Source organism: Pelodiscus sinensis, unplaced genomic scaffold (assembly GCF_049634645.1).
Source record: "Pelodiscus sinensis isolate JC-2024 unplaced genomic scaffold, ASM4963464v1 ctg199, whole genome shotgun sequence".
NCBI classification, from domain to species: Eukaryota; Metazoa; Chordata; order Testudines; family Trionychidae; genus Pelodiscus; species Pelodiscus sinensis.
In genome coordinates, this window is record NW_027465968.1 from 31,347 (window position 1) to 101,105 (window position 69,759).

Genomic DNA, 69,759 nt, shown 5'->3' on the forward strand with positions numbered 1-69,759 from the left:
CATAGGCGAGACGGGGGGCAAGGGCTAAAGGATAGAATTCCCACAGCCACAGACCTTAGTGAGTGAGAGCTAACGCTGGGCTTTTTCGGCCACCCTTGCAGAGGAATCAGTGCGTGGCCGTGGGGTGAGTAGATAGCGTCCGAGATGGACTTGAGCTGCCTGGACGTGATTCTCGGAACACGGGAAGGGTCCTCAGCGTTCGGCCTTCCCATGGCTCTGTGTGAGTAAGAGGTGCGTGCTTTGAAATCTTCAAGCGTCCTGGCAGTATGTTTCTTCTGAGGCAGAGAGCTTTCTGCTGGGGCACGGAGCCTGGTGGCTTAGGGATTGGTGAAGGGGCAGTAGGCGGTTCAAGAGAGCGTGGATAGAGATTCAAGGCCTCCTTTCACTCCCCGTTCCTGTAGTGGCAGCGGGAGGGGGTGGCCGACGGTGGGAGGAGAAGCGATGCCGCGTCCTTGCGGACTGAAACGCTAAGTTGTTTGTTTGTTTTTTCCCCTCTGCTGTGTTCGGTAGCGAGCGATAAGAAGCCAACCCTCCCGGTGTCCTCCCGTCTGGGGATGGAACGGAAACGAGAACAGGGAGCTCGGGAGCTTGGTCGAAGCGAGGCGAGAACCGTCCGGCTGGGAGCGGAGCAGCCATCGCTTACCGGGAGATAAGTGTCGGGTGTGGAAATCTCTTGGCTTACGGCCCACTCGGGTCTAGGAAGGGAAGTCACGTTTGCTTAGACAGCGAGTCCGAGCGGAGGTTCCCGAGGTGCTTCCTTGGTAGTGGGAGAAACAGGGCTTCCGTTTGTCAGGGGTGCTGGTTTCTCTGGTACACGGTGTCCTTCTCAGCAGATGCTTGGCTCGAGGAGGAAGACGCAAGGTGGTAAGGTTTCTGACTGCCTCTTATGTGTTTCTCTCTTGTTGCTCTCTCGTATTGGCCAATACGTTCTGTCTGTCTGTTTCTGTCTGTGTCTTTGTCCTTGCTCTGCTTCTGCCGTGTCCTTGTACAGCACACTTGCAGGCATTCCAGGTGAGAATCTCCAAGGGTTAAGGGCTCAGGAGCCAACGGGAATTCTGCAGGTACGCCAGTCGCGCAAGGGAGAGCGGCGATGCGTCATGGCTGACTGACTCAGTGTTCTTGTAGAGGGCCCGATACATAGGCGAGACGGGGGGAAAGGGCTAAAGGATAGAATTCCCACAGCCACAGACCTTAGTGAGTGAGAGCTAACGCTGGGCTTTTTCGGCCACCCTTGCAGAGGAATCAGTGCGTGGCCGTGGGCTGAGAAGATAGCGTCCGAGATGGACTTGAGCTGCCTGGACGTGATTCTCGGAACACGGGAAGGGTCCTCAGCGTTCGGCCTTCCCATGGCTCTGTGTGAGTAAGAGGTGCGTGCTTTGAAATCTTCAAGCGTCCTGGCAGTATGTTTCTTCTGAGGCAGAGAGCTTTCTGCTGGGGCACGGAGCCTGGTGGCTTAGGGATTGGTGAAGGGGCAGTAGGCGGTTCAAGAGAGCGTGGATAGAGATTCAAGGCCTCCTTTCACTCCCCGTTCCTGTAGTGGCAGCGGGAGGAGGTGGCCGACGGTGGGAGGCTGCGGTGCGATGGTGGGAGGAGAAGCGATGCCGCGTCCTTGCGGACTGAAACGCTAAGTTGTTTGTTTGTTTTTTCCCCTCTGCTGTGTTCGGTAGCGAGCGATAAGAAGTCAATCCTCCCGGTGTCCTCCCGTCTGGGGATGGAACGGAAACGAGAACAGGGAGCTCGGGAGCTTGGTCGAAGCAAGGCGAGAACCGTCCGGCTGGGAGCGGAGCAGCCATCGCTTACCGGGAGATAAGTGTCGGGTGTGGAAATCTCTTGGCTTACGGCCCACTCGGGTCTAGGAAGGGAAGTCACGTTTGCTTAGACAGCGAGTCCAAGCGGAGGTTCCCGAGGTGCTTCCTTGGTAGCTCCTGTTTGTCAGGGCTTCCGTTTGTCAGGGGTGCTGGTTTCTCTGGAACACGGTGTCCTTCTCAGCAGACGCTTGGCTCGAGGAGGAAGACGCAAGGTGGTAAGGTTTCTGACTGCCTCTTATGTGTTTCTCTCTTGTTGCTCTCTCGTATTGGCCAATACGTTCTGTCTGTCTGTTTCTGTCTGTGCCTTTGTCCTTGCTCTGCTTCTGCCGTGTCCTTGTACAGCACACTTGCAGGCATTCCAGGTGAGAATCTCCAAGGGTTAAGGGCTCAGGAGCCAACGGGAATTCTGCAGGTACGCCAGTCGCGCAAGGGAGAGCGGTGATGCGTCATGGCTGACTGACTCAGTGTTCTTGTAGAGGGCCCGATACATAGGCGAGACGGGGGGAAAGGGCTAAAGGATAGAATTCCCACAGCCACAGACCTTAGTGAGTGAGAGCTAAAGCTGGGCTTTTTCGGCCACCCTTGCAGAGGAATCAGTGCGTGGCCGTGGGCTGAGAAGATAGCGTCCGAGATGGACTTGAGCTGCCTGGACGTGATTCTCGGAACACGGGAAGGGTCCTCAGCGTTCGGCCTTCCCATGGCTCTGTGTGAGTAAGAGGTGCGTGCTTTGAAATCTTCAAGCGTCCTGGCAGTATGTTTCTTCTGAGGCAGAGAGCTTTCTGCTGGGGCACGGAGCCTGGTGGCTTAGGGATTGGTGAAGGGGCAGTAGGCGGTTCAAGAGAGCGTGGATAGAGATTCAAGGCCTCCTTTCACTCCCCGTTCCTGTAGTGGCAGCGGGAGGGGGTGGCCGACGGTGGGAGGAGAAGCGATGCCGCGTCCTTGCGGACTGAAACGCTAAGTTGTTTGTTTGTTTTTTCCCCTCTGCTGTGTTCGGTAGCGAGCGATAAGAAGCCAACCCTCCCGGTGTCCTCCCGTCTGGGGATGGAACGGAAACGAGAACAGGGAGCTCGGGAGCTTGGTCGAAGCGAGGCGAGAACCGTCCGGCTGGGAGCGGAGCAGCCATCGCTTACCGGGAGGTAAGTGTCGGGTGTGGAAATCTCTTGGCTTACGGCCCACTCGGGTCTAGGAAGGGAAGTCACGTTTGCTTAGACAGCGAGTCCGAGCGGAGGTTCCCGAGGTGCTTCCTTGGTAGTGGGAGAAACAGGGCTTCCGTTTGTCAGGGGTGCTGGTTTCTCTGGTACACGGTGTCCTTCTCAGCAGATGCTTGGCTCGAGGAGGAAGACGCAAGGTGGTAAGGTTTCTGACTGCCTCCTATGTGTTTCTCTCTTGTTGCTCTCTCGTATTGGCCAATACGTTCTGTCTGTCTGTTTCTGTCTGTGTCTTTGTCCTTGCTCTGCTTCTGCCGTGTCCTTGTACAGCACACTTGCAGGCATTCCAGGTGAGAATCTCCAAGGGTTAAGGGCTCAGGAGCCAACGGGAATTCTGCAGGTACGCCAGTCGCGCAAGGGAGAGCGGCGATGCGTCATGGCTGACTGACTCAGTGTTCTTGTAGAGGGCCCGATACATAGGCGAGACGGGGGGCAAGGGCTAAAGGATAGAATTCCCACAGCCACAGACCTTAGTGAGTGAGAGCTAACGCTGGGCTTTTTCGGCCACCCTTGCAGAGGAATCAGTGCGTGGCCGTGGGCTGAGAAGATAGCGTCCGAGATGGACTTGAGCTGCCTGGACGTGATTCTCGGAACACGGGAAGGGTCCTCAGCGTTCGGCCTTCCCATGGCTCTGTGTGAGTAAGAGGTGCGTGCTTTGAAATCTTCAAGCGTCCTGGCAGTATGTTTCTTCTGAGGCAGAGAGCTTTCTGCTGGGGCACGGAGCCTGGTGGCTTAGGGATTGGTGAAGGGGCAGTAGGCGGTTCAAGAGAGCGTGGATAGAGATTCAAGGCCTCCTTTCACTCTCCGTTCCTGTAGTGGCAGCGGGAGGAGGTGGCCGACGGTGGGAGGCTGCGGTGCGATGGTGGGAGGAGAAGCGATGCCGCGTCCTTGCGGACTGAAACGCTAAGTTGTTTGTTTGTTTTTTCCCCTCTGCTGTGTTCGGTAGCGAGCGATAAGAAGCCAACCCTCCCGGTGTCCTCCCGTCTGGGGATGGAACGGAAACGAGAACAGGGAGCTCGGGAGCTTGGTCGAAGCGAGGCGAGAACCGTCCGGCTGGGAGCGGAGCAGCCATCGCTTACCGGGAGATAAGTGTCGGGTGTGGAAATCTCTTGGCTTACGGCCCACTCGGGTCTAGGAAGGGAAGTCACGTTTGCTTAGACAGCGAGTCCGAGCGGAGGTTCCCGAGGTGCTTCCTTGGTAGTGGGAGAAACAGGGCTTCCGTTTGTCAGGGGTGCTGGTTTCTCTGGAACACGGTGTCCTTCTCAGCTGACGCTTGGCTCGAGGAGGAAGACGCAAGGTGGTAAGGTTTCTGACTGCCTCTTCTGTGTTTCTCTCTTGTTGCTCTCTCGTATTGGCCAATACGTTCTGTCTGTCTGTTTCTGTCTGTGTCTTTGTCCTTGCTCTGCTTCTGCCGTGTCCTTGTACAGCACACTTGCAGGCATTCCAGGTGAGAATCTCCAAGGGTTAAGGGCTCAGGAGCCAACGGGAATTCTGCAGGTACGCCAGTCGCGCAAGGGAGAGCGGCGATGCGTCATGGCTGACTGACTCAGTGTTCTTGTAGAGGGCCCGATACATAGGCGAGACGGGGGGAAAGGGCTAAAGGATAGAATTCCCACAGCCACAGACCTTAGTGAGTGAGAGCTAACGCTGGGCTTTTTCGGCCACCCTTGCAGAGGAATCAGTGCGTGGCCGTGGGCTGAGAAGATAGCGTCCGAGATGGACTTGAGCTGCCTGGACGTGATTCTCGGAACACGGGAAGGGTCCTCAGCGTTCGGCCTTCCCATGGCTCTGTGTGAGTAAGAGGTGCGTGCTTTGAAATCTTCAAGCGTCCTGGCAGTATGTTTCTTCTGAGGCAGAGAGCTTTCTGCTGGGGCACGGAGCCTGGTGGCTTAGGGATTGGTGAAGGGGCAGTAGGCGGTTCAAGAGAGCGTGGATAGAGATTCAAGGCCTCCTTTCACTCCCCGTTCCTGTAGTGGCAGCGGGAGGGGGTGGCCGACGGTGGGAGGAGAAGCGATGCCGCGTCCTTGCGGACTGAAACGCTAAGTTGTTTGTTTGTTTTTTCCCCTCTGCTGTGTTCGGTAGCGAGCGATAAGAAGCCAACCCTCCCGGTGTCCTCCCGTCTGGGGATGGAACGGAAACGAGAACAGGGAGCTCGGGAGCTTGGTCGAAGCGAGGCGAGAACCGTCCGGCTGGGAGCGGAGCAGCCATCGCTTACCGGGAGATAAGTGTCGGGTGTGGAAATCTCTTGGCTTACGGCCCACTCGGGTCTAGGAAGGGAAGTCACGTTTGCTTAGACAGCGAGTCCGAGCGGAGGTTCCCGAGGTGCTTCCTTGGTAGTGGGAGAAACAGGGCTTCCGTTTGTCAGGGGTGCTGGTTTCTCTGGAACACGGTGTCCTTCTCAGCAGACGCTTGGCTCGAGGAGGAAGACGCAAGGTGGTAAGGTTTCTGACTGCCTCTTATGTGTTTCTCTCTTGTTGCTCTCTCGTATTGGCCAATACGTTCTGTCTGTCTGTTTCTGTCTGTGCCTTTGTCCTTGCTCTGCTTCTGCCGTGTCCTTGTACAGCACACTTGCAGGCATTCCAGGTGAGAATCTCCAAGGGTTAAGGGCTCAGGAGCCAACGGGAATTCTGCAGGTACGCCAGTCGCGCAAGGGAGAGCGGCGATGCGTCATGGCTGACTGACTCAGTGTTCTTGTAGAGGGCCCGATACATAGGCGAGACGGGGGGCAAGGGCTAAAGGATAGAATTCCCACAGCCACAGACCTTAGTGAGTGAGAGCTAACGCTGGGCTTTTTCGGCCACCCTTGCAGAGGAATCAGTGCGTGGCCGTGGGCTGAGAAGATAGCGTCCGAGATGGACTTGAGCTGCCTGGACGTGATTCTCGGAACACGGGAAGGGTCCTCAGCGTTCGGCCTTCCCATGGCTCTGTGTGAGTAAGAGGTGCGTGCTTTGAAATCTTCAAGCGTCCTGGCAGTATGTTTCTTCTGAGGCAGAGAGCTTTCTGCTGGGGCACGGAGCCTGGTGGCTTAGGGATTGGTGAAGGGGCAGTAGGCGGTTCAAGAGAGCGTGGATAGAGATTCAAGGCCTCCTTTCACTCTCCGTTCCTGTAGTGGCAGCGGGAGGAGGTGGCCGACGGTGGGAGGCTGCGGTGCGATGGTGGGAGGAGAAGCGATGCCGCGTCCTTGCGGACTGAAACGCTAAGTTGTTTGTTTGTTTTTTCCCCTCTGCTGTGTTCGGTAGCGAGCGATAAGAAGCCAACCCTCCCGGTGTCCTCCCGTCTGGGGATGGAACGGAAACGAGAACAGGGAGCTCGGGAGCTTGGTCGAAGCGAGGCGAGAACCGTCCGGCTGGGAGCGGAGCAGCCATCGCTTACCGGGAGATAAGTGTCGGGTGTGGAAATCTCTTGGCTTACGGCCCACTCGGGTCTAGGAAGGGAAGTCACGTTTGCTTAGACAGCGAGTCCGAGCGGAGGTTCCCGAGGTGCTTCCTTGGTAGTGGGAGAAACAGGGCTTCCGTTTGTCAGGGGTGCTGGTTTCTCTGGAACACGGTGTCCTTCTCAGCTGACGCTTGGCTCGAGGAGGAAGACGCAAGGTGGTAAGGTTTCTGACTGCCTCTTCTGTGTTTCTCTCTTGTTGCTCTCTCGTATTGGCCAATACGTTCTGTCTGTCTGTTTCTGTCTGTGTCTTTGTCCTTGCTCTGCTTCTGCCGTGTCCTTGTACAGCACACTTGCAGGCATTCCAGGTGAGAATCTCCAAGGGTTAAGGGCTCAGGAGCCAACGGGAATTCTGCAGGTACGCCAGTCGCGCAAGGGAGAGCGGCGATGCGTCATGGCTGACTGACTCAGTGTTCTTGTAGAGGGCCCGATACATAGGCGAGACGGGGGGAAAGGGCTAAAGGATAGAATTCCCACAGCCACAGACCTTAGTGAGTGAGAGCTAACGCTGGGCTTTTTCGGCCACCCTTGCAGAGGAATCAGTGCGTGGCCGTGGGCTGAGAAGATAGCGTCCGAGATGGACTTCAGCTGCCTGGACGTGATTCTCGGAACACGGGAAGGGTCCTCAGCGTTCGGCCTTCCCATGGCTCTGTGTGAGTAAGAGGTGCGTGCTTTGAAATCTTCAAGCGTCCTGGCAGTATGTTTCTTCTGAGGCAGAGAGCTTTCTGCTGGGGCACGGAGCCTGGTGGCTTAGGGATTGGTGAAGGGGCAGTAGGCGGTTCAAGAGAGCGTGGATAGAGATTCAAGGCCTCCTTTCACTCCCCGTTCCTGTAGTGGCAGCGGGAGGGGGTGGCCGACGGTGGGAGGAGAAGCGATGCCGCGTCCTTGCGGACTGAAACGCTAAGTTGTTTGTTTGTTTTTTCCCCTCTGCTGTGTTCGGTAGCGAGCGATAAGAAGCCAACCCTCCCGGTGTCCTCCCGTCTGGGGATGGAACGGAAACGAGAACAGGGAGCTCGGGAGCTTGGTCGAAGCGAGGCGAGAACCGTCCGGCTGGGAGCGGAGCAGCCATCGCTTACCGGGAGATAAGTGTCGGGTGTGGAAATCTCTTGGCTTACGGCCCACTCGGGTCTAGGAAGGGAAGTCACGTTTGCTTAGACAGCGAGTCCGAGCGGAGGTTCCCGAGGTGCTTCCTTGGTAGTGGGAGAAACAGGGCTTCCGTTTGTCAGGGGTGCTGGTTTCTCTGGAACACGGTGTCCTTCTCAGCAGACGCTTGGCTCGAGGAGGAAGACGCAAGGTGGTAAGGTTTCTGACTGCCTCTTATGTGTTTCTCTCTTGTTGCTCTCTCGTATTGGCCAATACGTTCTGTCTGTCTGTTTCTGTCTGTGCCTTTGTCCTTGCTCTGCTTCTGCCGTGTCCTTGTACAGCACACTTGCAGGCATTCCAGGTGAGAATCTCCAAGGGTTAAGGGCTCAGGAGCCAACGGGAATTCTGCAGGTACGCCAGTCGCGCAAGGGAGAGCGGTGATGCGTCATGGCTGACTGACTCAGTGTTCTTGTAGAGGGCCCGATACATAGGCGAGACGGGGGGAAAGGGCTAAAGGATAGAATTCCCACAGCCACAGACCTTAGTGAGTGAGAGCTAACGCTGGGCTTTTTCGGCCACCCTTGCAGAGGAATCAGTGCGTGGCCGTGGGGTGAGTAGATAGCGTCCGAGATGGACTTGAGCTGCCTGGACGTGATTCTCGGAACACGGGAAGGGTCCTCAGCGTTCGGCCTTCCCATGGCTCTGTGTGAGTAAGAGGTGCGTGCTTTGAAATCTTCAAGCGTCCTGGCAGTATGTTTCTTCTGAGGCAGAGAGCTTTCTGCTGGGGCACGGAGCCTGGTGGCTTAGGGATTGGTGAAGGGGCAGTAGGCGGTTCAAGAGAGCGTGGATAGAGATTCAAGGCCTCCTTTCACTCCCCGTTCCTGTAGTGGCAGCGGGAGGGGGTGGCCGACGGTGGGAGGCTGCGGTGCGATGGTGGGAGGAGAAGCGATGCCGCGTCCTTGCGGACTGAAACGCTAAGTTGTTTGTTTGTTTTTTCCCCTCTGCTGTGTTCGGTAGCGAGCGATAAGAAGCCAACCCTCCCGGTGTCCTCCCGTCTGGGGATGGAACGGAAACGAGAACAGGGAGCTCGGGAGCTTGGTCGAAGCGAGGCGAGAACCGTCCGGCTGGGAGCGGAGCAGCCATCGCTTACCGGGAGATAAGTGTCGGGTGTGGAAATCTCTTGGCTTACGGCCCACTCGGGTCTAGGAAGGGAAGTCACGTTTGCTTAGACAGCGAGTCCGAGCGGAGGTTCCCGAGGTGCTTCCTTGGTAGTGGGAGAAACAGGGCTTCCGTTTGTCAGGGGTGCTGGTTTCTCTGGAACACGGTGTCCTTCTCAGCTGACGCTTGGCTCGAGGAGGAAGACGCAAGGTGGTAAGGTTTCTGACTGCCTCTTCTGTGTTTCTCTCTTGTTGCTCTCTCGTATTGGCCAATACGTTCTGTCTGTCTGTTTCTGTCTGTGTCTTTGTCTTTGCTCTGCTTCTGCCGTGTCCTTGTACAGCACACTTGCAGGCATTCCAGGTGAGAATCTCCAAGGGTTAAGGGCTCAGGAGCCAACGGGAATTCTGCAGGTACGCCAGTCGCGCAAGGGAGAGCGGTGATGCGTCATGGCTGACTGACTCAGTGTTCTTGTAGAGGGCCCGATACATAGGCGAGACGGGGGGCAAGGGCTAAAGGATAGAATTCCCACAGCCACAGACCTTAGTGAGTGAGAGCTAACGCTGGGCTTTTTCGGCCACCCTTGCAGAGGAATCAGTGCGTGGCCGTGGGCTGAGAAGATAGCGTCCGAGATGGACTTGAGCTGCCTGGACGTGATTCTCGGAACACGGGAAGGGTCCTCAGCGTTCGGCCTTCCCATGGCTCTGTGTGAGTAAGAGGTGCGTGCTTTGAAATCTTCAAGCGTCCTGGCAGTATGTTTCTTCTGAGGCAGAGAGCTTTCTGCTGGGGCACGGAGCCTGGTGGCTTAGGGATTGGTGAAGGGGCAGTAGGCGGTTCAAGAGAGCGTGGATAGAGATTCAAGGCCTCCTTTCACTCCCCGTTCCTGTAGTGGCAGCGGGAGGGGGTGGCCGACGGTGGGAGGCTGCGGTGCGATGGTGGGAGGAGAAGCGATGCCGCGTCCTTGCGGACTGAAACGCTAAGTTGTTTGTTTGTTTTTTCCCCTCTGCTGTGTTCGGTAGCGAGCGATAAGAAGTCAATCCTCCCGGTGTCCTCCCGTCTGGGGATGGAACGGAAACGAGAACAGGGAGCTCGGGAGCTTGGTCGAAGCGAGGCGAGAACCGTCCGGCTGGGAGCGGAGCAGCCATCGCTTACCGGGAGATAAGTGTCGGGTGTGGAAATCTCTTGGCTTACGGCCCACTCGGGTCTAGGAAGGGAAGTCACGTTTGCTTAGACAGCGAGTCCAAGCGGAGGTTCCCGAGGTGCTTCCTTGGTAGCTCCTGTTTGTCAGGGCTTCCGTTTGTCAGGGGTGCTGGTTTCTCTGGAACACGGTGTCCTTCTCAGCAGACGCTTGGCTCGAGGAGGAAGACGCAAGGTGGTAAGGTTTCTGACTGCCTCTTATGTGTTTCTCTCTTGTTGCTCTCTCGTATTGGCCAATACGTTCTGTCTGTCTGTTTCTGTCTGTGTCTTTGTCCTTGCTCTGCTTCTGCCGTGTCCTTGTACAGCACACTTGCAGGCATTCCAGGTGAGAATCTCCAAGGGTTAAGGGCTCAGGAGCCAACGGGAATTCTGCAGGTACGCCAGTCGCGCAAGGGAGAGCGGTGATGCGTCATGGCTGACTGACTCAGTGTTCTTGTAGAGGGCCCGATACATAGGCGAGACGGGGGGAAAGGGCTAAAGGATAGAATTCCCACAGCCACAGACCTTAGTGAGTGAGAGCTAACGCTGGGCTTTTTCGGCCACCCTTGCAGAGGAATCAATGCGTGGCCGTGGGGTGAGTAGATAGCGTCCGAGATGGACTTGAGCTGCCTGGACGTGATTCTCGGAACACGGGAAGGGTCCTCAGCGTTCGGCCTTCCCATGGCTCTGTGTGAGTAAGAGGTGCGTGCTTTGAAATCTTCAAGCGTCCTGGCAGTATGTTTCTTCTGAGGCAGAGAGCTTTCTGCTGGGGCACGGAGCCTGGTGGCTTAGGGATTGGTGAAGGGGCAGTAGGCGGCTCAAGAGAGCGTGGATAGAGATTCAAGGCCTCCTTTCACTCCCCGTTCCTGTAGTGGCAGCGGGAGGGGGTGGCCGACGGTGGGAGGCTGCGGTGCGATGGTGGGAGGAGAAGCGATGCCGCGTCCTTGCGGACTGAAACGCTAAGTTGTTTGTTTGTTTTTTCCCCTCTGCTGTGTTCGGTAGCGAGCGATAAGAAGCCAACCCTCCCGGTGTCCTCCCGTCTGGGGATGGAACGGAAACGAGAACAGGGAGCTCGGGAGCTTGGTCGAAGCGAGGCGAGAACCGTCCGGCTGGGAGCGGAGCAGCCATCGCTTACCGGGAGATAAGTGTCGGGTGTGGAAATCTCTTGGCTTACGGCCCACTCGGGTCTAGGAAGGGAAGTCACGTTTGCTTAGACAGCGAGTCCGAGCGGAGGTTCCCGAGGTGCTTCCTTGGTAGTGGGAGAAACAGGGCTTCCGTTTGTCAGGGGTGCTGGTTTCTCTGGAACACGGTGTCCTTCTCAGCTGACGCTTGGCTCGAGGAGGAAGACGCAAGGTGGTAAGGTTTCTGACTGCCTCTTCTGTGTTTCTCTCTTGTTGCTCTCTCGTATTGGCCAATACGTTCTGTCTGTCTGTTTCTGTCTGTGTCTTTGTCTTTGCTCTGCTTCTGCCGTGTCCTTGTACAGCACACTTGCAGGCATTCCAGGTGAGAATCTCCAAGGGTTAAGGGCTCAGGAGCCAACGGGAATTCTGCAGGTACGCCAGTCGCGCAAGGGAGAGCGGTGATGCGTCATGGCTGACTGACTCAGTGTTCTTGTAGAGGGCCCGATACATAGGCGAGACGGGGGGCAAGGGCTAAAGGATAGAATTCCCACAGCCACAGACCTTAGTGAGTGAGAGCTAACGCTGGGCTTTTTCGGCCACCCTTGCAGAGGAATCAGTGCGTGGCCGTGGGCTGAGAAGATAGCGTCCGAGATGGACTTGAGCTGCCTGGACGTGATTCTCGGAACACGGGAAGGGTCCTCAGCGTTCGGCCTTCCCATGGCTCTGTGTGAGTAAGAGGTGCGTGCTTTGAAATCTTCAAGCGTCCTGGCAGTATGTTTCTTCTGATGCAGAGAGCTTTCTGCTGGGGCACGGAGCCTGGTGGCTTAGGGATTGGTGAAGGGGCAGTAGGCGGTTCAAGAGAGCGTGGATAGAGATTCAAGGCCTCCTTTCACTCCCCGTTCCTGTAGTGGCAGCGGGAGGGGGTGGCCGACGGTGGGAGGCTGCGGTGCGATGGTGGGAGGAGAAGCGATGCCGCGTCCTTGCGGACTGAAACGCTAAGTTGTTTGTTTGTTTTTTCCCCTCTGCTGTGTTCGGTAGCGAGCGATAAGAAGTCAATCCTCCCGGTGTCCTCCCGTCTGGGGATGGAACGGAAACGAGAACAGGGAGCTTGGGAGCTTGGTCGAAGCGAGGCGAGACCCGTCCGGCTGGGAGCGGAGCAGCCATCGCTTACCGGGAGATAAGTGTCGGGTGTGGAAATCTCTTGGCTTACGGCCCACTCGGGTCTAGGAAGGGAAGTCACGTTTGCTTAGACAGCGAGTCCGAGCGGAGGTTCCCGAGGTGCTTCCTTGGTAGCTCCTGTTTGTCAGGGCTTCCGTTTGTCAGGGGTGCTGGTTTCTCTGGAACACGGTGTCCTTCTCAGCAGACGCTTGGCTCGAGGAGGAAGACGCAAGGTGGTAAGGTTTCTGACTGCCTCTTATGTGTTTCTCTCTTGTTGCTCTCTCGTATTGGCCAATACGTTCTGTCTGTCTGTTTCTGTCTGTGTCTTTGTCCTTGCTCTGCTTCTGCCGTGTCCTTGTACAGCACACTTGCAGGCATTCCAGGTGAGAATCTCCAAGGGTTAAGGGCTCAGGAGCCAACGGGAATTCTGCAGGTACGCCAGTCGCGCAAGGGAGAGCGGTGATGCGTCATGGCTGACTGACTCAGTGTTCTTGTAGAGGGCCCGATACATAGGCGAGACGGGGGGCAAGGGCTAAAGGATAGAATTCCCACAGCCACAGACCTTAGTGAGTGAGAGCTAACGCTGGGCTTTTTCGGCCACCCTTGCAGAGGAATCAGTGCGTGGCCGTGGGGTGAGTAGATAGCGTCCGAGATGGACTTGAGCTGCCTGGACGTGATTCTCGGAACACGGGAAGGGTCCTCAGCGTTCGGCCTTCCCATGGCTCTGTGTGAGTAAGAGGTGCGTGCTTTGAAATCTTCAAGCGTCCTGGCAGTATGTTTCTTCTGAGGCAGAGAGCTTTCTGCTGGGGCACGGAGCCTGGTGGCTTAGGGATTGGTGAAGGGGCAGTAGGCGGTTCAAGAGAGCGTGGATAGAGATTCAAGGCCTCCTTTCACTCCCCGTTCCTGTAGTGGCAGCGGGAGGGGGTGGCCGACGGTGGGAGGCTGCGGTGCGATGGTGGGAGGAGAAGCGATGCCGCGTCCTTGCGGACTGAAACGCTAAGTTGTTTGTTTGTTTTTTCCCCTCTGCTGTGTTCGGTAGCGAGCGATAAGAAGCCAACCCTCCCGGTGTCCTCCCGTCTGGGGATGGAACGGAAACGAGAACAGGGAGCTCGGGAGCTTGGTCGAAGCGAGGCGAGAACCGTCCGGCTGGGAGCGGAGCAGCCATCGCTTACCGGGAGATAAGTGTCGGGTGTGGAAATCTCTTGGCTTACGGCCCACTCGGGTCTAGGAAGGGAAGTCACGTTTGCTTAGACAGCGAGTCCGAGCGGAGGTTCCCGAGGTGCTTCCTTGGTAGTGGGAGAAACAGGGCTTCCGTTTGTCAGGGGTGCTGGTTTCTCTGGAACACGGTGTCCTTCTCAGCTGACGCTTGGCTCGAGGAGGAAGACGCAAGGTGGTAAGGTTTCTGACTGCCTCTTCTGTGTTTCTCTCTTGTTGCTCTCTCGTATTGGCCAATACGTTCTGTCTGTCTGTTTCTGTCTGTGTCTTTGTCCTTGCTCTGCTTCTGCCGTGTCCTTGTACAGCACACTTGCAGGCATTCCAGGTGAGAATCTCCAAGGGTTAAGGGCTCAGGAGCCAACGGGAATTCTGCAGGTACGCCAGTCGCGCAAGGGAGAGCGGCGATGCGTCATGGCTGACTGACTCAGTGTTCTTGTAGAGGGCCCGATACATAGGCGAGACGGGGGGAAAGGGCTAAAGGATAGAATTCCCACAGCCACAGACCTTAGTGAGTGAGAGCTAACGCTGGGCTTTTTCGGCCACCCTTGCAGAGGAATCAGTGCGTGGCCGTGGGCTGAGAAGATAGCGTCCGAGATGGACTTGAGCTGCCTGGACGTGATTCTCGGAACACGGGAAGGGTCCTCAGCGTTCGGCCTTCCCATGGCTCTGTGTGAGTAAGAGGTGCGTGCTTTGAAATCTTCAAGCGTCCTGGCAGTATGTTTCTTCTGAGGCAGAGAGCTTTCTGCTGGGGCACGGAGCCTGGTGGCTTAGGGATTGGTGAAGGGGCAGTAGGCGGTTCAAGAGAGCGTGGATAGAGATTCAAGGCCTCCTTTCACTCCCCGTTCCTGTAGTGGCAGCGGGAGGGGGTGGCCGACGGTGGGAGGAGAAGCGATGCCGCGTCCTTGCGGACTGAAACGCTAAGTTGTTTGTTTGTTTTTTCCCCTCTGCTGTGTTCGGTAGCGAGCGATAAGAAGCCAACCCTCCCGGTGTCCTCCCGTCTGGGGATGGAACGGAAACGAGAACAGGGAGCTCGGGAGCTTGGTCGAAGCGAGGCGAGAACCGTCCGGCTGGGAGCGGAGCAGCCATCGCTTACCGGGAGATAAGTGTCGGGTGTGGAAATCTCTTGGCTTACGGCCCACTCGGGTCTAGGAAGGGAAGTCACGTTTGCTTAGACAGCGAGTCCGAGCGGAGGTTCCCGAGGTGCTTCCTTGGTAGTGGGAGAAACAGGGCTTCCGTTTGTCAGGGGTGCTGGTTTCTCTGGTACACGGTGTCCTTCTCAGCAGATGCTTGGCTCGAGGAGGAAGACGCAAGGTGGTAAGGTTTCTGACTGCCTCCTATGTGTTTCTGTCTTGTTGCTCTCTCGTATTGGCCAATACGTTCTGTCTGTCTGTTTCTGTCTGTGTCTTTGTCCTTGCTCTGCTTCTGCCGTGTCCTTGGACAGCACACTTGCAGGCATTCCAGGTGAGAATCTCCAAGGGTTAAGGGCTCAGGAGCCAACGGGAATTCTGCAGGTACGCCAGTCGCGCAAGGGAGAGCGGTGATGCGTCATGGCTGACTGACTCAGTGTTCTTGTAGAGGGCCCGATACATAGGCGAGACGGGGGGAAAGGGCTAAAGGATAGAATTCCCACAGCCACAGACCTTAGTGAGTGAGAGCTAACGCTGGGCTTTTTCGGCCACCCTTGCAGAGGAATCAGTGCGTGGCCGTGGGGTGAGTAGATAGCGTCCGAGATGGACTTGAGCTGCCTGGACGTGATTCTCGGAACACGGGAAGGGTCCTCAGCGTTCGGCCTTCCCATGGCTCTGTGTGAGTAAGAGGTGCGTGCTTTGAAATCTTCAAGCGTCCTGGCAGTATGTTTCTTCTGAGGCAGAGAGCTTTCTGCTGGGGCACGGAGCCTGGTGGCTTAGGGATTGGTGAAGGGGCAGTAGGCGGTTCAAGAGAGCGTGGATAGAGATTCAAGGCCTCCTTTCACTCCCCGTTCCTGTAGTGGCAGCGGGAGGGGGTGGCCGACGGTGGGAGGCTGCGGTGCGATGGTGGGAGGAGAAGCGATGCCGCGTCCTTGCGGACTGAAACGCTAAGTTGTTTGTTTGTTTTTTCCCCTCTGCTGTGTTCGGTAGCGAGCGATAAGAAGTCAATCCTCCCGGTGTCCTCCCGTCTGGGGATGGAACGGAAACGAGAACAGGGAGCTCGGGAGCTTGGTCGAAGCGAGGCGAGAACCGTCCGGCTGGGAGCGGAGCAGCCATCGCTTACCGGGAGATAAGTGTCGGGTGTGGAAATCTCTTGGCTTACGGCCCACTCGGGTCTAGGAAGGGAAGTCACGTTTGCTTAGACAGCGAGTCCAAGCGGAGGTTCCCGAGGTGCTTCCTTGGTAGCTCCTGTTTGTCAGGGCTTCCGTTTGTCAGGGGTGCTGGTTTCTCTGGAACACGGTGTCCTTCTCAGCAGACGCTTGGCTCGAGGAGGAAGACGCAAGGTGGTAAGGTTTCTGACTGCCTCTTATGTGTTTCTCTCTTGTTGCTCTCTCGTATTGGCCAATACGTTCTGTCTGTCTGTTTCTGTCTGTGCCTTTGTCCTTGCTCTGCTTCTGCCGTGTCCTTGTACAGCACACTTGCAGGCATTCCAGGTGAGAATCTCCAAGGGTTAAGGGCTCAGGAGCCAACGGGAATTCTGCAGGTACGCCAGTCGCGCAAGGGAGAGCGGTGATGCGTCATGGCTGACTGACTCAGTGTTCTTGTAGAGGGCCCGATACATAGGCGAGACGGGGGGCAAGGGCTAAAGGATAGAATTCCCACAGCCACAGACCTTAGTGAGTGAGAGCTAACGCTGGGCTTTTTCGGCCACCCTTGCAGAGGAATCAGTGCGTGGCCGTGGGGTGAGTAGATAGCGTCCGAGATGGACTTGAGCTGCCTGGACGTGATTCTCGGAACACGGGAAGGGTCCTCAGCGTTCGGCCTTCCCATGGCTCTGTGTGAGTAAGAGGTGCGTGCTTTGAAATCTTCAAGCGTCCTGGCAGTATGTTTCTTCTGAGGCAGAGAGCTTTCTGCTGGGGCACGGAGCCTGGTGGCTTAGGGATTGGTGAAGGGGCAGTAGGCGGTTCAAGAGAGCGTGGATAGAGATTCAAGGCCTCCTTTCACTCCCCGTTCCTGTAGTGGCAGCGGGAGGGGGTGGCCGACGGTGGGAGGCTGCGGTGCGATGGTGGGAGGAGAAGCGATGCCGCGTCCTTGCGGACTGAAACGCTAAGTTGTTTGTTTGTTTTTTCCCCTCTGCTGTGTTCGGTAGCGAGCGATAAGAAGCCAACCCTCCCGGTGTCCTCCCGTCTGGGGATGGAACGGAAACGAGAACAGGGAGCTCGGGAGCTTGGTCGAAGCGAGGCGAGAACCGTCCGGCTGGGAGCGGAGCAGCCATCGCTTACCGGGAGATAAGTGTCGGGTGTGGAAATCTCTTGGCTTACGGCCCACTCGGGTCTAGGAAGGGAAGTCACGTTTGCTTAGACAGCGAGTCCGAGCGGAGGTTCCCGAGGTGCTTCCTTGGTAGTGGGAGAAACAGGGCTTCCGTTTGTCAGGGGTGCTGGTTTCTCTGGAACACGGTGTCCTTCTCAGCTGACGCTTGGCTCGAGGAGGAAGACGCAAGGTGGTAAGGTTTCTGACTGCCTCTTCTGTGTTTCTCTCTTGTTGCTCTCTCGTATTGGCCAATACGTTCTGTCTGTCTGTTTCTGTCTGTGTCTTTGTCTTTGCTCTGTTTCTGCCGTGTCCTTGTACAGCACACTTGCAGGCATTCCAGGTGAGAATCTCCAAGGGTTAAGGGCTCAGGAGCCAACGGGAATTCTGCAGGTACGCCAGTCGCGCAAGGGAGAGCGGTGATGCGTCATGGCTGACTGACTCAGTGTTCTTGTAGGGGGCCCGATACATAGGCGAGACGGGGGGCAAGGGCTAAAGGATAGAATTCCCACAGCCACAGACCTTAGTGAGTGAGAGCTAACGCTGGGCTTTTTCGGCCACCCTTGCAGAGGAATCAGTGCGTGGCCGTGGGCTGAGAAGATAGCGTCCGAGATGGACTTGAGCTGCCTGGACGTGATTCTCGGAACACGGGAAGGGTCCTCAGCGTTCGGCCTTCCCATGGCTCTGTGTGAGTAAGAGGTGCGTGCTTTGAAATCTTCAAGCGTCCTGGCAGTATGTTTCTTCTGAGGCAGAGAGCTTTCTGCTGGGGCACGGAGCCTGGTGGCTTAGGGATTGGTGAAGGGGCAGTAGGCGGTTCAAGAGAGCGTGGATAGAGATTCAAGGCCTCCTTTCACTCCCCGTTCCTGTAGTGGCAGCGGGAGGGGGTGGCCGACGGTGGGAGGCTGCGGTGCGATGGTGGGAGGAGAAGCGATGCCGCGTCCTTGCGGACTGAAACGCTAAGTTGTTTGTTTGTTTTTTCCCCTCTGCTGTGTTCGGTAGCGAGCGATAAGAAGTCAATCCTCCCGGTGTCCTCCCGTCTGGGGATGGAACGGAAACGAGAACAGGGAGCTCGGGAGCTTGGTCGAAGCGAGGCGAGAACCGTCCGGCTGGGAGCGGAGCAGCCATCGCTTACCGGGAGATAAGTGTCGGGTGTGGAAATCTCTTGGCTTACGGCCCACTCGGGTCTAGGAAGGGAAGTCACGTTTGCTTAGACAGCGAGTCCAAGCGGAGGTTCCCGAGGTGCTTCCTTGGTAGCTCCTGTTTGTCAGGGCTTCCGTTTGTCAGGGGTGCTGGTTTCTCTGGAACACGGTGTCCTTCTCAGCAGACGCTTGGCTCGAGGAGGAAGACGCAAGGTGGTAAGGTTTCTGACTGCCTCTTATGTGTTTCTCTCTTGTTGCTCTCTCGTATTGGCCAATACGTTCTGTCTGTCTGTTTCTGTCTGTGTCTTTGTCCTTGCTCTGCTTCTGCCGTGTCCTTGTACAGCACACTTGCAGGCATTCCAGGTGAGAATCTCCAAGGGTTAAGGGCTCAGGAGCCAACGGGAATTCTGCAGGTACGCCAGTCGCGCAAGGGAGAGCGGTGATGCGTCATGGCTGACTGACTCAGTGTTCTTGTAGAGGGCCCGATACATAGGCGAGACGGGGGGAAAGGGCTAAAGGATAGAATTCCCACAGCCACAGACCTTAGTGAGTGAGAGCTAACGCTGGGCTTTTTCGGCCACCCTTGCAGAGGAATCAATGCGTGGCCGTGGGGTGAGTAGATAGCGTCCGAGATGGACTTGAGCTGCCTGGACGTGATTCTCGGAACACGGGAAGGGTCCTCAGCGTTCGGCCTTCCCATGGCTCTGTGTGAGTAAGAGGTGCGTGCTTTGAAATCTTCAAGCGTCCTGGCAGTATGTTTCTTCTGAGGCAGAGAGCTTTCTGCTGGGGCACGGAGCCTGGTGGCTTAGGGATTGGTGAAGGGGCAGTAGGCGGTTCAAGAGAGCGTGGATAGAGATTCAAGGCCTCCTTTCACTCCCCGTTCCTGTAGTGGCAGCGGGAGGGGGTGGCCGACGGTGGGAGGCTGCGGTGCGATGGTGGGAGGAGAAGCGATGCCGCGTCCTTGCGGACTGAAACGCTAAGTTGTTTGTTTGTTTTTTCCCCTCTGCTGTGTTCGGTAGCGAGCGATAAGAAGCCAACCCTCCCGGTGTCCTCCCGTCTGGGGATGGAACGGAAACGAGAACAGGGAGCTCGGGAGCTTGGTCGAAGCGAGGCGAGAACCGTCCGGCTGGGAGCGGAGCAGCCATCGCTTACCGGGAGATAAGTGTCGGGTGTGGAAATCTCTTGGCTTACGGCCCACTCGGGTCTAGGAAGGGAAGTCACGTTTGCTTAGACAGCGAGTCCGAGCGGAGGTTCCCGAGGTGCTTCCTTGGTAGTGGGAGAAACAGGGCTTCCGTTTGTCAGGGGTGCTGGTTTCTCTGGAACACGGTGTCCTTCTCAGCTGACGCTTGGCTCGAGGAGGAAGACGCAAGGTGGTAAGGTTTCTGACTGCCTCTTATGTGTTTCTCTCTTGTTGCTCTCTCGTATTGGCCAATACGTTCTGTCTGTCTGTTTCTGTCTGTGTCTTTGTCCTTGCTCTGCTTCTGCCGTGTCCTTGTACAGCACACTTGCAGGCATTCCAGGTGAGAATCTCCAAGGGTTAAGGGCTCAGGAGCCAACGGGAATTCTGCAGGTACGCCAGTCGCGCAAGGGAGAGCGGTGATGCGTCATGGCTGACTGACTCAGTGTTCTTGTAGAGGGCCCGATACATAGGCGAGACGGGGGGCAAGGGCTAAAGGATAGAATTCCCACAGCCACAGACCTTAGTGAGTGAGAGCTAACGCTGGGCTTTTTCGGCCACCCTTGCAGAGGAATCAGTGCGTGGCCGTGGGGTGAGTAGATAGCGTCCGAGATGGACTTGAGCTGCCTGGACGTGATTCTCGGAACACGGGAAGGGTCCTCAGCGTTCGGCCTTCCCATGGCTCTGTGTGAGTAAGAGGTGCGTGCTTTGAAATCTTCAAGCGTCCTGGCAGTATGTTTCTTCTGAGGCAGAGAGCTTTCTGCTGGGGCACGGAGCCTGGTGGCTTAGGGATTGGTGAAGGGGCAGTAGGCGGTTCAAGAGAGCGTGGATAGAGATTCAAGGCCTCCTTTCACTCCCCGTTCCTGTAGTGGCAGCGGGAGGGGGTGGCCGACGGTGGGAGGCTGCGGTGCGATGGTGGGAGGAGAAGCGATGCCGCGTCCTTGCGGACTGAAACGCTAAGTTGTTTGTTTGTTTTTTCCCCTCTGCTGTGTTCGGTAGCGAGCGATAAGAAGCCAACCCTCCCGGTGTCCTCCCGTCTGGGGATGGAACGGAAACGAGAACAGGGAGCTCGGGAGCTTGGTCGAAGCGAGGCGAGAACCGTCCGGCTGGGAGCGGAGCAGCCATCGCTTACCGGGAGATAAGTGTCGGGTGTGGAAATCTCTTGGCTTACGGCCCACTCGGGTCTAGGAAGGGAAGTCACGTTTGCTTAGACAGCGAGTCCGAGCGGAGGTTCCCGAGGTGCTTCCTTGGTAGTGGGAGAAACAGGGCTTCCGTTTGTCAGGGGTGCTGGTTTCTCTGGAACACGGTGTCCTTCTCAGCTGACGCTTGGCTCGAGGAGGAAGACGCAAGGTGGTAAGGTTTCTGACTGCCTCTTATGTGTTTCTCTCTTGTTGCTCTCTCGTATTGGCCAATACGTTCTGTCTGTCTGTTTCTGTCTGTGTCTTTGTCCTTGCTCTGCTTCTGCCGTGTCCTTGTACAGCACACTTGCAGGCATTCCAGGTGAGAATCTCCAAGGGTTAAGGGCTCAGGAGCCAACGGGAATTCTGCAGGTACGCCAGTCGCGCAAGGGAGAGCGGTGATGCGTCATGGCTGACTGACTCAGTGTTCTTGTAGAGGGCCCGATACATAGGCGAGACGGGGGGCAAGGGCTAAAGGATAGAATTCCCACAGCCACAGACCTTAGTGAGTGAGAGCTAACGCTGGGCTTTTTCGGCCACCCTTGCAGAGGAATCAGTGCGTGGCCGTGGGCTGAGAAGATAGCGTCCGAGATGGACTTGAGCTGCCTGGACGTGATTCTCGGAACACGGGAAGGGTCCTCAGCGTTCGGCCTTCCCATGGCTCTGTGTGAGTAAGAGGTGCGTGCTTTGAAATCTTCAAGCGTCCTGGCAGTATGTTTCTTCTGAGGCAGAGAGCTTTCTGCTGGGGCACGGAGCCTGGTGGCTTAGGGATTGGTGAAGGGGCAGTAGGCGGTTCAAGAGAGCGTGGATAGAGATTCAAGGCCTCCTTTCACTCCCCGTTCCTGTAGTGGCAGCGGGAGGGGGTGGCCGACGGTGGGAGGCTGCGGTGCGATGGTGGGAGGAGAAGCGATGCCGCGTCCTTGCGGACTGAAACGCTAAGTTGTTTGTTTGTTTTTTCCCCTCTGCTGTGTTCGGTAGCGAGCGATAAGAAGCCAACCCTCCCGGTGTCCTCCCGTCTGGGGATGGAACGGAAACGAGAACAGGGAGCTCGGGAGCTTGGTCGAAGCGAGGCGAGAACCGTCCGGCTGGGAGCGGAGCAGCCATCGCTTACCGGGAGATAAGTGTCGGGTGTGGAAATCTCTTGGCTTACGGCCCACTCGGGTCTAGGAAGGGAAGTCACGTTTGCTTAGACAGCGAGTCCGAGCGGAGGTTCCCGAGGTGCTTCCTTGGTAGTGGGAGAAACAGGGCTTCCGTTTGTCAGGGGTGCTGGTTTCTCTGGAACACGGTGTCCTTCTCAGCTGACGCTTGGCTCGAGGAGGAAGACGCAAGGTGGTAAGGTTTCTGACTGCCTCTTATGTGTTTCTCTCTTGTTGCTCTCTCGTATTGGCCAATACGTTCTGTCTGTCTGTTTCTGTCTGTGTCTTTGTCCTTGCTCTGCTTCTGCCGTGTCCTTGTACAGCACACTTGCAGGCATTCCAGGTGAGAATCTCCAAGGGTTAAGGGCTCAGGAGCCAACGGGAATTCTGCAGGTACGCCAGTCGCGCAAGGGAGAGCGGTGATGCGTCATGGCTGACTGACTCAGTGTTCTTGTAGAGGGCCCGATACATAGGCGAGACGGGGGGCAAGGGCTAAAGGATAGAATTCCCACAGCCACAGACCTTAGTGAGTGAGAGCTAACGCTGGGCTTTTTCGGCCACCCTTGCAGAGGAATCAGTGCGTGGCCGTGGGCTGAGAAGATAGCGTCCGAGATGGACTTGAGCTGCCTGGACGTGATTCTTGGAACACGGGAAGGGTCCTCAGCGTTCGGCCTTCCCATGGCTCTGTGTGAGTAAGAGGTGCGTGCTTTGAAATCTTCAAGCGTCCTGGCAGTATGTTTCTTCTGAGGCAGAGAGCTTTCTGCTGGGGCACGGAGCCTGGTGGCTTAGGGATTGGTGAAGGGGCAGTAGGCGGTTCAAGAGAGCGTGGATAGAGATTCAAGGCCTCCTTTCACTCCCCGTTCCTGTAGTGGCAGCGGGAGGGGGTGGCCGACGGTGGGAGGCTGCGGTGCGATGGTGGGAGGAGAAGCGATGCCGCGTCCTTGCGGACTGAAACGCTAAGTTGTTTGTTTGTTTTTTCCCCTCTGCTGTGTTCGGTAGCGAGCGATAAGAAGTCAATCCTCCCGGTGTCCTCCCGTCTGGGGATGGAACGGAAACGAGAACAGGGAGCTCGGGAGCTTGGTCGAAGCGAGGCGAGACCCGTCCGGCTGGCAGCGGAGCAGCCATCGCTTACCGGGAGATAAGTGTCGGGTGTGGAAATCTCTTGGCTTACGGCCCACTCGGGTCTAGGAAGGGAAGTCACGTTTGCTTAGACAGCGAGTCCGAGCGGAGGTTCCCGAGGTGCTTCCTTGGTAGCTCCTGTTTGTCAGGGCTTCCGTTTGTCAGGGGTGCTGGTTTCTCTGGAACACGGTGTCCTTCTCAGCAGACGCTTGGCTCGAGGAGGAAGACGCAAGGTGGTAAGGTTTCTGACTGCCTCTTCTGTGTTTCTCTCTTGTTGCTCTCTCGTATTGGCCAATACGTTCTGTCTGTCTGTTTCTGTCTGTGTCTTTGTCCTTGCTCTGCTTCTGCCGTGTCCTTGTACAGCACACTTGCAGGCATTCCAGGTGAGAATCTCCAAGGGTTAAGGGCTCAGGAGCCAACGGGAATTCTGCAGGTACGCCAGTCGCGCAAGGGAGAGCGGTGATGCGTCATGGCTGACTGACTCAGTGTTCTTGTAGAGGGCCCGATACATAGGCGAGACGGGGGGCAAGGGCTAAAGGATAGAATTCCCACAGCCACAGACCTTAGTGAGTGAGAGCTAACGCTGGGCTTTTTCGGCCACCCTTGCAGAGGAATCAGTGCGTGGCCGTGGGGTGAGTAGATAGCGTCCGAGATGGACTTGAGCTGCCTGGACGTGATTCTCGGAACACGGGAAGGGTCCTCAGCGTTCGGCCTTCCCATGGCTCTGTGTGAGTAAGAGGTGCGTGCTTTGAAATCTTCAAGCGTCCTGGCAGTATGTTTCTTCTGAGGCAGAGAGCTTTCTGCTGGGGCACGGAGCCTGGTGGCTTAGGGATTGGTGAAGGGGCAGTAGGCGGTTCAAGAGAGCGTGGATAGAGATTCAAGGCCTCCTTTCACTCCCCGTTCCTGTAGTGGCAGCGGGAGGGGGTGGCCGACGGTGGGAGGCTGCGGTGCGATGGTGGGAGGAGAAGCGATGCCGCGTCCTTGCGGACTGAAACGCTAAGTTGTTTGTTTGTTTTTTCCCCTCTGCTGTGTTCGGTAGCGAGCGATAAGAAGCCAACCCTCCCGGTGTCCTCCCGTCTGGGGATGGAACGGAAACGAGAACAGGGAGCTCGGGAGCTTGGTCGAAGCGAGGCGAGAACCGTCCGGCTGGGAGCGGAGCAGCCATCGCTTACCGGGAGATAAGTGTCGGGTGTGGAAATCTCTTGGCTTACGGCCCACTCGGGTCTAGGAAGGGAAGTCACGTTTGCTTAGACAGCGAGTCCGAGCGGAGGTTCCCGAGGTGCTTCCTTGGTAGTGGGAGAAACAGGGCTTCCGTTTGTCAGGGGTGCTGGTTTCTCTGGAACACGGTGTCCTTCTCAGCTGACGCTTGGCTCGAGGAGGAAGACGCAAGGTGGTAAGGTTTCTGACTGCCTCTTCTGTGTTTCTCTCTTGTTGCTCTCTCGTATTGGCCAATACGTTCTGTCTGTCTGTTTCTGTCTGTGTCTTTGTCCTTGCTCTGCTTCTGCCGTGTCCTTGTACAGCACACTTGCAGGCATTCCAGGTGAGAATCTCCAAGGGTTAAGGGCTCAGGAGCCAACGGGAATTCTGCAGGTACGCCAGTCGCGCAAGGGAGAGCGGTGATGCGTCATGGCTGACTGACTCAGTGTTCTTGTAGAGGGCCCGATACATAGGCGAGACGGGGGGCAAGGGCTAAAGGATAGAATTCCCACAGCCACAGACCTTAGTGAGTGAGAGCTAACGCTGGGCTTTTTCGGCCACCCTTGCAGAGGAATCAGTGCGTGGCCGTGGGCTGAGAAGATAGCGTCCGAGATGGACTTGAGCTGCCTGGACGTGATTCTCGGAACACGGGAAGGGTCCTCAGCGTTCGGCCTTCCCATGGCTCTGTGTGAGTAAGAGGTGCGTGCTTTGAAATCTTCAAGCGTCCTGGCAGTATGTTTCTTCTGAGGCAGAGAGCTTTCTGCTGGGGCACGGAGCCTGGTGGCTTAGGGATTGGTGAAGGGGCAGTAGGCGGTTCAAGAGAGCGTGGATAGAGATTCAAGGCCTCCTTTCACTCCCCGTTCCTGTAGTGGCAGCGGGAGGAGGTGGCCGACGGTGGGAGGCTGCGGTGCGATGGTGGGAGGAGAAGCGATGCCGCGTCCTTGCGGACTGAAACGCTAAGTTGTTTGTTTGTTTTTTCCCCTCTGCTGTGTTCGGTAGCGAGCGATAAGAAGCCAACCCTCCCGGTGTCCTCCCGTCTGGGGATGGAACGGAAACGAGAACAGGGAGCTCGGGAGCTTGGTCGAAGCGAGGCGAGAACCGTCCGGCTGGGAGCGGAGCAGCCATCGCTTACCGGGAGATAAGTGTCGGGTGTGGAAATCTCTTGGCTTACGGCCCACTCGGGTCTAGGAAGGGAAGTCACGTTTGCTTAGACAGCGAGTCCGAGCGGAGGTTCCCGAGGTGCTTCCTTGGTAGTGGGAGAAACAGGGCTTCCGTTTGTCAGGGGTGCTGGTTTCTCTGGAACACGGTGTCCTTCTCAGCTGACGCTTGGCTCGAGGAGGAAGACGCAAGGTGGTAAGGTTTCTGACTGCCTCTTCTGTGTTTCTCTCTTGTTGCTCTCTCGTATTGGCCAATACGTTCTGTCTGTCTGTTTCTGTCTGTGTCTTTGTCCTTGCTCTGCTTCTGCCGTGTCCTTGTACAGCACACTTGCAGGCATTCCAGGTGAGAATCTCCAAGGGTTAAGGGCTCAGGAGCCAACGGGAATTCTGCAGGTACGCCAGTCGCGCAAGGGAGAGCGGCGATGCGTCATGGCTGACTGACTCAGTGTTCTTGTAGAGGGCCCGATACATAGGCGAGACGGGGGGAAAGGGCTAAAGGATAGAATTCCCACAGCCACAGACCTTAGTGAGTGAGAGCTAACGCTGGGCTTTTTCGGCCACCCTTGCAGAGGAATCAGTGCGTGGCCGTGGGCTGAGAAGATAGCGTCCGAGATGGACTTGAGCTGCCTGGACGTGATTCTCGGAACACGGGAAGGGTCCTCAGCGTTCGGCCTTCCCATGGCTCTGTGTGAGTAAGAGGTGCGTGCTTTGAAATCTTCAAGCGTCCTGGCAGTATGTTTCTTCTGAGGCAGAGAGCTTTCTGCTGGGGCACGGAGCCTGGTGGCTTAGGGATTGGTGAAGGGGCAGTAGGCGGTTCAAGAGAGCGTGGATAGAGATTCAAGGCCTCCTTTCACTCCCCGTTCCTGTAGTGGCAGCGGGAGGGGGTGGCCGACGGTGGGAGGAGAAGCGATGCCGCGTCCTTGCGGACTGAAACGCTAAGTTGTTTGTTTGTTTTTTCCCCTCTGCTGTGTTCGGTAGCGAGCGATAAGAAGCCAACCCTCCCGGTGTCCTCCCGTCTGGGGATGGAACGGAAACGAGAACAGGGAGCTCGGGAGCTTGGTCGAAGCGAGGCGAGAACCGTCCGGCTGGGAGCGGAGCAGCCATCGCTTACCGGGAGATAAGTGTCGGGTGTGGAAATCTCTTGGCTTACGGCCCACTCGGGTCTAGGAAGGGAAGTCACGTTTGCTTAGACAGCGAGTCCGAGCGGAGGTTCCCGAGGTGCTTCCTTGGTAGTGGGAGAAACAGGGCTTCCGTTTGTCAGGGGTGCTGGTTTCTCTGGTACACGGTGTCCTTCTCAGCAGATGCTTGGCTCGAGGAGGAAGACGCAAGGTGGTAAGGTTTCTGACTGCCTCCTATGTGTTTCTGTCTTGTTGCTCTCTCGTATTGGCCAATACGTTCTGTCTGTCTGTTTCTGTCTGTGTCTTTGTCCTTGCTCTGCTTCTGTCGTGTCCTTGGACAGCACACTTGCAGGCATTCCAGGTGAGAATCTCCAAGGGTTAAGGGCTCAGGAGCCAACGGGAATTCTGCAGGTACGCCAGTCGCGCAAGGGAGAGCGGTGATGCGTCATGGCTGACTGACTCAGTGTTCTTGTAGAGGGCCCGATACATAGGCGAGACGGGGGGAAAGGGCTAAAGGATAGAATTCCCACAGCCACAGACCTTAGTGAGTGAGAGCTAACGCTGGGCTTTTTCGGCCACCCTTGCAGAGGAATCAGTGCGTGGCCGTGGGGTGAGTAGATAGCGTCCGAGATGGACTTGAGCTGCCTGGACGTGATTCTCGGAACACGGGAAGGGTCCTCAGCGTTCGGCCTTCCCATGGCTCTGTGTGAGTAAGAGGTGCGTGCTTTGAAATCTTCAAGCGTCCTGGCAGTATGTTTCTTCTGAGGCAGAGAGCTTTCTGCTGGGGCACGGAGCCTGGTGGCTTAGGGATTGGTGAAGGGGCAGTAGGCGGTTCAAGAGAGCGTGGATAGAGATTCAAGGCCTCCTTTCACTCCCCGTTCCTGTAGTGGCAGCGGGAGGGGGTGGCCGACGGTGGGAGGCTGCGGTGCGATGGTGGGAGGAGAAGCGATGCCGCGTCCTTGCGGACTGAAACGCTAAGTTGTTTGTTTGTTTTTTCCCCTCTGCTGTGTTCGGTAGCGAGCGATAAGAAGTCAATCCTCCCGGTGTCCTCCCGTCTGGGGATGGAACGGAAACGAGAACAGGGAGCTCGGGAGCTTGGTCGAAGCGAGGCGAGAACCGTCCGGCTGGGAGCGGAGCAGCCATCGCTTACCGGGAGATAAGTGTCGGGTGTGGAAATCTCTTGGCTTACGGCCCACTCGGGTCTAGGAAGGGAAGTCACGTTTGCTTAGACAGCGAGTCCAAGCGGAGGTTCCCGAGGTGCTTCCTTGGTAGCTCCTGTTTGTCAGGGCTTCCGTTTGTCAGGGGTGCTGGTTTCTCTGGAACACGGTGTCCTTCTCAGCAGACGCTTGGCTCGAGGAGGAAGACGCAAGGTGGTAAGGTTTCTGACTGCCTCTTATGTGTTTCTCTCTTGTTGCTCTCTCGTATTGGCCAATACGTTCTGTCTGTCTGTTTCTGTCTGTGCCTTTGTCCTTGCTCTGCTTCTGCCGTGTCCTTGTACAGCACACTTGCAGGCATTCCAGGTGAGAATCTCCAAGGGTTAAGGGCTCAGGAGCCAACGGGAATTCTGCAGGTACGCCAGTCGCGCAAGGGAGAGCGGTGATGCGTCATGGCTGACTGACTCAGTGTTCTTGTAGAGGGCCCGATACATAGGCGAGACGGGGGGAAAGGGCTAAAGGATAGAATTCCCACAGCCACAGACCTTAGTGAGTGAGAGCTAACGCTGGGCTTTTTCGGCCACCCTTGCAGAGGAATCAGTGCGTGGCCGTGGGGTGAGTAGATAGCGTCCGAGATGGACTTGAGCTGCCTGGACGTGATTCTCGGAACACGGGAAGGGTCCTCAGCGTTCGGCCTTCCCATGGCTCTGTGTGAGTAAGAGGTGCGTGCTTTGAAATCTTCAAGCGTCCTGGCAGTATGTTTCTTCTGAGGCAGAGAGCTTTCTGCTGGGGCACGGAGCCTGGTGGCTTAGGGATTGGTGAAGGGGCAGTAGGCGGTTCAAGAGAGCGTGGATAGAGATTCAAGGCCTCCTTTCACTCCCCGTTCCTGTAGTGGCAGCGGGAGGGGGTGGCCGACGGTGGGAGGCTGCGGTGCGATGGTGGGAGGAGAAGCGATGCCGCATCCTTGCGGACTGAAACGCTAAGTTGTTTGTTTGTTTTTTCCCCTCTGCTGTGTTCGGTAGCGAGCGATAAGAAGCCAACCCTCCCGGTGTCCTCCCGTCTGGGGATGGAACGGAAACGAGAACAGGGAGCTCGGGAGCTTGGTCGAAGCGAGGCGAGAACCGTCCGGCTGGGAGCGGAGCAGCCATCGCTTACCGGGAGATAAGTGTCGGGTGTGGAAATCTCTTGGCTTACGGCCCACTCGGGTCTAGGAAGGGAAGTCACGTTTGCTTAGACAGCGAGTCCGAGCGGAGGTTCCCGAGGTGCTTCCTTGGTAGCTCCTGTTTGTCAGGGCTTCCGTTTGTCAGGGGTGCTGGTTTCTCTGGAACACGGTGTCCTTCTCAGCAGACGCTTGGCTCGAGGAGGAAGACGCAAGGTGGTAAGGTTTCTGACTGCCTCTTATGTGTTTCTCTCTTGTTGCTCTCTCGTATTGGCCAATACGTTCTGTCTGTCTGTTTCTGTCTGTGTCTTTGTCCTTGCTCTGCTTCTGCCGTGTCCTTGTACAGCACACTTGCAGGCATTCCAGGTGAGAATCTCCAAGGGTTAAGGGCTCAGGAGCCAACGGGAATTCTGCAGGTACGCCAGTCGCGCAAGGGAGAGCGGTGATGCGTCATGGCTGACTGACTCAGTGTTCTTGTAGAGGGCCCGATACATAGGCGAGACGGGGGGCAAGGGCTAAAGGATAGAATTCCCACAGCCACAGACCTTAGTGAGTGAGAGCTAACGCTGGGCTTTTTCGGCCACCCTTGCAGAGGAATCAGTGCGTGGCCGTGGGCTGAGAAGATAGCGTCCGAGATGGACTTGAGCTGCCTGGACGTGATTCTCGGAACACGGGAAGGGTCCTCAGCGTTCGGCCTTCCCATGGCTCTGTGTGAGTAAGAGGTGCGTGCTTTGAAATCTTCAAGCGTCCTGGCAGTATGTTTCTTCTGAGGCAGAGAGCTTTCTGCTGGGGCACGGAGCCTGGTGGCTTAGGGATTGGTGAAGGGGCAGTAGGCGGTTCAAGAGAGCGTGGATAGAGATTCAAGGCCTCCTTTCACTCCCCGTTCCTGTAGTGGCAGCGGGAGGGAGTGGCCGACGGTGGGAGGCTGCGGTGCGATGGTGGGAGGAGAAGCGATGCCGCGTCCTTGCGGACTGAAACGCTAAGTTGTTTGTTTGTTTTTTCCCCTCTGCTGTGTTCGGTAGCGAGCGATAAGAAGTCAATCCTCCCGGTGTCCTCCCGTCTGGGGATGGAACGGAAACGAGAACAGGGAGCTCGGGAGCTTGGTCGAAGCGAGGCGAGACCCGTCCGGCTGGGAGCGGAGCAGCCATCGCTTACCGGGAGATAAGTGTCGGGTGTGGAAATCTCTTGGCTTACGGCCCACTCGGGTCTAGGAAGGGAAGTCACGTTTGCTTAGACAGCGAGTCCGAGCGGAGGTTCCCGAGGTGCTTCCTTGGTAGCTCCTGTTTGTCAGGGCTTCCGTTTGTCAGGGGTGCTGGTTTCTCTGGAACACGGTGTCCTTCTCAGCAGACGCTTGGCTCGAGGAGGAAGACGCAAGGTGGTAAGGTTTCTGACTGCCTCTTATGTGTTTCTCTCTTGTTGCTCTCTCGTATTGGCCAATACGTTCTGTCTGTCTGTTTCTGTCTGTGTCTTTGTCCTTGCTCTGCTTCTGCCGTGTCCTTGTACAGCACACTTGCAGGCATTCCAGGTGAGAATCTCCAAGGGTTAAGGGCTCAGGAGCCAACGGGAATTCTGCAGGTACGCCAGTCGCGCAAGGGAGAGCGGTGATGCGTCATGGCTGACTGACTCAGTGTTCTTGTAGAGGGCCCGATACATAGGCGAGACGGGGGGCAAGGGCTAAAGGATAGAATTCCCACAGCCACAGACCTTAGTGAGTGAGAGCTAACGCTGGGCTTTTTCGGCCACCCTTGCAGAGGAATCAGTGCGTGGCCGTGGGCTGAGAAGATAGCGTCCGAGATGGACTTGAGCTGCCTGGACGTGATTCTCGGAACACGGGAAGGGTCCTCAGCGTTCGGCCTTCCCATGGCTCTGTGTGAGTAAGAGGTGCGTGCTTTGAAATCTTCAAGCGTCCTGGCAGTATGTTTCTTCTGAGGCAGAGAGCTTTCTGCTGGGGCACGGAGCCTGGTGGCTTAGGGATTGGTGAAGGGGCAGTAGGCGGTTCAAGAGAGCGTGGATAGAGATTCAAGGCCTCCTTTCACTCCCCGTTCCTGTAGTGGCAGCGGGAGGGGGTGGCCGACGGTGGGAGGCTGCGGTGCGATGGTGGGAGGAGAAGCGATGCCGCGTCCTTGCGGACTGAAACGCTAAGTTGTTTGTTTGTTTTTTCCCCTCTGCTGTGTTCGGTAGCGAGCGATAAGAAGTCAATCCTCCCGGTGTCCTCCCGTCTGGGGATGGAACGGAAACGAGAACAGGGAGCTCGGGAGCTTGGTCGAAGCGAGGCGAGACCCGTCCGGCTGGGAGCGGAGCAGCCATCGCTTACCGGGAGATAAGTGTCGGGTGTGGAAATCTCTTGGCTTACGGCCCACTCGGGTCTAGGAAGGGAAGTCACGTTTGCTTAGACAGCGAGTCCGAGCGGAGGTTCCCGAGGTGCTTCCTTGGTAGCTCCTGTTTGTCAGGGCTTCCGTTTGTCAGGGGTGCTGGTTTCTCTGGAACACGGTGTCCTTCTCAGCAGACGCTTGGCTCGAGGAGGAAGACGCAAGGTGGTAAGGTTTCTGACTGCCTCTTATGTGTTTCTCTCTTGTTGCTCTCTCGTATTGGCCAATACGTTCTGTCTGTCTGTTTCTGTCTGTGTCTTTGTCCTTGCTCTGCTTCTGCCGTGTCCTTGTACAGCACACTTGCAGGCATTCCAGGTGAGAATCTCCAAGGGTTAAGGGCTCAGGAGCCAACGGGAATTCTGCAGGTACGCCAGTCGCGCAAGGGAGAGCGGTGATGCGTCATGGCTGACTGACTCAGTGTTCTTGTAGAGGGCCCGATACATAGGCGAGACGGGGGGCAAGGGCTAAAGGATAGAATTCCCACAGCCACAGACCTTAGTGAGTGAGAGCTAACGCTGGGCTTTTTCGGCCACCCTTGCAGAGGAATCAGTGCGTGGCCGTGGGCTGAGAAGATAGCGTCCGAGATGGACTTGAGCTGCCTGGACGTGATTCTCGGAACACGGGAAGGGTCCTCAGCGTTCGGCCTTCCCATGGCTCTGTGTGAGTAAGAGGTGCGTGCTTTGAAATCTTCAAGCGTCCTGGCAGTATGTTTCTTCTGAGGCAGAGAGCTTTCTGCTGGGGCACGGAGCCTGGTGGCTTAGGGATTGGTGAAGGGGCAGTAGGCGGTTCAAGAGAGCGTGGATAGAGATTCAAGGCCTCCTTTCACTCCCCGTTCCTGTAGTGGCAGCGGGAGGGGGTGGCCGACGGTGGGAGGCTGCGGTGCGATGGTGGGAGGAGAAGCGATGCCGCGTCCTTGCGGACTGAAACGCTAAGTTGTTTGTTTGTTTTTTCCCCTCTGCTGTGTTCGGTAGCGAGCGATAAGAAGTCAATCCTCCCGGTGTCCTCCCGTCTGGGGATGGAACGGAAACGAGAACAGGGAGCTCGGGAGCTTGGTCGAAGCGAGGCGAGACCCGTCCGGCTGGGAGCGGAGCAGCCATCGCTTACCGGGAGATAAGTGTCGGGTGTGGAAATCTCTTGGCTTACGGCCCACTCGGGTCTAGGAAGGGAAGTCACGTTTGCTTAGACAGCGAGTCCGAGCGGAGGTTCCCGAGGTGCTTCCTTGGTAGTGGGAGAAACAGGGCTTCCGTTTGTCAGGGGTGCTGGTTTCTCTGGAACACGGTGTCCTTCTCAGCTGACGCTTGGCTCGAGGAGGAAGACGCAAGGTGGTAAGGTTTCTGACTGCCTCTTCTGTGTTTCTCTCTTGTTGCTCTCTCGTATTGGCCAATACGTTCTGTCTGTCTGTTTCTGTCTGTGTCTTTGTCCTTGCTCTGCTTCTGCCGTGTCCTTGTACAGCACACTTGCAGGCATTCCAGGTGAGAATCTCCAAGGGTTAAGGGCTCAGGAGCCAACGGGAATTCTGCAGGTACGCCAGTCGCGCAAGGGAGAGCGGTGATGCGTCATGGCTGACTGACTCAGTGTTCTTGTAGAGGGCCCGATACATAGGCGAGACGGGGGGCAAGGGCTAAAGGATAGAATTCCCACAGCCACAGACCTTAGTGAGTGAGAGCTAACGCTGGGCTTTTTCGGCCACCCTTGCAGAGGAATCAGTGCGTGGCCGTGGGCTGAGAAGATAGCGTCCGAGATGGACTTGAGCTGCCTGGACGTGATTCTCGGAACACGGGAAGGGTCCTCAGCGTTCGGCCTTCCCATGGCTCTGTGTGAGTAAGAGGTGCGTGCTTTGAAATCTTCAAGCGTCCTGGCAGTATGTTTCTTCTGAGGCAGAGAGCTTTCTGCTGGGGCACGGAGCCTGGTGGCTTAGGGATTGGTGAAGGGGCAGTAGGCGGTTCAAGAGAGCGTGGATAGAGATTCAAGGCCTCCTTTCACTCCCCGTTCCTGTAGTGGCAGCGGGAGGGGGTGGCCGACGGTGGGAGGCTGCGGTGCGATGGTGGGAGGAGAAGCGATGCCGCGTCCTTGCGGACTGAAACGCTAAGTTGTTTGTTTGTTTTTTCCCCTCTGCTGTGTTCGGTAGCGAGCGATAAGAAGTCAATCCTCCCGGTGTCCTCCCGTCTGGGGATGGAACGGAAACGAGAACAGGGAGCTCGGGAGCTTGGTCGAAGCGAGGCGAGACCCGTCCGGCTGGGAGCGGAGCAGCCATCGCTTACCGGGAGATAAGTGTCGGGTGTGGAAATCTCTTGGCTTACGGCCCACTCGGGTCTAGGAAGGGAAGTCACGTTTGCTTAGACAGCGAGTCCAAGCGGAGGTTCCCGAGGTGCTTCCTTGGTAGCTCCTGTTTGTCAGGGCTTCCGTTTGTCAGGGGTGCTGGTTTCTCTGGAACACGGTGTCCTTCTCAGCAGACGCTTGGCTCGAGGAGGAAGACGCAAGGTGGTAAGGTTTCTGACTGCCTCTTATGTGTTTCTCTCTTGTTGCTCTCTCGTATTGGCCAATACGTTCTGTCTGTCTGTTTCTGTCTGTGTCTTTGTCCTTGCTCTGCTTCTGCCGTGTCCTTGTACAGCACACTTGCAGGCATTCCAGGTGAGAATCTCCAAGGGTTAAGGGCTCAGGAGCCAACGGGAATTCTGCAGGTACGCCAGTCGCGCAAGGGAGAGCGGTGATGCGTCATGGCTGACTGACTCAGTGTTCTTGTAGAGGGCCCGATACATAGGCGAGACGGGGGGCAAGGGCTAAAGGATAGAATTCCCACAGCCACAGACCTTAGTGAGTGAGAGCTAACGCTGGGCTTTTTCGGCCACCCTTGCAGAGGAATCAGTGCGTGGCCGTGGGCTGAGAAGATAGCGTCCGAGATGGACTTGAGCTGCCTGGACGTGATTCTCGGAACACGGGAAGGGTCCTCAGCGTTCGGCCTTCCCATGGCTCTGTGTGAGTAAGAGGTGCGTGCTTTGAAATCTTCAAGCGTCCTGGCAGTATGTTTCTTCTGAGGCAGAGAGCTTTCTGCTGGGGCACGGAGCCTGGTGGCTTAGGGATTGGTGAAGGGGCAGTAGGCGGTTCAAGAGAGCGTGGATAGAGATTCAAGGCCTCCTTTCACTCCCCGTTCCTGTAGTGGCAGCGGGAGGGGGTGGCCGACGGTGGGAGGCTGCAGTGCGATGGTGGGAGGAGAAGCGATGCCGCGTCCTTGCGGACTGAAACGCTAAGTTGTTTGTTTGTTTTTTCCCCTCTGCTGTGTTCGGTAGCGAGCGATAAGAAGTCAATCCTCCCGGTGTCCTCCCGTCTGGGGATGGAACGGAAACGAGAACAGGGAGCTCGGGAGCTTGGTCGAAGCGAGGCGAGACCCGTCCGGCTGGGAGCGGAGCAGCCATCGCTTACCGGGAGATAAGTGTCGGGTGTGGAAATCTCTTGGCTTACGGCCCACTCGGGTCTAGGAAGGGAAGTCACGTTTGCTTAGACAGCGAGTCCGAGCGGAGGTTCCCGAGGTGCTTCCTTGGTAGCTCCTGTTTGTCAGGGCTTCCGTTTGTCAGGGGTGCTGGTTTCTCTGGAACACGGTGTCCTTCTCAGCAGACGCTTGGCTCGAGGAGGAAGACGCAAGGTGGTAAGGTTTCTGACTGCCTCTTATGTGTTTCTCTCTTGTTGCTCTCTCGTATTGGCCAATACGTTCTGTCTGTCTGTTTCTGTCTGTGTCTTTGTCCTTGCTCTGCTTCTGCCGTGTCCTTGTACAGCACACTTGCAGGCATTCCAGGTGAGAATCTCCAAGGGTTAAGGGCTCAGGAGCCAACGGGAATTCTGCAGGTACGCCAGTCGCGCAAGGGAGAGCGGTGATGCGTCATGGCTGACTGACTCAGTGTTCTTGTAGAGGGCCCGATACATAGGCGAGACGGGGGGCAAGGGCTAAAGGATAGAATTCCCACAGCCACAGACCTTAGTGAGTGAGAGCTAACGCTGGGCTTTTTCGGCCACCCCTTGCAGAGGAATCAGTGCGTGGCCGTGGGCTGAGAAGATAGCGTCCGAGATGGACTTGAGCTGCCTGGACGTGATTCTCGGAACACGGGAAGGGTCCTCAGCGTTCGGCCTTCCCATGGCTCTGTGTGAGTAAGAGGTGCGTGCTTTGAAATCTTCAAGCGTCCTGGCAGTATGTTTCTTCTGAGGCAGAGAGCTTTCTGCTGGGGCACGGAGCCTGGTGGCTTAGGGATTGGTGAAGGGGCAGTAGGCGGTTCAAGAGAGCGTGGATAGAGATTCAAGGCCTCCTTTCACTCCCCGTTCCTGTAGTGGCAGCGGGAGGGAGTGGCCGACGGTGGGAGGCTGCGGTGCGATGGTGGGAGGAGAAGCGATGCCGCGTCCTTGCGGACTGAAACGCTAAGTTGTTTGTTTGTTTTTTCCCCTCTGCTGTGTTCGGTAGCGAGCGATAAGAAGTCAATCCTCCCGGTGTCCTCCCGTCTGGGGATGGAACGGAAACGAGAACAGGGAGCTCGGGAGCTTGGTCGAAGCGAGGCGAGACCCGTCCGGCTGGGAGCGGAGCAGCCATCGCTTACCGGGAGATAAGTGTCGGGTGTGGAAATCTCTTGGCTTACGGCCCACTCGGGTCTAGGAAGGGAAGTCACGTTTGCTTAGACAGCGAGTCCGAGCGGAGGTTCCCGAGGTGCTTCCTTGGTAGCTCCTGTTTGTCAGGGCTTCCGTTTGTCAGGGGTGCTGGTTTCTCTGGAACACGGTGTCCTTCTCAGCAGACGCTTGGCTCGAGGAGGAAGACGCAAGGTGGTAAGGTTTCTGACTGCCTCTTATGTGTTTCTCTCTTGTTGCTCTCTCGTATTGGCCAATACGTTCTGTCTGTCTGTTTCTGTCTGTGTCTTTGTCCTTGCTCTGCTTCTGCCGTGTCCTTGTACAGCACACTTGCAGGCATTCCAGGTGAGAATCTCCAAGGGTTAAGGGCTCAGGAGCCAACGGGAATTCTGCAGGTACGCCAGTCGCGCAAGGGAGAGCGGTGATGCGTCATGGCTGACTGACTCAGTGTTCTTGTAGAGGGCCCGATACATAGGCGAGACGGGGGGCAAGGGCTAAAGGATAGAATTCCCACAGCCACAGACCTTAGTGAGTGAGAGCTAACGCTGGGCTTTTTCGGCCACCCTTGCAGAGGAATCAGTGCGTGGCCGTGGGCTGAGAAGATAGCGTCCGAGATGGACTTGAGCTGCCTGGACGTGATTCTCGGAACACGGGAAGGGTCCTCAGCGTTCGGCCTTCCCATGGCTCTGTGTGAGTAAGAGGTGCGTGCTTTGAAATCTTCAAGCGTCCTGGCAGTATGTTTCTTCTGAGGCAGAGAGCTTTCTGCTGGGGCACGGAGCCTGGTGGCTTAGGGATTGGTGAAGGGGCAGTAGGCGGTTCAAGAGAGCGTGGATAGAGATTCAAGGCCTCCTTTCACTCCCCGTTCCTGTAGTGGCAGCGGGAGGGGGTGGCCGACGGTGGGAGGCTGCGGTGCGATGGTGGGAGGAGAAGCGATGCCGCGTCCTTGCGGACTGAAACGCTAAGTTGTTTGTTTGTTTTTTCCCCTCTGCTGTGTTCGGTAGCGAGCGATAAGAAGTCAATCCTCCCGGTGTCCTCCCGTCTGGGGATGGAACGGAAACGAGAACAGGGAGCTCGGGAGCTTGGTCGAAGCGAGGCGAGACCCGTCCGGCTGGGAGCGGAGCAGCCATCGCTTACCGGGAGATAAGTGTCGGGTGTGGAAATCTCTTGGCTTACGGCCCACTCGGGTCTAGGAAGGGAAGTCACGTTTGCTTAGACAGCGAGTCCGAGCGGAGGTTCCCGAGGTGCTTCCTTGGTAGCTCCTGTTTGTCAGGGCTTCCGTTTGTCAGGGGTGCTGGTTTCTCTGGAACACGGTGTCCTTCTCAGCAGACGCTTGGCTCGAGGAGGAAGACGCAAGGTGGTAAGGTTTCTGACTGCCTCTTATGTGTTTCTCTCTTGTTGCTCTCTCGTATTGGCCAATACGTTCTGTCTGTCTGTTTCTGTCTGTGTCTTTGTCCTTGCTCTGCTTCTGCCGTGTCCTTGTACAGCACACTTGCAGGCATTCCAGGTGAGAATCTCCAAGGGTTAAGGGCTCAGGAGCCAACGGGAATTCTGCAGGTACGCCAGTCGCGCAAGGGAGAGCGGTGATGCGTCATGGCTGACTGACTCAGTGTTCTTGTAGAGGGCCCGATACATAGGCGAGACGGGGGGCAAGGGCTAAAGGATAGAATTCCCACAGCCACAGACCTTAGTGAGTGAGAGCTAACGCTGGGCTTTTTCGGCCACCCTTGCAGAGGAATCAGTGCGTGGCCGTGGGCTGAGAAGATAGCGTCCGAGATGGACTTGAGCTGCCTGGACGTGATTCTCGGAACACGGGAAGGGTCCTCAGCGTTCGGCCTTCCCATGGCTCTGTGTGAGTAAGAGGTGCGTGCTTTGAAATCTTCAAGCGTCCTGGCAGTATGTTTCTTCTGAGGCAGAGAGCTTTCTGCTGGGGCACGGAGCCTGGTGGCTTAGGGATTGGTGAAGGGGCAGTAGGCGGTTCAAGAGAGCGTGGATAGAGATTCAAGGCCTCCTTTCACTCCCCGTTCCTGTAGTGGCAGCGGGAGGGGGTGGCCGACGGTGGGAGGCTGCGGTGCGATGGTGGGAGGAGAAGCGATGCCGCGTCCTTGCGGACTGAAACGCTAAGTTGTTTGTTTGTTTTTTCCCCTCTGCTGTGTTCGGTAGCGAGCGATAAGAAGTCAATCCTCCCGGTGTCCTCCCGTCTGGGGATGGAACGGAAACGAGAACAGGGAGCTCGGGAGCTTGGTCGAAGCGAGGCGAGACCCGTCCGGCTGGGAGCGGAGCAGCCATCGCTTACCGGGAGATAAGTGTCGGGTGTGGAAATCTCTTGGCTTACGGCCCACTCGGGTCTAGGAAGGGAAGTCACGTTTGCTTAGACAGCGAGTCCGAGCGGAGGTTCCCGAGGTGCTTCCTTGGTAGCTCCTGTTTGTCAGGGCTTCCGTTTGTCAGGGGTGCTGGTTTCTCTGGAACACGGTGTCCTTCTCAGCAGACGCTTGGCTCGAGGAGGAAGACGCAAGGTGGTAAGGTTTCTGACTGCCTCTTATGTGTTTCTCTCTTGTTGCTCTCTCGTATTGGCCAATACGTTCTGTCTGTCTGTTTCTGTCTGTGTCTTTGTCCTTGCTCTGCTTCTGCCGTGTCCTTGTACAGCACACTTGCAGGCATTCCAGGTGAGAATCTCCAAGGGTTAAGGGCTCAGGAGCCAACGGGAATTCTGCAGGTACGCCAGTCGCGCAAGGGAGAGCGGTGATGCGTCATGGCTGACTGACTCAGTGTTCTTGTAGAGGGCCCGATACATAGGCGAGACGGGGGGCAAGGGCTAAAGGATAGAATTCCCACAGCCACAGACCTTAGTGAGTGAGAGCTAACGCTGGGCTTTTTCGGCCACCCTTGCAGAGGAATCAGTGCGTGGCCGTGGGCTGAGAAGATAGCGTCCGAGATGGACTTGAGCTGCCTGGACGTGATTCTCGGAACACGGGAAGGGTCCTCAGCGTTCGGCCTTCCCATGGCTCTGTGTGAGTAAGAGGTGCGTGGTTTGAAATCTTCAAGCGTCCTGGCAGTATGTTTCTTCTGAGGCAGAGAGCTTTCTGCTGGGGCATGGAGCCTGGTGAAGGGGGGGTAGGCGGTTCAAGAGAGCGTGGATAGAGATTCAAGGCCTCCGTTCTCTCCACGTTCCTGGAGTGGCAGCGGGAGGGGGTGGCTGATGGTGGGAGGAGAAGCAATGCCGCGTCCTTGCGGACTGAAAAGCTAAGTTGTTTGTTTGTTTTTTCCCCTCTGCTGTGTTCGGTAGCGAGCGATAAGAAGTCCACCCTTCCGGTGTCCTCCCGTCTGGGGATGGAACGGAAACGAGAACAGCGAGCTCGGGAGCTTGGTCGAAGCGAGGCGAGAACCGTCCGGCCGGGAGCGGAGCAGCCATCGCTGACAGGGAGATAAGTGTCGGGTATGGAAATCTCTCGGCTTATGGCCCACTCGGGTCTAGGAAGGGATGTCATGTTCGCTTAGACAGCGAGTCCGAATGGAGCATCCCTCCGTTCATGTTTCCATCAGCCCCTCTTTTTCCTCCCTAGAACACTCCCCATCCCACACTCTATCCCTATCCCTACCTTTCCCCCATCTATAGGACCCTTCAGTCCTTTTTCTTCCCTTCCCAACCCACAGTCCCTCCCCCCACAATCCCATCCCACCTGCCATGTGACCCCCATCACTACCTTCCCCCCAGCCCTCCTTCCGCAGGTAAGGACTCCCTCAACCACTCTCCTCTTCCTCCTCAACAAGCCCCCATCCCATGCCATCCCACACTCCAGACCCTTCCAATCCATGCTCCCATCCATTGGGTCCCACCCCCCTTCTCTTCCTTTCTACACCCACATCTCATGGCAACCTGCACTCCTAACGCTGCCCTTCCTCCATCCATGCCTACACCCATACACGGTATGCGTGCTTTATTTTGTTTTGATAAACAACAGCAATCTCTCAACTGTAAAAGCTAGATTTTAATAAAACAAATGTAGTTTGTGTAATTTCTAACAGCAGGAGGGGAGCGGGAGAAGTTGTGCGTATGTTACTCCTCATTGAGGGGATGGGCAAACGTATGAGCTTACATTGTAGTGATTTCTCTCCCTTGTCAGATAATATTATTTTGGGTGTACTTTCCGGAGGGGAACTGCAATTGAGTGCTGGACGATTTTCTAGCTAAGCCTTACCGTAGAGAGCTGTTTGCAGACTCTGTGTTTCTACACTTGGTGCGTCCCAACCTGCGTGGGCTCCCAGAGGCCAGAGAGCCTAAGTCAGCAAAACAGGGAGAGGCTAGTGGAGCAAGTAGTCTCAGTGAAATCCCAGCACATCTGGTGGCATCCCAGAAGGAGGACCAAACCCATCAGAAGCTGGGCCTTTGAGAAAAGGTCTCTCCATGTACTGGGTAAGCTTGGAGGCCTCTCAAGGCGTACCTGCTCCCGGCAGTGCACTTAGTCCGTTACAGAAATGCTAACAGTGACAGTCGATGAATGGGATGTTAGCGTATAGTCGTGTATACGATTAACTGATAAGCCTGGGCTTATCGGTTAATCCTGACAACTACACACGCTTCCCTCCCCCTTGCTGTCTCTAATACAGAGTCAGCAAGGGCTGGGCGGAGGTGAGAGCCTGTGCACGTGGGGAGCTGGCTTTTAAGTCATTGCCCCTGAAGCACCAGATCCCGCGGAGCTACGTGCTCCGTATCCATCGGTGCACTTATGATACTGATAAGAACATAAGAATGGCTATACTGGGTCAGACCAAAAGGCCATCTAGCCCAGTAGCCTGTCTGCCAACAGTGGCCAGTGCCAGATGCCCCAGAGGGGGTGGACCGAAGACAATGATCAAGCAATTTGTCTCCTGCTATCCATCTCCAGCCTTTGACAAAGAGAGGCCAGGGGCACCATTTCTTCCTTCCCCCAGGCTAATAGCCTTTTATGGACGTAACCTCCATGAATTTATCTAGTTTTTTTTTAAAACTCTGTTATAGTCCTAGCCTTCACAGCATCCTCTGGCAAGGAATTCCACAGGTTGACTATGTGCTGTGAGAAGAACTACTTTCGCTTATTAGTTTTAAGCCTGCTACCCATTCATTTCATTTGGGGTCCTCTAGTTCTTATATTATGGGAACAAGTAAAGAACTTTTCTATATTCACCTCCTCCACACCACTCATGATTTTATAGACCTCTGTCATATCCCCCTCAGTCTCCTCTTTTCTAAGCTGAAAAGTCCTAGTCTCTTTAGCCTCTCTTCATATGCGACCTGTTCCAAACCCCTAATCATTGTAGTTGCCCTTTTCTGAACCCTTTCCAAAGCCAAAATATCTTTTTTGAGGTGAGGAGACCACATCTGTACACAGTACTGAAGATATGGCGTACCATAGTTTTATACTTCATTTTAGTTGCCCTTTTCTGAACCTTTTCTAATGCCAAAGTACAGTATCTTTTTGAGGTGAGGAGACCACATATAGTACGCCCACATCTTGAACACTTTGTACAGAAGTTTTATATAGGGGCATTAAGAAAGTCTTCATCTTATTTTCTATCCCTTTTTTAATAATTACTAGCATCCTATTTGCTTTTTTGACCGCATACTGCATTTTCAGAGAACTATCCACGATAACTCCAAGATATCTTTCCTGATTAGTTGTAGCTAAATTAGCCCTCATCATATGGTATGTATAGTTGGGGTTATTTTTTCCAATGTGCGTTACTTTATACTTATCCACATCAAATTTCATTTGCTATTTTGTTGCCCAATCACTACATTTGGTGAGATCTTTTTGAAGTTAAACAGTTACACAATTGCTTTTGTCCTTAAGTCCGAGCAGTGGGTGGTAGGGAGTGGCCTCAAAGGAAGAGGAAAGCAGAGGCTGTGGTCTTTTGTCTGGGTGTCACGTTAGTGGATTTTAAGGGGAGCAGCCAGATCACTGCTGCACCAATTGGGGGGAGGTGTTTGCCCCAAAGTCTATACAAAGGGGGCCATGCGAGATGTCAAATGAAAGTCATGTTCTACTGATTCTGTATATGCTACTCATGTACTTGTATGATATCTGTGTGTGGAGTTATGAATATGGAGTCTGTGCTGATATTGGCCTGCACTGCCTGTTGTAAAGGAGGATTGTCCGTTGAATGAGTATGCTAATTAGCACTGGTCCAGGGATAATGGCTCTCAAGGTGCCCAATACACACCTGAGGACTGTGTCTGGGAACATGCAACCCAGCCAGGGCAAAATGGCTGCTGACATAGGAAACAGAGCTAAGTCATTCGACCATGTGACCTGCTCCACTTGGAAGGTACCGGGGAGATATACAAGTGCCATGAGGCGGACTCCATCTTGTCTTCAATTCTGCTACTGATCCTAGATGCAGCCTTGCAAGGAACAGAGAGCCGAGGAGGATTGCTGACCCATCCTGACATAGGATGAACACCAGAGACCTTTAAGATAGCAGTTATAACATCTCTGCTGAGAGCCTGCATCGAGAACTCGGTGACTGGTGCATGTAATGTATTTGCCTTAACAACCTTACTCTCATGCTTTTCTTTCTTCTATTAATAAACCTTTAGATTTCAGATTCTAAAGGATTGGCCCAGCGTGATCTTGTGGGTAAGATCCAGAGTGTAAAGTGACCGGGGATTTGTGGCTGGTTCTTTGGGACCAGAAAGACCCGTTCGGGGAAGGTGAGATTGGGTTCTACAACCCCCTCACCTGTGTGCAGGCCTGGGGCTAATTGTGGTACAGGGAGAGCTGGGGTGTCTGAGGGGTTTTGCTCGTGAGGCTTCTGGCTGGCCAGATTGGCAGCTAAAGCACTCAGTGTGACCGGTTTATGGCCTATTTGGGAAAGGCTTCCAGTCTGGGGCTGTAAGGAGCCCCGAGTTTTGAGCAATTCGCCCTGAGCGGACGCCCTCAGCTGTGCCAAGACCTGGCCCGGTCTGTCACAGCCACCTCCCAGCTCACCTCAACCCTCACCCTACCTTCTCCCCATTCATCTTTCAACACATAAGGACCCCCTCACCCACCCTCCTCTTCCTCCCTAACGGCCCCCAGCCCAACACGCTCTTGATCCTTCCAGTCCACCCGTCCATCCAGTGGATCCCTCAACCCCTCTTTTCTCTTCCTTTTAACACCCCCAGCCCATGGCAATGTGCACTCCTAACCCTGCCCTTTCTCCACCCATAAGGCCAAGGGCACCATTGTTTGAGGGGGGTAGGTGCCCTTGGTCCTATGGGTGTAGAATTGGGTAGAGAAATGGGGTAGGAGGGCAGTAGCCCCCCTCCTGAGTTTGAAACCCTGGATTTCATACATGAGGTGTGCTTAAAGCTCATGTCCTAACTCCAGAGGCAGTTCTTAAATGCAACAGAGTTTGAGCTGATGCGGCTTTGCCTTTGGGGCATGGACTTTATTATGCTTAAATCACCCCGCCCCTCTCGTTCTTTATAACAAATGGACGGACATTCAAGCAGTTGAAGTATTGTTAGATCCTCATAAAAACATTGCTGGGTACTCCCCGTAAAAGATGGGGGGGGGTAACCCACTGTGGCACAACAAATGCAGGAGCAGGGGCCTGCAAAAGTACCCCAAAACCTGATCTCTCCAGGCTTTGGTACAAAAACTTCCCCCCAAAATCCTAAAACCCAAATTTTAGGGAATATCCACTGCCATCACCCAAGTAGTCCAAGAAAACTAGGGATGAGATCACTTGGGAAACCTCCTCCCTAAAACCTCAGGGGTACCTCAAGCTCTTTTTCCCCTCAGAGCTTGAAAAAGAAAAGAGAAAAACAAGCTGCAGTCTGTGTTAGCTGACTCCCAGCCAGTCAGACAGAGAGCTTACAGATAAAACTAGGACACCAAAATAAAAAGTTTTTCTTTTCTAATGAACCTGCTATAGGTTTATTATCAAAACAATACTACCATTGCAAGTATAGTTAAGGTAGCTAGATGGCAAGGGCCACCAATTTGTATACTCAGAGGCTGTGTCTATACTGGCCACTTATTCCGGAAAATCAGCCGCTTTTCTGGAATAACTTGCCAGCTGTCTACACTGGCCGCTTGCTTTTCCGGAAAAGCACTGACGATCTCATGTAAGATTGTCAGTGTTCTTGCGGAAAACTATGCTGCTCCCATTTGGGCAAAAGTCCTTTTGCGCAAAAGTTTTGCGCAAAAGGGCCAGTATAGACAGCTCAGCTTTGTTTTCCGCAAAAAAGCCCTGATCGCGAAAATGGCGATCAGGGCTTTTTTGCGGAAAAGCACGTCTAGATTGGCATGGATGCTTTTCCGCAAAAAACGCTTTTGCGAAAAAGCGTCCGTGCCAATCTAGACGCGCTTTTCCGAAAATGCTTTTAACGGAAAACTTTTCCGTTAAAACCATTTCTGGAAAATCATGCCAGACTAGACGTAGCCAGAGACAATTCTGTGGGTTAGAAAGCTTCAAAGAGGAAAAAAAAACACTTTTAACATCAATTTAAAATTCCTAAACCATAAAACAATTAAAAACCTGATAGATTAATTAAACTTTGCCCTACTTACATATTGTGAAAAGACTTTTCTTAGAGAGAGCGAGACAGCCTCGCAGCTCCCTGTTACCTGGAAGAACCCACTCTGCCTCAGACAGAGGAGGAAAAAGTTAAAAATTGCTTTGTTCCCAGTTTGAAATCCCTACCTGCATTGTTATTGGCTGACCAAATATCTGGCTAGGATAACCCCTTAACCACGAGGACTGACCAGCAGCCTGGTGGCTATGACGGGGAGAGTAGGAATGAGTGTTATGCTTTTGGGATCTGCATTTGGACCACTGCTATTAAACGTCTCACAAATGTTCTTGAAAAAGGAGAGACTAAAGGGATAAATAGTGACTAAATCAAAGTTGATAGGCACTTCCCCATTCCTCCTTTGAAAAGTACAAGAGCCCAGCAGGGACTCTTGTGCTTTTCAAAGTAGTGGAGCTTGGGTTCAGCTGGGGACTCTGAGTCCCCCACTGATCCCAGGCTCCATGCCGTGCTGCATGCCATGAGGAGCCCCAGGTCATGCCGTGTGGAACCTGGGGCCAGCTGGGGAAATGCTACGCAGAGCTGGGGATCAGCTGGGGAGTTCTCAGCTGACCCCGGGGTCCATGGCTGCCCCTTTAAACGTGTGGAGGTGGCTTTTCAAAGGGGCAGCTGCCGCAGAGCTGATCCCCAGCTCAGCCATGCAGTGCTGCCACTTAGAAAGCTGGGGCAGGGGGGAAGGAGTACTTCAATCTCAGAGAGGCAGCAAGGTGTGGGGAATCGACTAGCTGACTAGTCAACAGACAACTATCCCATAAGCATTTGCTTATGGGGATAGACTCGTCTTTAACATCCCTAATCCAAAGCTGGTAGGAATGAGTTAAAAAGGGGTCTCACAAAACTGGACGTTTGGGCAACACAAGAGCATATGAATCCGTGTTAGCCAACACAACAGAAAAAAGAGAGGAAGTGTCATGTGAGGTGTGTTTGCATTCTTACTGGCTTGGACTCGAGCGCATGGAAGATGAGTGTGTCTCTTGGCATAATCCTGATGTCAGTGGGGAGCTACAGCCAACTGACCCGTTGGTGTTCAGTCTGTGTCTTGTAGCGGAACAGCCATGTTGTAGAAAGGGTTGGAGAGAGAGGCAGGTACTGGACGGTCTCATGCAGCTGTAGCATTTTTGGCAGTGATACTTCTTCCATGGGTTATTTGCTGTTCTTGCAGAGGCCTGCTGTAGGCAATCGGAGCCACTCTGGAGATCCAGCTAGATGAGGGGCATCTGCCTGAAGTGAGTCTGAGTCACCTGTTGTTCCTATTGACAGTGGAGCTGAGGAGCTCTCTCGTGACGGTGTAGGAGCTGGTGTATGTTTTGTGAAATTATCTTCAGCCAGTGTCTGTGCAGCGAGGTGCCTCCTTGCGAGTAGAGAGATGCTTGTGATTTCCATGGGACGGATCCTGGGGAAGGCAGAGCTCTGCCTGTGGCTGGTAATTGTCTGGGATTGTCCTTTCCTCTCCGTAAGTAGCTGCACGTGGGTCGCTGCCCTTCAAATACAGCGATGTGGAGGGAGGGACGACAAACTACAGAGCATCTGTCCGTGTAATCACTGGACATCATCACATTGTTCTCCAGTATTCTGGGTAGGTTGTGGGTATAGTGGACTGAGGGTGTGGTGAAGTGGAGATGGTCATAGTTTCTTATAAATTATGAGCATTTTAGGACCTGGATAGGCTGGAGAGGAATAAAGAAGGGGTCTCCAGTGACCAGCAGTTAGGTGATGCACATGTTTATGTCTGTGTTTTGACCACTAGTGGTGGTCGAGTTTACAAGTCTCCTCTCATTCTCTTTTCAGTTCTCAGTGGCATTGGATTCATGAAAGAATGGCTGACTTGTGGCAGAGACTAAAGCCTTGAGCCCATCACTAGGGCTGGAAGCCAGCTAGCGCAATGCAGACTAAGAGCAAATGGAAATTTGCAGTTTTCCCTCAGTACTTAGTTAGGCAGTTATACCTTGAATCTTTTAAAATTATTTTGAACAATGTCTACACTGCACACTTATGTCAGAATAAGCTAACTACTTTGAAATAGAACATCCAAACTACAGGGAAGCCTTGAAATTAGTCTGAGTCAGGCTCCCCTAATGTTGACGTACTACATTGATTTAGAGTCTCAGGAAGCACTGGGAAGTAATTACTTTGAATGACTCTGGGGAGTAGTTATTTCTAAATAAGAACAGCTGAGCATATATACTGAAGACATTTCAAAATAACAATTTCTACATGAGGGTTATTCCTCATCACAAACAGGAGTCATTAGCCTGTTATTTCATAACTCCTAACTGCCTAGCGTAAAAATGCTGCAACAGAGCAACAGTGACACTCGATGGCCACTTTTGGCAATGCATGCACAATTCTGTAATGGAGCAACTCTGACACTCGGGGTGTGTCTAGACTACAGGGATTGTTCGAAAAATCTGTACCTGCGTCTAGACAGCCGCCGCGTTCTGTCGACAGTAAATCAACAGAATGCGGCGGTTTTGTTGACAGCGGTAAATCTCATTTTACGTTTTACGAGGAATAACACTATTTTTGACAGAGATCTGTCAAAAAAAGGGAAGTGTGGATGCGGGGAAGATTTTTTGTCGAAAATAAAGGCCTCCGGGTAGAAGCCCTGGTGGACACTCCTGCCAGACCTTTCATCTCTATTGTTCCTGCCCAGACAACTTTGGGCACCGGGGAGGGAACATCAGGTGAGTGCTGTGAGGGTCCATCACACACAGGGCAGGGGAGGCGGGAGCAAAGTGGATGGTGCAGTACTGTGACATGTCATGCTGATCACATCCTGGGGGGAGGGGGACACACACATGGCTGACCTCAGGGAGGGATGTCTTACCCCTGCACCCGCATGGCTGCGAGGAACCACCTGCTCCTACAGACACTGATGCCAGGTACAGGCAGGGGTTTGGGACCCTGGGAATTGCCACACAGCTTCAGGCTTCTTAGCAACCTGCGGGAACCCCAACTGTGGCCTGGCACTTGTCTGTGCTGCTTGGCCATGGGGAGGGGGGCAGGATGGTGGCCTGCACACTGTCTGGGCTTCAGGGAGGCTGTGGCTGCTGCTCAGGGCATACCACTCCTTGCTGAGACCACATGAACATCTGCTGATCCTAGAGGACAGGCACTGACTGCTGAGGAGGGCATGCTGTCTCTCAGGGAAAGTGTGAGCATGCATGACTGATGACTTTTCCCTCTTGTCCTCCACATCCAGCCCAGCTGTCCAGGAGGGTGGGGGGGCCACACCTCTCCCACCTCCCAGACGGCTGCAGGGAACCCATCGGCACTGGCGCACGTATTTGGACCTGGTGCGCCAGCACATCTCGGCCCTGCAAGGGATGCAGGAGACATGTAATCAGAGGATGCAGGCAGAGACAGAGCGGCGCAGTCGCTTGCTGGACGAGTTTGTGCAGCAGCTGTGGGAAAAAATCAAATAACTCCAATTGTGTCTAAGGAGGGACTGTGCAGGAAATCAAAACTCTCTAACAGAAAACTGCTGTAAGGGTTAAAAGTTTTCCAGGCCTCTCTCCCTGTAACAGAGAGAAATCATCTTAACTCTAATCAAGACCCTTACAATGCGTATCTCAACTTCATGGAGACTCCTAGTCTGTCACAAATTGTCATGTAAACTCTTATCTTTGTCACAGTTTGCCTTGTAGACTCCTCACTCAGGTTCTCATGTGCCTTTGTACTGTAAAACTTACTTCTAGCACAGCTGGTGTGAACAGAAATGTCTTAGAGTACTTCTGCTGAGACTTTGATATGTTAAAGAAAACAATCAACAACTAAACTGTCTGAACACACTGTATAAAGGATCCCGGAAACTCTCTCTCAGGGCTGCTGCTGCTCTCACTCTGGTAGCTGTCAGCCTGCATGCATAATAAAATTTTCCTTTTGGATTTCTCTCCTGCCTCACTGCTTTGACCTCCAGCCTCGGACCCTTCTGGGGACTCTGTACCCCAGGGGAGCGAGATTTCCTCAACACAGCGCACTGCTATTTGCACTGCTATCCGGGAGGCCATAGCCTTCCCCGGTCCTGTGTCTGTTCCTGCTCCTCCTGCTCAGCCTGCCCTCCCCCCCTCCCACCAGCTCCCCCACCCCTCCCCTCACCCTCCGACGCTCCTTCACCCGCTGCCATCCCAGACTCAGGTACAGCCGCACCTCCTGCCCAGCCCCAGCCCGCACGCGCAGCCATCTCCAAGCAGGCCTCCGCAGCGAGGGTGGCAGGGACTCGTCATCCAGGTGGCACCCTCAGCCCTGAGCCTCCCCCCTCCCTTCCAGCTTGACATCCCCCTTCCTACCTGTGAGAGTCAGTAAGGGAAGCACTTTACTTTGTTAACAAACAATTTATTTTTGGGACTGGTTTGTGGCCTGTTTGGGAAGGTCACCAGTCTGGGGACTGTAAGGAGCCCCTAGTTTGAGCAATTCACCCAGAGCGGACGCCGTCAGCTGTAACCAGACCCAGCCCGGTCTGTCACAGCCTGTCTCTGTTCTCAGTGTGAATGTGGGGCTGGGAGGGGCTTTGGATGGGCGGGGGGAAGGCACTGGAGGCATGGGGCAATCCCACATTTGGAAGGCCCTGGGGAAACTCATTGGGCTCCTTGGGAGAATCACTCCCTCAGGGCTTCCTGAATGCGCAATCCCAGCTGGAGGGCTTGCCAGATGGCAGCTGTCCGGGGCTGCTCAAAGTGCCTCCCCTCCACAGCAGCTCGTGTCCCCCACACTGGGAGGAAGGCCGCCTCTTTTCTCTCCACTAGGTTGTGCAGCACACAGCATGCAGCAACCACATCGGGGATGTTGTGTTCCCCCATGTCCAGCTGAGCGAGAAGGCATATAAACCTGCCCTTCAGACGGCCAAAGGCGCACTCTACCTCCAAGCAAGCCCGATTCAGGCGAGAGTTAAAGAGGTCCCTGCTCGCATCCAGGTGTCCAGTGAGTGGCTTCATGAGCCAGGTTATAAGGGGGTTTGCCGTGTCAGTCACAATGCGTGTAGGTATCTGAACATCCCTGACTGCATAGTTTCACTCCAGAAAGAATGACCCAGCCTGCAGGCTGCGGTACAGGTATGAGTTCCGGAAGATGCGGGCATCGCGTGCCTGGCCTGACCACCCGACGCAAATGTCTGTGAATTCTCCCCAACACAGTGAAAAGCAGAAAAAAACCCTGAACCTGAAAATAAACTGCTGTGGTGTCCGAGGAAGCAGGGCAACCAGAGCAAGCACTGCAGCAGCTTTGCTTTCCCTCCAGGAGGTAGGCAAGCCAAAAGCAGAAGCAGAGCAACGGTTGTCCGGGGGATCCCTTTAAGCACATGTCTCTGCAAAGGGCATGCAGCAACACCTGGAAATAAAGGCTGCCCCCATGCCCTGCCAGAAGCACTTCTGGGTGCCTTTTTTTTTTTGAAAGAGCATCTGGCAGTCTGGACGCTCTTTTTCAAAAAAGCTGATAGCATGATGCGGAGCAAAAAAATTAATCTAGAAGCTTTTTCAACAGAGGCTTTTTCGAAAAATACTTTAGAAAAGGCCTCTGTTGAAAACGGCGTGTAGTTTAGACGCACCATCGGCGGCCATTTGCTGATAGACAGGCACAAATCTCTAAGGGTGTGTCTCCACTACAAAGTTAATTCGAACAAACAGCCATTAGTTGGAATTAACTTTAATAGCGGCTATACATACAAACCGCTAGTTTGAATTTAAATCGAACTAGCGGAACGCTTAATTTGAACTAGGCGTTACTCCTCGTAGAGTGAGGTTTACCTAGTTCGAATTAAGGGCTGTGTAGCTACTTAATTCGAACTAGTTGGAGGCTAGCCCTTCCCAGGTTGCCCTGGTGGCCACTCTGGGCCAAACCAGGGAAACTTTTCTGCCCCCCTCCCGGCCCTGGAGCCCTTAAAGGGCCACGGTCTGGCTACAGTGCTTGTGCCAGTTGCAATCCTGCCAGCACCCAGCCAGCAGACCCTGCACCTGGCACGGCATGAGCCAGCCACTGGCTGCCACCCAGCCCTCTGCCTCTTCCCAGGACCAGGCTGATGGCTCCCAGGAGCCTGCCTGGGGCTGCAAGAGGCGGGCGCCCGCCTGATCTAGTGCGGAGATCGTGGACCTCGTCAAGGTTCGGGGGAGGCCTCCAACATCCACGATCTCCACACTAGGCACAGGAATATGGCCATCTAGGGCAGGATAGCTGCCAGCCTGGCCACCAAAGGTCACATGTGAGCCCATGAGCAGGTTTTCATGAAAATCAAGTTGGTCCAGTGAGATTCCCGGCCCTGAGCTTAGAACATAAAAACGGCCATACTGGGTCAGACCAAAGGTCCATCTAGCTAAGTAGCTTGTCTGCCGACAGAGGACAGCACCAGGTACCCGGAGGGGATGGACCTAAGACAATGACCAAACGATTTGTCTCGTGCCATCCATCTCCAGCCTTCCACAAACAGAGGCCAGGGACACCGTTCCTACTCCATGGACCCAACCTCCCTGAATTTATCTAACTTCTCCTTAAACTCTGTTATAGTTCTAGCCTTCACAGCCTCCTGTGGCAAGGAGTTCCACAGGTTGACTATGTGCTGTGAGAAGAACTACTTTCGCTTATTAGTTTTAAGCCTGCTGTGCATTCATTTCATTTGGTGTCCTCTAGTCCTTCTATTATGAGAACTAATGAAGAACTTTTCTTTATTCACCCTCTCCATACCACTCATGATTTTATAGACGTCTATCATATCCCCCTCAGTCTCCTCTTTTCTAAGCTGAAAAGTCCCAGTCTCTTTAGCCTTTCTTCATATGGGACCTGTTCCAAACCCCTAATCATTGTAGTTGCCCTTTTCTGAACCCTTTCCAAAGCCAAAATGTCTTTTTTGAGGTGAGGAGACCACATCTGTACACAGTATTGAAGATATGGTGTACCATAGTTTTATACTTCCCCTCCTCCTTCTTCCCCTGGCTTCCCCCTTCCAGCTCCCTCCTCCCAGGTTTCCACCTCCCCTCTCCCCCACCACCTTTTCCCAGTCTCCCCAGAGGTTAATCCCCACCCCTCAGTTTTCAAAAATATAAACTCTCTTTATTTAACAACACACGTGTCATTTATTTTTTAAATCAGGAAGGGGGCAAGGGAAGGGTAAGTGGAAGGAGGTTAGGGAGGAATGGGGCATGAGCCCCCGATGGGGAGGACTGGGGTGGCTCTGCGGGCTCCTCGGGGTGGAAGCTCTCCTGCAGGGTCTCCTGGATCCTGACAGCCTCCCAATTGATCCCCTTGGATGGCAGCCTGCGGCAAGTGCAGCCGGGCTGATGGCCAAGTGCTTTGATGTGCCTCCAAGACAGGACTGCTTTGCTGTCCCTCATCGAGGTAGACAAGCAAGTGGGGAACCCTGAGAACTGTCTGTCCGGGGTGGGGGTCGGGTTCCTTTAAGCAGAACCCTTGGCTAGCAGCTCCACACTCTAAGTCCTAACCTGATGCCCTGCAGGCACTGGTTCTGGCCAGCCTTAACTTCGGTTCAGGGTCCACTCAATGTGGATACTCTATTTCGAATTAGCAAAATGCTAATTCGAATTAGTTTTTAGGTCTAGATGCAGTAATTTGAATTAGCTTAGTTCGAATTAACTAATTTGAATTAAGTTAGTTCCAATTAGTGCTGCAGTGTAGACATACCCTAAGGGTGTGTCTACACTGTACCATTTTTCTGGAATAAGGGACATTATTCTGGCAGAACAACAGTAGCATCCACACAGCAATTGCGTTATTTCAAAAGAAAATTGAAACAATGGAGGGCTTATTCCTCACGGAATGAGGTTTACCAGTGTCGGCAAAACGCCTCTTCTGAAAAAGCTTTTGCAGCAGCGGGTGAGCGAGTGAACGCTCCACTGCTGCTATGTCAAAATAGCACCTCATTCTAAAGTTAGTCCTTTCCAGTGCATCCTGGGGCGCTAAATCGAGATAGAGCGTCCACACTACCGGGACGCCTCAAAATTAGTCTGAGATAAGCTCCCCTAATGTAGATGTGCTATTTCCAAAATCAGCTTTTACAGAAGATATCTTCCAGAATAGCTTTCTCCGAACGAAACTTGCGGTGAAGACAAGCCTGCAGTGTAAACATACCCTAAGGGTATATTTCAAAAAGCACTTAGCGATTTCAAACTAAAGCTCCACACTGATTGGATGCAGAATTGCATTTAAGGCCACTCAGAACCACTTCAGGCAGGGCTTCGGGTCAGCAATTACTTCTGGGAGCTGCTGCTTGAGGCTATCTGAGACCCTTTCACCTGGCAGGGCAGGCTCGTGGGCCCATCCCACCCACCCTGGGAGCGGCCAAACAGCCAACATAGACCCCCCCAGGGATGGAGCTGGCTCCCACATTAGGAAGGCAGGAGAAGGGACCCACTGAAGGCAGGGAGACAGAGTGGGATCTCCAGTGAACTCAGGGATAGGGCAGGGATTTGTCTGGGAAGCACAGAATGGTGGGCTTGATCCCACCCCCCTCTGCCCACACCATTAGTGGCTGGGCAGACAACACCATCTGCCTCAGGGATGGGCCTAGGTCCTGTGTTAGAGAAGCGGGATAAGGGACCCTCTGAAGGTAGCAAAGGATACCCCCCCCCCCCTCCCCTGTACAACCATTTCTCGGGTGCTTCTCCTTTCCCTGGAGGGACAGCAAAGCCTTAGCTCTGACTGCTCCGGTTGCCTTTGTGGATGACGGAGAATTTAATCCGAGGGTTCGGATGGGGGCCCAAAACCCCTACCAAATCAATTTCAGACACCCTTCTTAAGCAACCAGCTTTATTCAGGAATGCATTCCAGGGCAAAAACCTCCAGGATACTCAGGAGAAAAAAAAGTTTCTGCAAAGTTTCTGCCAATGCCCAAACAAAAGGCAAGGTCTTTTGTACTTTCTTACATGGTAATTACCCCCCTTTTACTGACCACTTACAATTGCATGCATATACAGGTCATGCCCCTTTGCACCAAATTCCCTCCAATCATCATTTGTCCCCTCACTGTCATTTTGCAGGCCTTACAACAGGTTCAAACCAGTTTCACCTGTCCCCTCCTTTTGTATACCTGTGCTCAAGCACGTACCTCTTTACAAAGACCAGACTTTAACAGCAGGGGTCATATTGACAAAAGTTAAGTTTATCCTTCATTCCCCCCTTTGATCCACTTGTGGATTACAATTAATCTGAAGCATTCTTTCCCATTCATCCTCAAACGTGCAAGTGTCTTTGTAGTCTTTTTTGGGAGGGTTCTGTACATTTAGCAGAAGCATCTGTTGTACTTTGCTTTCTGCTACATTTTCTATCTTTTGTAAGCACCTTTTAATACAGCATAAGGCTAGCTGTATCATTATGTATATAGAGCATATTAAGACAAGGAACATTAATATTCCTCCCACCACTTTCTTCATGAGTTCGCTTAACTCTATTCCCAACCAATTCAAAGGATTCCAGTCTTGCAACTGCTCTCTAAATGTTTTTGTCTGGACAGACAATGTTTGGATTTCCTTTATCCTTGTGGTTAGGTTTGAACTCACATCAGAAACTTTAACACAACACTCTGGGCCTATTAATCCACATACCCCTCCTTGAGCTGCTAGTAGATAGTCAAGAGCCAGTCTGTTTTGCTGGGTAAAGATTTGTAATTTATTTAAATTTTCCTGTACCACACCTAATGCCCCTTCTGTGGTATTCATGAATTTTTCCATAAGCAAGGACATTGTTTTTAAATCATGATTTGTTTTTGCCTGCCCTACCCATGGAATGGTAGTTTCAGCTACTGCAAGGGCAGTTTGTTCTATCCAGTTCCATGCTTTCTCCCAAGACCCATCCCGCTTATTCCTGATATGCCCTGGTGGCAAAGTGTCAACAATTCTCATAGCTGGTGTCACAAGACCGAGGTAACAAAACCCTGAGGCATTCTGCGGAAGCCTTTTATAGGCAAATTTACCGCATATCCACCAATAATTATACATGTTCCACGAGTCAGACTGATATGTCATCATGGCTCGGTTCCCAAAGGTGGTGTTACCTTCCTTGCAAAGGTCTGTACTAGTGGTCCCTCCCCATATGGTTGTTATTTCTGGTTTGAATAGGGTGCACCAAAGGTTTGCGGTAGACATAGTGGAACCATTATGCCATACATGTGTCCCATTCAGCTTTGTTATAATGTGTGTGCAGCTTGATTTCCCGACAAAGGTGGTACCTGTAAGATTCCTACATAGGGGGCTTGTACCACTGAATGATAATTGGATGCACCCAGTCTGGTTGAACCACACAGTTTGGTCATTTTGTTCCAGTAATGCATCACTTACTAGTCCAGTTTTGTTTAACGGAAGGGCACCTATTGGGTATCCACTATGCGCACTTTGTGGTGCCCAGGCACACACCCAACAGTTAGTTTTGTTTGCGGCTCGTGCCATACCTTCTGCCAGCTGCAGAAAGGTGTTAGTACCAATACCATTCCCCCCTTGGAGCCAAATAAGGCCTATACAAAGGAGGAACAAGAGTTTAGCCATTGTGCAGGATTGTAATCCTTTCAGCACTTGCGCGGACGGAGGTTATAAGTAGAAAACCCACCGTTCTCTGACAAAATGCCGGTAGGGTCAATGGCAAGGTTGGGTGCAGATTGTTGTGGAATGTCAACGTGACTAATAGGACCAGAAGGGATCTGGCCTGTAGTGAGAGCGTAGTGAATGAGGTCCAGGTCTTTGATTTCCGATGATGTATATCCCTTGTTTAGGAGAAGTGATTTGATTTCTTTCTCAGAAAGCGGTAGAAAGTCGTTCTTTTCTGGCTCTGGGCTGACAGGTTTAGTAGGAGGCGATATGTCGGGAGAGGCAAATTTACACAACTTTTGAGGGTTAACGGTGCGGCGCACGTGGCTTGCGTGTATTCAAGAATTTTGCTTGGCTACCTTCACAGCCGTGTTGGTAGTTAGCAGGACCTGGAAGGGACCATTTCACCTTGGAGATAGGCAGTCTTTTCTCCGGAATTCTTTTATTAGGACCCAGTTTTCTGGTTGCACATTATGGCAAGGCACATCAGTTGGGACAGGTAAGGCTTCTGCAACCTGAGAGGAGAGACTAAAAGCAATTTTAGACAGATGTATACAGTATTGAAGTAGTTTGTTATAACATTTAGACAAGTGGGAAGGATTAATTTTTCCAGGAGGCTCAAATTCAAGTAAAATTGGCCTTCCAAATAGGATTTTATGAGGGGTGAGACCATGTTTGCGGTTTGGGGTATTTCGGATATGCATGAGGGCAAGGGGCAATGCCTGTGGCCACTTGAGTCCAGTATCAGAGATAATCTTGCTTAACTTCCGTTTGATATTGAGGTTTTTCCTTTTAACATGCCCTGAACTTTGGGGATGATATGGAGTATGGAATCGTTGTTTTATGTGGAGGGCTTTACACAGATCTTGCAGGATTTTGGCCGTGAAATGGGTTCCCTTATTTGAGTCAATTTTTAAAGGGATTTCAAATCTGGGAACCACCTCAGTAGCTAATTTTTTTACCACAGTAGTGGCGTCCGCTCGGCGGCAAGGGAAAGCTTCCACCCAACCACTGAACACACATACAATAACCAGACAATACTTGAACCCACAGGAAAGGGTTAACTCTATGAAATTAATCTGCAAATATTGGAAGGGTCCATAGGCCCAAGTATGAGCACTCAGAGTAGTCTTTTCTTCACCCTGGGTAGAGAACTTTTGACAAGTAGCGCAATTGCTGTTGATTTTTGCAGCAGCTTGGTGAATCCCGGGCGCATACCAATGCTTTAGAATCTGGTTTGCTACCCCCCTTTTGTTCATATGTCCTAATCCATGGGTAATGGTAGCCAAGTGGGACACCAACGTAGAAGGAGCCACAGGTCGTTCATCTGGTGAAAGCCAAATGTTATTATCTTGAATACGACACCCAGCTTTGTACCAATTGTGTTGTTCCTTCTTAGGTGCCCTAGATTGCAACAGGGATAAATCATTTAGAGTTAGGGGAACAGAAACAGCAACCAGGATTTGAAATGGAGCTGGAGGTTTACTGGCAGCTGCATTCTTGGCTGCAAAATTTGCCCGTCTGTTTTCTACTGATATAGTATCAGTTTTATCAGTATGAGCACTGCAATGCATAATAGAAATAGCAAAAGGTAATTGAATAGCAAGCAAGAGGTCATTAACAAGGGATCCATTAGAAATAGCACTTTCCGAGGATGTTAAGAATCCTTGATGTTTCCAAATCTGACCTACAGAATGACAGATATTAAAAGTATACATTGAATTAGTATAAATATTAACAGATTGATCAGTAGCTAAAATACAGGCACGAGTGAGAGCAATTAGTTTAGCGGCTTGTGCACTTTTTATCCCTGGAAGAGAATGAGCTTTAATTATTGCATGATTAGAAACAACAGCATACCCGCTTATAAGGTTTTCCCTTTCATCCCTTTTACATGACCCATCAGTGTAATACACTAAATCAGGATTGGACAAAGGAATGTCCCTTAGATCAGATCGTGGGGTACAAGTGAGGTCCACCAATGCTAAACAATCGTGGGGTTCCATCTCATGGGGCTTTCCATCAGTAGGGTTAGGGAAAAGGGTGGCAGGGTTTAAAGTAGAACAGCGTACTATAGAGACATTTTGGGCTCCTAAAAGGGCTTTCTTATAGTTAGTCAGTTTTTGCATTGACAAATGCTGGGTTTTAGTTTTATTTAACAAAGCTTGCACTGCATGGGGTACAGCAAGTGTTAGGTGGTGACCCAATACCAGGCATTGACTTTTTTTTAATAGTACAGCAGCTGCGGCCACAGCTCTAAGACACGGGGGGAAACCCTTTGCTACTGGGTTAAGCTGAGCACTAAAATAAGCTACAGGACGAAGGCGATTTTCAAATGGCTGACATAATACTTCCGAAGCGACCTGATTCTGTTCGTGGCAAAAAAGAGTAAAGGGTTTATCATAATCAGGGAGCCCAAGAGAGGGTGGAGAGACCAAAGCAGCTTTCACTTTTTGAAAGGATTTTTCTTCCTTCTCTGTCCACGGGACGGGATTTTTCACCTTGTCACATGTTAGAGATACAAGGGGTTTTACAAGACCAGAGAAATTAGGAATCCATTGTCTGCAATAGCTAGCAGCACCTAAGAGAGACCGAACCTGTTTCTTAGTTACTGGGCAAGGGAGAGAAAGAACAGAGGTTATGCGTTTATCAGTAAGCTTTCGCCCTTTTTGGGATATGAGGTGACCCAAATATTTAACCTCTGCTTTACAGAACTGGAGCTTTGCCTTGGAGGCTTTGTGACCTTTCTTTGCTAATTTACACAGCAAATGTACAGTATTCGTTTTACATGCTTTATGATTAGGTGAGGCTATTAATAAATCATCAACATACTGAACAAGGGTAGACTTTTTTGGCAGAGAAATTGAATTAAGGTCCCTTTTTAACAGTTGTGAGAAAAGGGTGGGACTTTCAGTATACCCTTGAGGAAGTCTGGTCCAGGTTAGCTGCTCCCCTTTATAGGAAAAAGCAAACAAAAACTGTGAATCCTTATCAATGGGAATGGAGAAGAAGGCTGAACATAAATTTATGACAGAGAAACATTTAGCACCTGCAGGGATAGAGGACAATATTGTTGCTGGATTAGGAACCACAGGAAATCTGGGGATAACAAACTGATTTACAGCTTTTAGGTCCTGCACAAATCTATATATCTGTCTCCCTTGATTATTAAATTTCCCCTCCTTTTTGACTGGAAGTATTGGGGTATTACACACAGACTGCGTTCTTATGAGCACTCCTTGTTCCAACAGGGAGGAGATTACAGGCGCTATGCCCTTCTCCGCTTCCTGGGACAAGGGGTACTGAGACACTCGAGGGTAAGGCCGGCCGTGTTTATACCTGATCCGTACAGGCTCTGCTGTTAACAGTTTTCCAACTTTATTGGAGTGAGAAGCCCACAAAGACGTTGGTACCTGGTCCAGCTCCACACTCTCCAGTTTGGAGTCTGGGTTTATACCTTGTTTGTCTGTTGTTAACATTATGAGGAAATTTGGTGCCTGATTATGGGGTATATTAACAAAGACCCCTTCAGGGGAACAATAAATTGTAGCATTTAATTTACACAGCAGGTTTTTACCCATCAAGTTTACAGGCGTACTGGGAGATAACAGAAAGGCATGTTCCTCTGTCAAAGGCCCAATGGTTAAGGAACACGGTTTACTCATTGCATGGGGGATAGTTACTCCCCCAACCCCCACAGCATTTACTATTTCTCCAGTTCTGGCCAGACTGGGAGCTTCATCCTCTCTTATTGTGGAAAGAGAGGCACCAGTATCAATTAGAAATTCATGTTTGTTTCCATTAACGGAAAATGAAACTAAGGCATCAGGTGTAGCAGAAAGAGAGACAGAAGGTAACAGAGAACATTGCAATGTTTTATCAATAACCTTTGGGCATAGTTAGAACGGATTAATCCTTTGTCGGTCCTCCGGAGGGTAGTTTCTGTTGGGTGCACCTGCTGGAAAGGGGTTAGTATTGGGCCACCTCTGTTCTTGTGGCGATGGTCCGGACTGTCTGTTGGAGCCCTGGTTAAATCTAGTTTGTTGTCTTTTACGGCATTCATTTTTCCAATGGCCAAACCCACCACAGTAATTACACACATCATTAGGTTGGGGGCCACGCCGGGGTCTGTTTGGGCCTTCCCTCTGACCTTTTGGTTGCCCGTGGCCTTGTAAATTTTGTATTTGTAGTGCCATTAGGGTATTTTTAAGTTCCTTTTTCTTTTGTTTTTCTATTTGCAAGTTGTCAAAGAACTGAGTTGCAGCTTCCAAAATTTTTTCAGTAGTTTCCATTTTCCATCCAATCATATTATTAATAATCTTGTCTCCAATTTCTGGTCTTAAATTCTGCACAAAGGTGGTTACTACCATAGTGCGCATATTGGCATTATTTGGGTTAAAGGTGCTATACTTTCTCATGGCTGCAAAGAGCCTTGCCTGAAAATTAACAGGGCTTTTATCTGGCTTCTGTTTGCAGTTATATACTTTAGACCAATCAGTTTGCACTGGAACCATTTCGGTAATTGCATTTAGGAGACCTGTACGGTCGTTTGCTAGCCTGGTACGTTCTGCAGCCGTAGCAGGAATTCCTGGCAAATCTTGGGGCCATTGCTCACCCAGGTGGGCAGGAGTATTCCCAGGGCCTTGCCTTGCTTGGGTGTAAAGAGCTTGCTTCTCATGGGGTTCCATTATTCCCGAGAGTAGCATGTTAATGTCTCTGTGGGTAGGCTGATAAACTTCAAAAATCTGGCGCAATTCCCTTTGCAAGCCCACAGGATCCTTTTTTATTTTTGGGAGAGTAAGCCTAAAATTCATGATGTCATTAGGTGTCCAGGGGACGTGGATAAGTGCTGGGGCGCCCCCTGCTGGATTAGGAAATTGTCTTAGTGGGAAAAGATTAATATTCTCTTTAAACAGTCCAGGAAAACTTTTAGGTCCAACTTCAATAATCACATCCTTATTTACTTCATTACTTATAGTTACTGAGTTATTTTCGGGATCTATTTTAGTTATAACAAACCCCAGGTCCTTTAAGTCTTTTGCCAATGTTCGCTGCAGCATTTTTGAGGAGACTTCTGACTGCTTTAGAATTACTGGACTTTGAGTATGCTTACAGTCTGAAGTTTTATTGGCCAGGTTTACATTCCCCACTGCCCCTGCAGAGGTGTGAGTATGTGCGGGAGATTTAAATTGGGCTGATGCAGCTGAATGATCGGTAAGCAATATTTGGTGATGCTGGGGCAGGTCGGTGGGAAGGGGAGCCGGGAAATTGGGGACCCACAGGTCCAATAGATCTTCAGGTGGGTCTGGCAGCGGAGCTGGTGGTTTCGAGATGGATGGGTAGATTCCGCTGGGCGCGCTTGGTGTAGGAACGTACGGAGGTGGACAAACTTTAGAGGAGTCAGATTTCTCCTTTATTTCTGCCAATTGTTTTTTTAGTTTTTTATTTGAGTCCTTTAGGCTAGCCATTATGGATTTATCTCTTAATTTAGAGGCCTGATCATCCCAGAGGTGCCAATAATTCATCTGGGAGGGGTGACTGGACTCTAAGACACCCTTTAAATAATTTAATTTCTCTAATTGAAAGGTACCTTGAACTGGGAATTGCAATTCTGATTCTACATAAGTATATTCATTCCACGCATGTGTGAGCTTTGCCAGCCTCCTGAGCTTAAGACCTGCTGGCAATTTCCCTGGCTGGCTATAAATCTGCAGCATTTTACTCAATGGGGTTTTTGGATTTATCTTAGATCCTTTATTCCCCATAATCCCTGTCCTATTACCTATAAGACAGTTTCAATCCGGCACTAACCTGCCTTCCTCTCAGCTTCAAGCCTGAGCTGACCCTGTTTCTGTGTTTTCCCACAGTCCCCTTTATAACAAACTTATTCAAAACCAAAAAAAATAAAAAATAAAAAATAAAAAAAATAAAGAAAAAGAAAAGAGAAAGACTTACAGTTGCTTGGGAAGGATGTTCTTAACATAGGGTGGACGCTTACCGCCAGTGAAAGCAGCCGTTCAGGACAAGGAGAGAGGAACAGAACAGTGAGATTTTTAACACGGATCTCTTACCGATTTGTATGGCGCCTTTCTGTTCAGTCTCTCCGGTCCGGCTCGTCACAATCACCTGGTGTCCCGATCCATCCCACTTCTGACACCATAAATGACGGAGAATTTAATCCGAGGGTTCGGATGGGGGCCCAAAACCCCTACCAAATCAATTTCAGACACCCTTCTTAAGCAACCAGCTTTATTCAGGAATGCATTCCAGGGCAAAAACCTCCAGGATACTCAGGAGAAAAAAAAGTTTCTGCAAAGTTTCTGCCAATGCCCAAACAAAAGGCAAGGTCTTTTGTACTTTCTTACATGGTAATTACCCCCCTTTTACTGACCACTTACAATTGCATGCATATACAGGTCATGCCCCTTTGCACCAAATTCCCTCCAATCATCATTTGTCCCCTCACTGTCATTTTGCAGGCCTTACAACAGGTTCAAACCAGTTTCACCTGTCCCCTCCTTTTGTATACCTGTGCTCAAGCACGTACCTCTTTACAAAGACCAGACTTTAACAGCAGGGGTCATATTGACAAAAGTTAAGTTTATCCTTCATGGACACCTCAGCTTGCCAGTCGTGGAGCTAGAGCTGCCTCTGGGCACTTGACGGCCCTTAGCTATCGTGCTGCAGTTTCTACAGGCTGCCGTCCTGGCCATGCAGGAACGCAACCACCAGCTGATTGTCCGGGAGCGCAGCTCTTCCAGCTGCACCACACTGTGCACCGCCGCTTCTTGCACTGGAGACTAGTTCTGACTGGTGGGACCGGCTTGACATGGAGCTCTGGGATGACCAACAGCGGCTCCAGAATTTCTGCACGAGGAAGGAGACCTTCCTGGAGCTGTGTTCCTGGCTCTCCCCTGCCCTCACACGACGGGACCCACATTCCCCTCTGGAGAAGCGGGTCACCATTGCCGTGTGGAAGGTCACCACGCCGGACAGCTACCGATGTGTTGGGAATCAGTTTGGTGTGGAAAAGTCGACCGTCAGGGCCCACGTCATGCAGGCGTGGCGCTCTCCAGCTAAGGTCCCGGAAGGGGTGTGTGAAGTGCTGGAATGGGGAATCCTAGGGAAAGGGTGGTTGGGGGTGATGGAAAAGCCCCTTTCCCAGGCAATTTTTCAGTCCCACCCTCACACAGCCCTGCCAGGGATAGGCTATGTAGGGGGTGGCTCCTGATATGTGTGGGCAGGGAAGAGGTGGGCTGGGGGACCTGCACAGGGCTCAGGCACCCCAGTGATTCTCTGTTTGTTGGTCTCCTGCTATAGGTGGTGCGGTGTGATGGGGAGCCCCCAACCCTGCACCCCCATCCACAGCCAGATGTGTCTCTTGGCCAGCCAGTAGAGTTAAAGAGTTTATTTCTTTTCAGCGACACAGCATAGCATAAGAGAGATGTTAACACAGGAGCAAGGACAGACAGCTTTATTCCTCTCGAGGGGAAGGGGCTTCACTCCCTTTCTTGGTCTAAAACATCCTCGCTCCACCTAGCCCAGCCGAGACTAACTCAACTCCCAGGCCCTACCCCCCCAGCCTGATGGCCGACCCCGCCTCTCTTCTTTTGTCTCACCCTCTGGGAACAGCCTTGTTATCTGCTCAGGCTGAGACTTAGGTGTCTGGGGCCAATACACATGAGGAGTGACTCATTGGGAATCACACATAACAACACAGCCAGGAGGGAACACTGGGTTACAAAGTAGACAGCACCTGCACTATGTCACATGCGGGCCATCGACACCATCCACCTCAGCAACACGGAACCGTGTGGTAGTGATATTATTGACTGCACCCACATCCCTGCCCAAGCGCCGACTACCAGGCATCTATGTATATAAACCACGAGGTTACTTCTCCATGGTCCCACAGGCCCTCTCAACCACCATGGGCAGTTTACTGACATTTTCTTAGGCTGGTTGAGGAAGACACGTGATGCTTACATCTTCTGCGACTCCAGAGTCTTCCAGAAGCTGGATGCAGGCAGTTTATTCCCTGACCTCATCATCAGGGTGGGGGATGTGTACATGCAACTGTGCATTGTGGGGGATGTGACCTACACTCTGTTGCCCTGGCTCACGAAGCTTTACACCGGACACCTTGACCCTAGCAAGGAATGCTTCAATTCCCGGCTTGGCCGGGCCCACCCTGTAGTGGAGGGTGCCTTTGGGTGTCTCAAGGTGAGGTAAATATACCTATTTATAGCTCCATATATTTATTTATATTAATCTCATAGACCTGGAATGGACCTTGATAGGTCACTGAATCCAGTCCCCTGCCCTCGTGGCAGGACCAAGTACCATCCCTGACAGATTTGCCCCAAATCCCTGAATTCACAATCCTGGGTTTAGCAGATCAATGCTCAAACCAGTGAGCTATTCCTCCCCCCATAGGTTGAGATGTCTTGTCACCCGGCTGGATGTTGGGGAATGGAACATTCCCCTAAGTTGTGGCCAGTGTTCTGCGCTCCACAATATTTGTGATCCGAAGGGGGAGGTGTTCCTCCTGGGCAGAGGGGGGGGGGGGGGGGGGGGAGCAAAGGCAGGCCAGGTCAGCAGGCCCTTTGAACAGCTGCGCACAGCTGCCATCCAGGAGGCTCATCAGGTGGGGGTGTACATCCGGGAGGCCCTGAGGGAAAGTTTCTCACAAGGACCCCAGTGACACGCTCCCCAGGACCTCCCCACTAGGGGCCTGTGCCTTGCCCCTCTTTGCCTTTCCTCTCAATCCTCCCCCTGCTCCCCTGCAGAGACAATAAAACTGACATTGACCCCAAATAAAAAACACACCCAGTTTATTGTTTCCAAAAAACAAAGTAACTGGAGAGGGGCTGGGGAAAGAATCTGGGAGAGGAAAGTGGGTGGAGGGAGAACCTTTGAGGGTGAAGGAGAGTTCTGCAGAGTACTTGAAATAAGATACACAATTAAAATACACAATTTGTATAGCTCAATCTCAATGCTATTTCAAAATGGCTTATTTCATCATTTGGCGCCGTCTACGTGATGCCAAATTTCAAAATAAGGTGCTCTAAGAAAACGTCCCTTTCGCCTCATAGAATGATATTTACAGGGACTTTGGAATAATGAATAAAAAAAACCCAAGTTTGCTGTGAAGATGAGGGATTGATATTTTGGGATTCTTGGGTATATGGAAATAGGCAAACATTACAGCTACACTGCACTGCTATGTTCACACTGGGGAATTAAGGTATTTTGGGTATTTTCAAATAAAGTATTTGAAAATATTTTTCAAAATAGTGTGTTCCCACAACAGGGAAGCATCAAAATTTGTGAGAGGTAGGCGCCCTTAGTAAGGACATGCTACTTTGACTCAAAGTATGTCTACACTACACACTTATTTTGGCAAGTTATATTCTGAAATAGATGTTTTAGAATATGCTATTTTGAAATAGCATTTCCCCATTACAGAGAAGCCTTGTAATTACGCTGAGGCAGGATGTGCTACCTTGATTTAGAGCCCCAGGAAACACTAGAGCATAATTACTTTAATGGCCCTAGGAAGGAGCTATTTGTAAATAGCGACAGTGGAGCATACACAATATTGCTATTTAGAAATAGCAATTTCAACAATGGCATTATTCTGGAACAATAAACTGTCCTGTCACAAAAAATAAGAAGCCTGTTATTCTGAAATACGTTCAAAATAACGGGCTTCCCCTCTGGATGCTCACGTTACCACTTTTCTAAAGTGATGTCTTATAGACGTGCTGAAGCGATGAGGAGTCCTGTGGCACCTTATAGACTAACTGAAGTGTAGGAGCATAAGCTTTCGTGGGCAAAGACCCACTTCGTCAGATGCATGTACATGCATCTGACGAAGTGGGTCTTTGCCCACGAAAGCTTATGCTCCTACACTTCAGTTAGTCTATAAGGTGCCACAGGACTCCTCATCGCTTCTGCAGATTCAGACTAACACGGCTACCCCTCTGATATAGACGTGCTGTTAGTTACTCCCCAGTGCTTCCTGGGACTCCATTTTGAGTGACTGTGGGGAGTACTTACTCTGTTATACAGCACAAGCCTTACATTGAAATAACAATCTTTTTTATTGGGAAATAAGATCATCTGAGCATATACACTGAATCCATGTCAATTTAAAACAGGAAATATTATTAGGGTAGAAATGCCCCATTCCGAAATACCTGCCCTTAGCAGAGCAACAGTGACACTCGGTGGTCATTGCCGGTAATGCACGTGTAATTCTGTAGCGCCTCCACAGTGCCACTCGGTGGTCATTGCAGGTAATGCACGTATAATTCCGTAGCGCCTCCACAGTGCCACTCGGTGGTCATTGCCGGTAATGCACATGTAATTCCGTAGCGCCTCCACAGTGCCACTCGGTGGTCATTGCCGGTAATGCACGTGTAATTCCGTAGCGCCTCCACAGTGACACTCGGTGGTCATTGCAGGTAATGCACGTATAATTCTGCACCGCCTCCACAGTGACACTCGGTGGCCATTTGCGGTATTGCGGGCACAATTCTCTAAGGCTGTGTCTAGACTGTGTACATTGGCACAAGAGGGCTTTTTCCCAAGCGGGAACATCACTGTTCTTGCGCAAGAACATGGACAATCGTCAGTGTTCTTGTGCAAATTCTCGCAGCCAGTTTAGACAGCTGCCAAGATTTTGTGCAAAAGCAGCCACTTTTGTGCAAAATCTTGCCAGTCTAGATGGACCTTTAGGCTACGTCTAGACTGGCATGATTGTACAGAAATGCTTTTAATGGAAAAATTTTCCGTTAAAGGCACTTTCAGAACAGAACATCTAGATTGGCAAGAATGCTTTTATGCAAAAAGTGCTTTTGTGGAAAAGCATCTGTCCCAATCTAGATGCGCTTTTCTGCAAAGAAGCCCCAATTGCCATTTTTGTGTTCGGTGCTCTTTTGCGGAAAACAAATCTGAGCTGTCTTCACTGGCGCTTTTGCTCAAAAGGGAGCAGAATAGTATTTCTGCAAGAAGCACTGATTTCTTACAGTAGGAAGTCAGTGCTTTTGTGGAAATTCAAGCGGCCAGTATAGACAGCTGGCAAGTTTTTCTGGAAAAGCGGCTGATTTTTCCAGAAAAACTGGCCAGTCTAGACACAGCTCTGGGGAATAGTTATTTCAAAATAACAGGCCAATTCACGCTCACTCAATTTGTCCTGTGTCTGTTGCTAGTTGTTCTCCATGTTCACTCAGTTTCCTCAGACTGGGCCTCGGGTTTGGGCAAGAGTAAGGGGTCTGGCTCTGGGTGAGATTTTTGAGGTGTGTGGGTTGGGGCAGGGTTTTGTGGTGTGGGAAGGGGTGAGGGGTTTTGTGGTTACATCCACTGTCTCGGGCCCATGGGACATTTGAAATGGAATGGCTTCTAGGTAATTGCTACCTTTGTCCTTTACCAGTGGTGCTGGGGTGGGTGGGTGTGGGTGTGTGTAGGGCTGGGTTGCCTTTAGAACTGAGCTCTGTCCTAGCAGCTGCTGCTCCATACTTGGCCACCCATGTTCTAATTTGTGTCAGGATTGAGGTCTGAGACCTTTGTGTATGAAAATTAAGTATTGGGGGAGGCAGTGGGGTCTAGAGGAGATGGGGGGAGGGAGCCTGAAAGGACGCGTTGGCCAGTGCTGAACCTCACATCATCAGAGTACAAGTTCTCACAGGTTGCCATTTGCCCATCATATTGGCTCTGGGGGGCATGGTGGGTTTCTTGTTTGTATCAGGTGGCCGGCACTATAACAGGGAATGACCCCCCCCCCTCTTCAGCTTGAGAATGAGGCAGCGTGTATCCTCTCTGGCACCAGCCAAGTAATGTTTCCTACACTCTGCATATACTCCAGTTCAAACACCCTCTTCAGTACAATTTCAGCACCCAGTAGCTATGTACGCCCTGAGAAACCCTATTTCAGGTTCCTAAAAGGAAAACCTTGCCCCCAGAAAGGGGGGTGACTGTAGCCTCACCTGGTCACAGAGTTTGAGTCTGTGGAGAGTAGTATTTGTTAGGAGAACAGATGATAAATGCTTCAGCATGAGCTGCTCTTGTCGCTGCTAATGTAGAAATGAAGTAAAGGGAGTCTGTGGCCTATGAGTCTGCATTTATACCTTCCTTTGGCCTACAAGGCATGCTGGGATATTGAGGGGCGGAGCTTATGGTAGCATTTAAGCTGGGCATCTAGGCCCAGGGAGTCATTCAGCTTTGGGTTGCTTTGAGGAGGTGTAGCTAGGTACTCCTACGATCATGGTGAGTGTTGATATTGGGTAGATATTGGGTAACGCTGGGCTGTATTTTTGGTTAAAGTACCATTCTTCTGTTCTCATTTTTGTATTGTGATTTAATTGCATTTTATGTTATTTGTAGTGTATTTAATGCATGTGGGAAGATGATACAGGGAATTGTTTCCGATAGCCATTCTGCAAAACACACATCATTAGCATCGATAGGATTTCTAGAGTGTCTGCTGCAGAAGCATAGCAGTTTTCTGGCTGGGTTAGGCAGGGGCTGCTCTGAGACTACTGTAATGTGTAATGCAAGTTCTCTCTGATTCATTGTACTCGTGGGGCTTTAGATGACTGAATGTGAAAGAAAAGGGGGAAAAATATAGCTGAAGTTAGCAATCAGGTTTGCAGTCGGGTTTTATTTGCATTTGCAAGTATCGTCCAATTTTGTACGGATCGGTGTTGTCATTTTCAAGACGTGTGAATATTTTTATGCATTTTTCTCGTAGCGCCGTAGGTCTGTGAGACCTCGACGACTGAGGGGAACGAGACATCGAGAGGGGAAACGCCTGTCAAATCGTCCTAGTTAAGTATCTGCCAAAAGGTTTGATGACAAAAAGCATTCCTGCGGTTGCGTCTTCTCGTTTTTGTACAGAAGCTCTCTAAACGGTGACTGTCGCTAATGGGAGTAGGAAAGGCATGTGGGTGGAAGGTCATTGTAGGAAGGGACCATGCATTTCCTCTGGAGGAAAGGGTGTTTCTGGGCCAGTGACCCATCTGTAGCTAGAGATGCTCCACTCTCAGTTGCCTGTCTGTTACACTGCACTGGGCTTGCATAATCGGTCACCGCTACTTTTTTCTTTCATCCTCTTCTGGGTGTCGGTTTTCTGCAGAGCACGAGAGCATCTTAGTTAACGATGGGCTACTGTGGCAGCAAGAGAGGGAGGACGAGCAGGAGTATGTAGAAGCGTAGCCATTTTCTGTGTCCTCAAAAGCGATTGAGGCGGAGGGGGTGCGGCAGCGGGGCACGGGGAGTGTACTTTGTAAAAGAAATGTCTTTTGTTAATGAAGCAGTAGGCGGTTGAAGTTTGCTCATGGGCAAGAACGGTACCGGATGCGGATGCCGGTCGTCACGTTCCACGGAGGATCGTGACCATTTGTTCATTCGTCCGGGAAGACGTCACCGACCGAGGGATGACGACGTACAAGAGCGATGGCCTGTAGACAAAGGAAAAGAAGACCTTGAGAGCAGGAGGGGACATCAAAGTTAAGCGTCTTTCCGAGAGTCGGACGGTCCGAAGGATTTGTGAGGCTGAGGTTCATTGTTTAGGAACGGAAGTCCTGTCACACGTGCCTATTGTCAAGAGGGATGGGGGGCGGGGGGGTCGTTATATGGAGGAAGTGAGTATTTCTCCCGAGAGAGCGATGCGCACGTTGTAGTAAAAACTAAGTGTGCTTCTTCCCCTCCATTGCTTAAGCTTGAAACAGCATGTATCATTTAGGTGATTGTGCATGTCTTAGAAGCTGCTAAACTTTCCGCCAGGAAACTGAGTAAATTTGCAGCGACCGATCACGTTGCGACACACTGACCGGAAGGAATGTGAAATCTATAAAAGTTTCAGCTCAGGCGATGGTCAAGGTTGACCTTGCTTTGAGCGCCGAGCTCCTCGGCCGAACTTGTTTGCTAACCATAAAATAGAGTTGGACCCGGCCTGAAAGCGTGACTCTCTTCGTGAGGCAAATTGAAGTAGCCTGCAGGGGACAAAACTAGCAATTTATGCAACAATGTCACTAGAGATGCACTGGGTTTGCACGAGCGGTCACTACTATGTCTTTTGTTCTATACGCAGTTGTGGTTTTCTGAAGCAGATGCGAGCGTCCTAGTTAGCGAGAGGCCCCAGCGGGGTGGGAAATGCGGAGGGCTACGTTCAGGAAGTGAGTTGCGTCTCTGTCATAGATACGTACGCGTCAGGAGTCTTTCGGGCATCGGATCGGTTATTTTAGCAAACGGAGAGCGATAACTTAGCATCGTCGCTTTTAGCGCTAATGCGGCATTTGTTGTCGACGTGCCATAGGAGGATTCGAGCACAGAGTCGAGGGAACGAGGCACGGCAAGTCCATCCCGTTCGGTCCACGCGGTGTGCAGCAACGGAGACGCAAGCGGAAGCGGCATAACCGGCGGCATCCGTGAGGTAAGTCTAAGTTAGAGCTTTGAGCTCAGCCTTGACCAAGGGAACGTGGCCTTTGCTGCGTTAGGTGAGGCGGGCTAATTGCGAAAGGGTCCTTGGCTAATTACATTAACTCAGATGCTGTTTTTCCACGCCTGTCGTCCCTTCTAAGGCGGCATGCCATCGTCGGGTCGTTAGCGCGGTTGTCGTCACGTACGATCAAACGTGTCGAGTTTTGTCATTTTCTTCGAACGGATCGCAGACGTGCAATGTAGGCGTGGAGATGCGTCGGTATTATCAGAAGCATAGGAATAATGGCGATGAGGGCCGTGTGGAACGTGCGTGGTGGGGGGGTGAGCGTCACGATACTAGCTTGGCGAGGGGTCTCGTGACGTGCGATTCTCGATGTAGTTATTTAAGGGTTTGTGGGGGAATGGGACAGAGTCATGTCGAAATAGATGCCATTTCCATAAATGTAACCGGCTTACAATAGTCTTTAGCGCACAGGCCGTTTGTCACGTTCAATTTTTGTCATCGTTGTAGGTTCTGCATCCAGAAGATATCTAATTTGGAGAACCGGCGATGTAGTTGGTGAGTGGAATAATTTTTTTCTGTCACGAAGTGGATTCGATTTCACATTTGCAAGTTAAGTACAGCCATCGATCGGGGTGTGTGTTTGTCGTGCGCCGTCTGCGTTTCACTTGGGAAATGTGGTTCACCGGGCGCACGTCACTGGGGAAATTCACACGTGTTTTTTGGAAGCGAAGGTTTGCATTTGTCGTACGTGCCTTAACTGTGAGAATTGGTTTTCATTTCCATAGGAAGCGTTCCCCGTTGGTGTGATGTGAAGATTTCGCCATGACCGGAGATGAGTTTGGTGTGTGTTTGTCGGTTTGGAAGATGAAGAGTTTGCATAGGATTCGCTTTCAGATTTGCAAGTTAAGTACGGTCCCGATCAGGGTTTTGTTTTGTTG

At 52.6% G+C, this 69,759-nt stretch overlaps 1 long non-coding RNA gene across 7 annotated transcripts; it reads left to right on the forward strand.

Annotated features, from left to right (window-relative positions):
• Window positions 1-37,441: 37,441 nt before the first annotated feature.
• On the forward strand, window positions 37,442-47,744 carry LOC142825564 (uncharacterized). Of its 7 annotated transcripts, none has more exons than XR_012899959.1 (7): window positions 37,443-38,317; window positions 38,582-38,731; window positions 39,420-39,709; window positions 41,671-41,808; window positions 45,015-45,305; window positions 45,641-46,536; window positions 47,055-47,744. It is a non-coding gene; the product is annotated as an uncharacterized LOC142825564 (long non-coding RNA). The 7 variants fall into 7 exon arrangements; XR_012899958.1 differs by having other exon boundaries at window positions 37,444-38,317; window positions 45,015-45,275; XR_012899960.1 differs by having other exon boundaries at window positions 37,442-38,317; window positions 41,671-41,986; window positions 45,015-46,536.
• Window positions 47,745-69,759: the final 22,015 nt, after the last annotated feature.